Source organism: Lytechinus variegatus, chromosome 7, assembly GCF_018143015.1.
Source record: "Lytechinus variegatus isolate NC3 chromosome 7, Lvar_3.0, whole genome shotgun sequence".
In the NCBI taxonomy this organism is placed as follows: domain Eukaryota; kingdom Metazoa; phylum Echinodermata; class Echinoidea; order Temnopleuroida; family Toxopneustidae; genus Lytechinus; species Lytechinus variegatus.
The window spans coordinates 33,054,590-33,109,314 of NC_054746.1; the positions used below are offsets into that span (position 1 = coordinate 33,054,590).

The following is a 54,725-nucleotide window of genomic DNA, read 5'->3' on the forward strand; positions in this document are numbered from 1 at the left end:
AGAAAGCACTTGTCGGACAGTTTATCCGACAATTTATATTTCAAACGAGAGTTACCATAGTAACAATGCCGCTCGGCCAATCAAAACCAAGGAAAGTTGTCAGATCTGACAATAATTATTATTTGTTCGTCATGTTCGTCATGATCAGTCACCTTTGTCTATTAACCCTATAAGGACTGGGCTATTTGAGTTGTATTAGTTCCCTTCTAATCTCGGCGGCCGTTTAACGTCGAAATTTGGCATGGACATTCTTTACCCCATAAACTACAAGGCATTATAAACAAAATTTCGGAAATTATTTTTCTTGTTATAAAATGAAATATGCCAATTAGTGAAAAACACTATTTGCATAATTATACAACACCCAATTTCACTTCAAATTTTCATCCCCCCGATGTCATTTTTGCAATCTTATTTAAAGGTTTCCACAAAGAAAATTGCAGAAGCCAATTTTTTCTTTGTTTTCAGAATTTCTTATTCATTTCTTTGTTTTAATTAAGCAGACCAACTTACATGTAGAATGAAAAATTTATGAATTTCTTCTCCCATATTGACTTTGTATTCGAAGTATAATGAGCCATTTTCGGCACTAAATTGTCTCATCAAAAGTCACGTGGCGTCATGTCACTATACCCGTACCGGACCCGTACATCACAAATTTGCTCTCAAAAGTTGCGCGACTGAGACTTTATAGAAAAAGTCATGAAAGTTTTGGATACCTAAATTTTGCGGCTCTACCACCTGACGACATACGAGATCACCTGACTTAGGAATTGATCACATGACGTGACTATTAAAATAAAATTCGCTCGAGATCGGGATGAAGTTGTTTTGCTGTATCTGCGTTGCATTTATTTTACAATCCATCAAATCATGCCATGGAATAGATTGTGAAGGCTTGCCCATACCTAAGTCCTACGTTGTATATGCCCTAAAAAATGGTGATGAAATCAACATCGACGGGAGACTCGATGACAATGCGTGGAAAGAAGTGACACGATCTGATCCATTCATTGGTAAGAGACGCGACCGGCCGGTACGGCAGCGGGGGCAGCCGACGGTTTATGGTAATTCACGTACCGTCTGCCCCGCTTCTTGCCCGATGTCATGTTATGATGAGAGAACAAGGCTCCATTTAATGTCATGTAGCTAGTACTCTGTATGCAGGTGAACTCAATTAAGCCTACCATTTAATTTTCTTTCTGAACAAGCATTTACCTTCTACTACGGTATATCAATTTTAAAATTTATGACTTCCCCAAAATTAAAACTATGAGAACATGAGAAACATGACAGATATATTGATAAAATGATACTGGTTACAGTATGCATGGTATGTCCGAAACTAAAGGCTTCTGTCAAAGTGGCCTCTAGCCGCGAGACCAAGTGATATTTCTAAAGTCAAGTGTGTTTTTATTATCTCATGTCAAGTTAACTTTAACAAATAAATCAGTTGGAATTGCTTAAATGAAAAAAATGTCTTTACATGTAGCCAACAAGAGCAAGATACGTGCCATTATGTCATTGCAGTGGAGAACTTTGACCTGATACTTTTTCAACTAGACCATGATTATGTTGAATAAACCCACAGATCCTCAAATCACCAAGAATCCTAGGCCTAGCTCAGATTAATAGTTGAAAAAAATATAGATCAGAGTGGAGGTATAGAATTTCCATAGAGCCAATCTAAAACCATTTGAACACTTGAATCCGCTTTTAATTGCTCCTGTTTGGTGGTATAAGCCTTAAATTAAGGCACCCTATTGAAGCTCTGCGCTGCATTGTAATGGCAAGGGTTCAAATCATGCTCTTGGTGACTGATATTTATAATATCTTCAGTTGAAATTGATGATAAAAATTGACAATAATTAGCATAAATTAGACCAGACAATGTGTGAATGTGAAAGTGATTTTCAACAATAAAAACAGCAAAGTTGACTTTCACTTGGTCTGGCAGATCTAATGGCAGGTATGCGTTATAATGAAATTGGTCTAAGCCACAAAATATTAATGGCAGAATTAAGGTTCTAAAGGCTAAATGTAGTTCTTGTCGATTTGATGGTTACTTGTTTTCCTTTTTTTGCTATAGAGGTCTATATCTCAGAGCTACATGAGGTACCCAGACCTTTAACATGGTATTTGAAATTTTTTTGTGTGGCAAATTTTGGCAAATGCTGTTCTAAAAAAATCATATATTTATTATTCATGTTGTAGGATTGTAATGATTTAACTTTGAATTTTGATCTTTTCTTTTAATCAACCACTTTTAAACATTGGATGTACTTGTAGGGTGGGTGCTGTCTGTTAGATATATCTAGCTTAGTGTAATCATCAATGTTTTACCTATATTTCGTCAGCTGAAAAGCTTATAATATAATGATTAGCAGCTAACTAAATGCATATATATGAAGACAAACATGCATCCAGTCCTGTCTCACCAAATTAATTCAAAATTAACAAACTATATAACCCCATTATTTTCTCTCATTACATTTGAATTTAATTATCATTGTTTTGCTTGATTAATGTTTATCTTTTATGGGATCATCCTTTTATGAATAATATTTTTTTAGGAATTGCCAGAGGGGGGGGGGGGTTAATGAATCAATAGTTTTGAATACTTAAAAAAATCAAATGTTTTTTTTTCTCTGAATTGATACAGACATCCAAGGTGAAAAATTTCCAAAGCCTAGATTTGACACTTGGGTAAAGATGAGATGGGACTACAAGTTCCTTTATATTGGAGCATATTTACAAGAGACAGATGTATTTGCTAACCAAACAAAGCATGACTCTGTTGGTAAGTTCTGATTTTCATTGACCCATGGCATATCATGAATTTTTGCAGGCTTCTATTTCTGTATGAAGCTAAATTGTTACAAAGTCTAAACATAAAAAGACGAAGAATTGTCTTCTTCATGTGAGATTACAAAGCTTTTATCTTTTAGTATATTGCATAGTGATTTTAATTAACATCTTGGTTCGAGTCTGAGAGATTTAATTGTTTGAACTGTTTTCTAATCGTATGCTGAGAATAACATGATTTGAACCAGTTGCATTAATTTGAAAAAAATGTAAGGCACCTTTACAAAGTCTGAAATTTTAATTGTAGAAAAATACTGTCTGGCTTAGTACAAGACATTAGTATTTATCAATATATCATTATCAAGCAGTGTTATAAAACTAAGCATAATTCTTATTAGGCCTATATCTTTCTCATGATTTATTTTCTATTTGTATAATTTTGCTTATTTATTTTGCAGTGTTTAAAGACAATGATTTTGAGGTAAGCACTTCCAATTTACTACAATGGCACATTCTTGTGGAATATGCCAACAAAATAAAAGTAGCAATTATTAGGAGTGAAGACTTTCCACCTATACTGTGTCCCCAAAACATTTACAAAATTTTTTTTTTACATGACAATAAATTATCTTGAATCTTGTATCATAAAAGTAATGAAGAAATGAATACTTAAACATTCAATAGTGTTCTTAAATGTAAGAACTCATGGAGTAAGATAAACCTTTATGAATTCTCCTTTGGAACAACATATCCATTAAAAAGCGCTTTGTATAATTACCGGGGTATAAATATATCATTCCCACCCTCATTGGATTTTGACTTGTCTGTATACAGTTTGTGCACAATCTCCATTCCCTGTGGAATATTTCAGCTGAGAACTGTCTTGATATTTTGATTTTTTTAAATTTTCATCTATACAGGTATTTACTGATCCAGATGGCAGTACGCACTGGTAAGAATTTTAATCAAACAAGAAATCCAAGTCAACCTATATATAAAGTTGATTTGAATTAACATAGTTAAACTAAAGACGCATTATCAATGAGAATAATCACAATTGGATGTAAGGTGAAGCTTTAATAATGTGTTTCATTTTCTGTAATAGTGAGACACACAACATTGCCTGTGCATAATATGAATGGGTAGATGATCTTCATGAATTTCAAATGTTTCAATCTGAATTCATCTGATAATGAAGAATTTCTCCTTTCTATTGCAGAGTGTTGAAATAACAATGAATGTTCATCTACCAAAATATCTTTACATTCATATACAAAAACTGAATAGGATGCTGATACTCCCCTTATGATCCTGCCTGTTCTTTCATATAAACTTATTTTGTGAAGCTTTGATATACATTTTGTTTTTCTTAGAATGAGGGCACTGCCTTGTTAACTTTATATTAAGATAATCATGTATTTACAGCAGTCATAGTTATATATTCAACTGATTTTGGTTATAATATTTTAACTGTTGCAGGTATAAGGAATTTGAAATCAATGCTATAAATACCACATGGGATCTCATCTTGAATAAAGTAAGTTGGTATGAGATTTCTTTATTTTTTATTTCATGGTATTTCATATCTTTCAATGAAATGGACATACATGATAAGTATTGGTGTTCTATATGATATATCTTGTATAGGTGTGCTTGTTTAATATTTTATTAATTCATTATCTTTAATGATTTCATTTATTCCTATTAATAGCCAAATATTGAGACCCTCTCTATTACCTTAATTGTTATTTTCCCCTCTTTCTCTAATTCTTTAATTTTTGCCTCTTTTCTTTCCTCCTTATTTTAATTCTTTGCATTTATTTTCATTTCCTTTCATTTCCTTTTACATATTATTGTTTTTCTTTTTTTTCTTCTTTTTTTTCCTTCCTGTCTTTCTTTCTTTTGTTCACTTTTTCTACCATACCAGCCCTACCTCAATGGTGGTTTTGCAAACAGTAGCTTTGAGATGAGTGGGCTTCAAAGTGCCATCTTTGTTAATGGACCAATAAATGATCCTTTACATGAAGGTAATATATTTTAATCTCCTCTAATGTCCACCAGTTGAATTTTCTTTTGAATGTATTCCCCATAGAAACATGAAGTTCTACCCCTGACCTTTTACCTAACATCCATGTATGCCTTGTTTTGAGGTATTATGTAAATGTTTTCTTTACGATAAATTGATTTAAGTTCAAGGAATGAGTACTTATTTAATTTTTTTCATGTGGCAAATCAAATTAAAGTGTCTTTCATTCATATTAAAGTGATATTTTAATTACATTCTTTCCAGGGTTGATTTGAAAAAAAAATATGAATAGTAAAATTTCACTTAACCGTGCATTTCAACATGTATCTTGATACCATTGCAGTATCATATGAAGTGATGTGTACGTGGACTATAACACTTTACTCACAACTATTTCATGTCTCATGTAGTCTTTTCATCTGACTGACTGAGTAAAATTTGTGATTAAAATCCCTGAGAAGATGCTAATAAATTGCTCCCTAGGGTATAATGCATTGATTGCTTTTATAGTCAGAACAGGATTATAGGATGCCCACTGCATGTTCATCAATACAATATTTCTAAACTTATTCTTAATCTTAACCATTTGTTAAGCCCCCCCAAAAAAAAAAAAAAACCAGATAACAATGATAATCTGCTACATAAAAGCTGTCCCGAGTTAGTTACCTGTAGGACTACATATATATTTCATATTTCCTGCCAACTGTGGAATATTTTTGTGTTTTTGGAAAGATAAGTACTGGACTGTGGAATTAGCACTGCCCCTACACAGTCTTGTAACCAATGACAGTGAAGCGAAAGCTCCCCCAAAGCATGGAGATCAATGGAGAATCAATTTTAGCAGGTAATGTATTAAGCTGTTTCAATTATCATTGTTCATTTTGGGGGTTTAAATACAGAATTATAAGAAATTTTATATTAATCATTAATGATTTTTTTGTAATTTCAGAAATCATAAGCTTCAATGAAGTTAGATCAAAGAATATATAAATACATATATCTTTCCTTTAACACAAAACTTAGCAGTCAATCCTACAGTTGGTTAATCCAAATGATTACACATGAATGAGTCATAAAAATCATCGTTACAGTCAGTGATAAAGCTTGGTCTTAGTAGACTTTGGTTAGAGCTTGAAAAATCATTTAAAGTTGGATGGACAGATTGAGAGATGAAAAAAGAATGCCTGGATATGTGAATGATTTATAGAATAATAAGTATATAAGAAGTTTATAAGTATATTAAATATAAAATACTTAAAGGTCAAACTACTGATAATAACAACATAATTTATCTTACTCTCAAGTCTACTTTCAGAATTGGGGCCCATTACATTTTCACTTACACTAAAGTAGATATTAATAAGGACTTCTTTAACATACATTCTTCTAAATGATTAGTGTTTTTTAATATTAAATATAGCCTACTCGATTTCCCAATGAAGAACACTGAAAATCCATTGATATCTTATCTGTATAAAAATTTAATTGATCTCGCTTTTTTTACTTCACAGAGTGGAATGGCATGTCAAAAATGTTGATGGACACTATGAAAAGGTAAATGAACTCACCTGTATAGACTTATGAATAATTCAATATTTGATTGTCCTACATATCATAAGCATTTCTTTTCTGCATTTGTTACAATGAATCTCAGCATTGATTTAGCCATCTATCCTCGGATGCAAATACTTGGGGAGGAGGATTTCATCATGGAGCCTTTTTTTTTTTTAACTAGAAGTCACGAACCTATACTATTTTTCATTAAAAAATGGGATAGAAGAGAGCAATGTAAAAAAAGTTCACTTCATATTGGTCACAAAATGAAAAAGTTTGAAAAGTCTCAATTTACTTTCTGTGGTGATAACAAAAGGCACGTTTGGAAGTACATTTTGAACACAAAATTTTATATTTTCTCCATCTCGAAAGATAGTGCTTGTCTTCTTGTGAACTCACGTTATGTCAAGTACATTATCCCATAGTATATATTCTCTAAGGAGATAAGATGCACCTTGAGAGATAGTTTTGTGCGCAAAACATTCTACCAAACCTGTCATTATTATTATTGTTTGTTTGGTGTCACCTGTGCCTGGGAGGCGAAAAGCAAACTGAATCACTATGACCCACAGGTCTCTCCCGATGTCAATGATTGGGGAGTGGACCACAACACCGGAGTTCCCCCTCATCTTATGTGAAAAGTGCAGTGTGTTCTTAAAGGACAAGTCCACCCCAACAAAAACTTGATTTGAATAAAAAGAGAAAAATTCAACAAGCATAACATTGAAAATTTCATCAAAATCGGATGTAAAATAAGAAAGTTATGACATTTCAAAGTTTCGCTTCATCTCACAAAAACAGTTATATGAACGAGCCAGCTACATCCAAATGAGAGAGTCGATGATGTCATTCACTCACTATTTCTTTTGTTTTTTATTGTTTGAAATATGAAATATTTTGATTTTCTCGTCATTGTCATGTGAAATGAAGTTTCATTCCTTCCTGAACACGTGGAATTCCATTATCTTAACATTTTGTGCTTCAGGCAAGGAGGTCCTAATCGTCAAATTCGTAAAAACTGAAATATTGTATAATTCAAACAATAAAAAACAAAAGAAATACTGAGTGAGTGACATCATCAACTCTCTCATTTGGATGTAACTGGCTTGTTCATATAACTATTTTGTTAAAAATAAGCGAAACTTTGAAATGTCATAACTTTCTTATTTTACATCCGATTTTGATGAAATCTTCAGCATTGTGCTTGTCTCATTTTTCTCTATTGATTCAAATCAACATTTTTCTGAGGTGGACTTGACCTTTAACCTGCAAAGGCGATGACTCTCTTCTACACGGGACCTCCATTTAACGTCGTGTCTTTGTGGTTGGCTATAGTGAAATATACAGGATTAGGGTACTTGTATATTGATAATTAAAATGATAATGTGGACATGTATCAAACTTTGGATGATTGATCCTATCATCAGGTACCTGGGCTTCCAGAAGACAACTGGGTATGGTCTTCCCAGGACGCCATCAACATGCACCTTCCTGAAAGGTAGAAAATAATTTGTTTACACTTCAAGATATTTATCAATGATGCCATTGAAAAATGATTAAAACCATGAAAACTATGTAGAATGGCACATTCACAGAAATATGCTTTCTTTTGTCTGAAGATAAGTAGATAAAGCCTGAAAAGTGTAGTAAGCTGAATTATGTTATAGTAAGTTAGTGTGGATTTGGGTTGAGGGGCTTTTTTTTATTGTCTGTCAAAATATAGAAAAAAAATCTGATAAAGGTCTTTAAGACATAAGTGTTTTGTAAGAACTGCTTTAGAGGGCTAGGATGATAGCACTTTATAATGAAGGGAGATGCATGAGAATGAGATGAGCCTAGAATCGTTGTTTTAATATAAGATTAATAAAATTTAAGGATTGTCATTGTTCCAAGTAACCTTTGTGTAGTAATAAATTTATCAGAACACAAGATTGTTTTATAAAAGAAATTCCATAACTTTCTACCATTAGCCTGTCTCTGTACATAATGCGTGAACTTTTTCTTTTTCAAGAATCTCCATTTGGTTTATAATTTTTTTTCCTCCCCAATTGTTTTATTGCTTTAGATGGGGGTTCATTCAATTCAGTAGTGATGCAGTCAACCAAACTAAATTTGTGAGAGATCCTCGCTGGCCTATCTACACCAGTCTAATAGCAGTTTACAATGCTGAAAAGGTAATGATGATGGAGATTTAAATGGGTGTGATGATGATGACAGAGGCAGCAGTAGTGATGAAGATGATAGTATAATGTGATAGTGAATTATTGTAATGATAATGATGTCAATTATTATAAGTTATAAAAAATAATCAAAATTATCGTATCTCATTTTTATTCTCATCCTCTAATCATAATCAAATATGATTATGATGCTAATGATAAGGCTAATCATGACGATATTAAAAGCAACACTATCAAACAATGATGATACAAATGATTTATGGTAGCGAGACTAAAGAATTATGATAAATCTTTCGTAAAAATATCATATTTTATCCCTGAATATAGGGGAAGGCGGGGTAAGTTGTGACAGTTTTTGCTTTTTGCATGTTAGAATTGATATGATTAATAATCTTGTCGAAATAAGTACCTTGCTTTGAAATTTCATTCTTCTGAAATATTTTCCACCTATATATAAATTTCTACCCCAACACTGAAAGTCATCGTGACCTTTGAAAAAACCGATGTCAAATGGCTCAACTTGCCCCATATATGGGGTAAGTTTGAGCCACCTTCTGGGGTAAGTTGAGCCACAAAAACTATGTACAAAATGTATGGGGGAGAACCAGCATGTCAATTTTTTGTTTTAAGTCTTTTCACTTGCTAATTCTCTATAAATACTAACATCCTGTAAAAGGAAAAGAGCAGTCATGTAAATTTGCTCCTTTCAGCCTGCATTTCAATCGATTTTTATGGTTTGTTTGTTTTTTAAGATACATTACCATAGGAATTACCATGGCTCAACTTGCCCCATGCTGTTTGGCTCAACTTACCCCAGTCCGAACTTAGTGCGATAATTTTTTATCCACACATTTATTAAGCATCCATCATATAAAAGACTATGACAAGAATGAAGATCCATACCTGGACTAATAATGTTGTTATCATGTCTTTATTATATTTAAAGACGTGTGTGTTTATAAAGCACTTATATATTTTACACTCTTTTTTACTTTTTTGGCTGAAATTCACATTTTCCCCTCTAAAAAAACTACTTTTTGTTTCAAAGTTGGAAACAATGTGGTGGGGTTAGTGGTTATGCTATGGGTCATCAATACATGACACCACCACAATGTCTGACTCATTCATTATTGGCCTGGGGCTGGTGGCTCAACTTGCCCCTATGCTCAACTTACCCCGCCTTCCCCTACTTAGAACAATCTACCATCTATTTGCCTCCATCAGGAGTTCTTCTCCATCCATGGTTACTTCACAGAGGACATCAATCAACTAGAAATACCGGACTACATCAGGAATGGGACATGTGCTCAGCCTCCTAACATCACTGTTATACAGAGTTATAAATTCACTGCTACAGTCCAGCCATTGACCAAAAGTCTGAAAACAGGACATATACGGGACGACCGCCTCATATGGTTCACACCATGAGTCCCTTTGTTACACACAAATACCACTTTTAGTTTATTTTTTTAAGAAGACTTAGTGAGCAATGAATTTTGAGAAAAATTCTTCAAAAATCAATGTGAATTGTACACAGCAATCACAAAAATGTTTTCATATTGTTCAAATAAGCTTTTCATAACATCTTAAAGTGTTGACTAAGTTTTTGAACATTCTGAAATCAATTTGTGTTAGCTGGGATACCATATAATCATATTGAAGAAGAAGAAAGTTTGATAAAAATCCATCAACTAATGTATGACAGAGTTTTACAGAGCAAATGGATGTTAGAAATTTGTTAATCTTGTGATGCCACTTGCGAGCAACTGCCCCATTTGTCATGTGATATATGATTTCAGTGGTTCATGATGACAAAAATTATGTCTTGTGTTTTTTAATAATGCATATTGTATGTTTGTATAATTTTTTTTAAAAATGGCATTTTACTGAAATTATATCACATGACAGATGGGGGAGCTGCTGGCATGCAATGCCACAAAAAAAATTATAAATGAAATCAACCTTGTTGAGAGAAAGAGCTCTTTTCTGTGACAGGTATCACAAAATATGGTGATTGTCAGGAATCGTACACCATATAAATCAAAAATATCTAAGAAATATGCACCTGATGTTACTAGTATAGTAAAAAGTCATGAAGACTCGGTGGAAAAAAATTGTTTCAAAATATCTCATTGAGGGTAGCTGAATCTTCAGGGTTCACAGGGTTAAGATAAATTGTTAGTATACTGTTCATCTCTAAACATCAGCCCCCAAAGAGGTTTTTTTTTTTCTTGCCATAGCATTGAATACAAGAAACATTTGTGGTAAATTTGCATGTCAAGAGAAAGTGACAAATAAATAATTTTGAATAATTGTTATGTGCTGTACACATGTTTGTTCATCACAAATATGTTCCCATGGAAACATTGTTAGGGTACTACTGATGATACTGATGATTTCTGTAGATCATGGGTTAGCCTATAATATAGGTGGAGGCTGCAGATTTTGTCTTTGCTGTTACGAGTCCGATGCTGTTACTAAAAACGTCAGTAATAATCTGATGTGGCTTCAAAGTAGCCACTGCCTACACACTCCTGTCTCATGTTAGTTCTTGTTGTTTATCGACAAGAATTTGCCTTTTTTTTTGGTTACAAAAACTTGCCACCAGATAATTGTCAATAAAATACAAAAAGAACTAACACGAGACTGCTGTGCATTCTCTGCCAAGATTATAGGCTAGTTATGGGCTAATGAAAGCTGCTCAATTATGAAATTATTCACAACTCATGTTTCCTTGTTTCAACAATGGAATTATTTAACAAAAATTAATTAAGTCTTGCTCATCATACCATATTTTATTTCTTTAATACTTTTTAATATGAAAATTTAGTATCATTCTGACACATTCCTGCCTTTTCCTGAAAATCAATCTAGATTAAGTATGCCTTTTTGGAAATTACTTCATTGATGACTGAATTATTATTATTGCTTTGCAAATATATGTTAATTGATGAAGAAGATTTGTATACTTTGATATTGTCATGTGATGAATGAAACAAAAAAGGAATCATTACCTTCATGTAAGAAATTTGATATCAAGATTTTTAAAGTAAATAAAGGGTTTTTATAGAAACTTCTTTCTCAAGAAATTTTGAAATATTTGATTCCTTTAAATCGCATAACTTGGGATAAGAAAAAATGTTATTAAACTTATTGCAAATTCAGCAAATGACAAAAATTATTTATTCTGAAAAATTACTTCTACTTCGGTTTATCATTTAATATATTTGATTTCTGCTTTAATAGGCAGAGTTATTGCACTTTTAGTCTGATAAAATCTTTGGCTGAGTGACGTAAGTACAACTTGGAATGTGATGATTCTATTTATGTGGATTCGTGTCTTTATCATCAAGTTATTTGAAAATTTTTATTATCTTCAGTCGAGACTAATTTTTCTTAATGTTACAATTTTTTCTACCTTAAACATGTACATATAAAAAAGGCACATCAAAATGTCTTCCAATAGTGCAAACTATTATGTGTATTTAATCATGAAATATGCAAGAGGACTGAAAATATACCTGTTTTGAGAATCAATTTTATATATCCCACAGTTTCTGTTCTGAGATAAATGTACCGAGTTTAATTAACCAGGTAAATCTAGCTAGGATGAATATATATGGACCACATATATATGTTCCACTTTTCACAGGGCACAGATACTAATCTCTATCTCCCTATTTTGTATTTGATGGTCCAAAGGATATGAACATGATAAAGTCTGCCACCATACAAACATGCATGTATCATATGTAATCACATGTTTATCATTGTCATTAAAACCATCAACACCATTATTCATTTTCATCAACATCACCATCACCATTATCACCAACATCATCATGACAATCATCATAATCACAACCATTGTCATCACCCCCAACTTTCATCATAATCTTAAAAATCACCCAATTTTTAGCATATCAGATTTTCCATTCTTCTTACTTTTTTCATCATATGACTAGAAAAAAAAAACAACAACCAGAAGTATGTCTGTACAATACCTATTTAATAGTTTATCTAAATCTTGGAATTAATGCTAATACATCACATTGATACAAGAATTACATTGGACAATCAAAATCACAATAAGTATTTCTTAACATTACAATTTTAGGCAGAACAGGTGATTAATCTAGTTTATTTTCCAAATAATTTAGTCATTTTCAAAGCGAACTGGATTACATGAAACAAAATCAGGAATGATGAAATTGCTATAAATAAAAAGAGAAAAGAACACAACATGGATGCAAAGACATATCTACCAATATCAACAACATTCACCATCAAAGAACGCTTCTTGTGAAATATGTCATTATCAATTAATCAGTTAATGGAGCTTCACACATTAACAACTAATTGGTTTATTAAGCTTCCATGATGGTCTGATAATTCAATACAAGTTTACCTTACATTAGTGGAAAAACATCTCAAACAAAGCTAAAAATAACATAATTCCAGATAGTGACCTTGATGCTTTTAATAGAGATAGGAGAAATAATTATGGAGGGAATAGCCTATCAAGGTACAATCTCAATTATGCATTATGACTCGCATCCATATTTCAAAAACGTTCTGCTTCTTGTACTATCTTATACATAATACTTTATCAAAAACATTTGTCTGTTAGATGATATAAAAAATGAATGCAGTTTCAGTAAACATAATATTGTCAGAGTTGTAACAAGTCACAGTCAAAATGCCTTGCATCACTCGAGTTCCTGTACAAGGTTCAATGGACCTCAACATTGATTGTGACTCGAGTTGTCATTGTGACATCAATCTGATGCTTGACACATGACAACATTTCTAATAATTTATGAAATACACATATAAATATATATTTTAACATCTTAAAATGTATCCAATTCACAGGAATCTAGATTATCACATGTATGTTGAATATCATCAAATCGTCATGGCAATGACGAAATACTTTATTCCTGTTCTTTTGAAATGCAATAACTGCTTTGTTCTCTCTCTCTCCCTTCCTCCATCTCTCTTAATACAACAAAGAAGCAACACTACTGCCAGTCATTGACCTTTGTCCTCGTCAGTACACAACTTTTTTAATTGTTACTGATCATCAAAAGCAGGATGATTTCTCATCCTATTAAATTCAGAGAGCTAAAGAAGGCACACATGTTCAAATTGATATTGGCTCTGCTTATAATGAAATTATCATATGACTATCTGTGATGATTTTCACATCTGGGGATATCATGTGGGTAGCATTGGCAGTCATGTTGAAGTTAGAGACAACAAAAATAGCAGGGAAATTGATTATCTTTATTGTTTCTGGAGATGCAAGGATATTACTAGGGGAATCTAATAATAACAAAAGCGTAGAAATTGAATAGTCAACAGAAAATTAAAGAGATACAAATAAAGTAAGAAAGAAGGAAAGGTGAAAGAGAAAAATATTGAGTGTTGGGAAAAGAGAGAGAAAATAGGGTGGGTGGGTAGTTAGATAAGAGGAGGAGTGAGATGGAACATGGGTAAGAGAATTCTTGTCCTATTTTCCTTATATTCAATGAATTAAAATTGAAAAATGAATGAAGGTATATAGACAAGACAGACTTGTGATTCATTGACCACAAAATTAGAAAATAATCTTAAACTTTAATATCTTAAACTTTAATAACTTTGATAATTATTCTCTGCTTGTGCGTCATATTCACTCAAGAATAGAAATAAAGACAGTACATGCAAAAACTTCACCTGAGCTGCAAAATAATAGCTCAATACTAGCAATATGATATATACATAGTTATAAATCTCTTTGACATTGGGTTATACACAAGTCATAGTACACTGAATTTACGGCATTGGGCAAGCCAATAGACCCCCATTAATGCAATACTTTGGGAAAATTCAAGCAAAAACATCTCTTAATAGGCAAGACATTTTTTTGCTTTCAGAATAAGGGTAACTGCCGATTATCTATAAGCTGTAAAGCCATGAATGCTTCCAGAGGAAAGATATCAACACCAATTAGATCATCTCACAGATTCCAGTCCATTGGAGAATATGGCAATCTACCTCTGTTATTGTACAACTAAATTCAAGGGAGAATCAAACTCAAAGTATTTTGTTTAAACAAAAGAAGAAATTTAGAGGATGGGGCAATACAAAAATTCTCCTGATGAAAAATAGGAAACATGTGGTGAATTATTGAAAATGCAATGAATTGAATAGAAATTGACAAAGTTGACCAAGTCTGTGAGATATGATTTCATTTTCTTGTTAAAAAAAAAATGTTTTTTTTAAAGCAATTGCTCAAATTTCAATTCCTTTCATTCATGGGGCATATATGATGGGGGAGTAAACTAATGGGAAATTAAAAATTTCTAGAATTTTTTTTCCTGTATTACTAGAGGCAAATGGAGGATAAGCTTGAATGTACATCACAACTTTCCTATTTGCTTGACTGATCAATTAAAAATCACAACTTTCCTAACATTGAACCAAAGTTTGTGAATGTTTCACTCCCCTCTCTCGGCCATTTCCTTCACCTTGGTCTTTCCCTTCCATTCCAAACATACAACTGAAAATGCAACTCTATGGGATTTATGTGTATATTAAAGGTGTCAATCAGCAACTTTGCCAATATTGACTTTTATGGTTGCTTTTAAGTGTCAAGTAACAGCTTTCATGGGGAGTTTGATATCATTATTACAGGTGATATCGTTATTACCGTTGTTGTCAATCATCCAAGAAGGAATCCAGTTCATAACCATTAGATATTATATGATAGCTAAAGATATTCTTATCCTTTATTTTTATCACGATTGCAATTAAATACTGCTGCTCTGACGGTGCTCAAACATGGAAAGGAATGCCTGTAATTCTTTCAAAGGGACAGCAGCAATAGATGAGCCAACAAGAATGAAGCTGTATTACAGCTATTTTACTGCTTTTTAGTCTGGTGTCAGCAAGTATAATCCACCTAATGAAATCTCAAGACAGATCGATCTTAAATTCATAATACACTCATATGCTCAGCCAATATCAGCTACATCTGATCACACACAACTACACCCATATTCAATCATCGGAGAGATCTAAGCATCATTACACTGAAACAGCAAATGAGAAATGAACTGAACTTGACAATCGAGAAGCGGTTGACAGGACTAATCCCATTCAAAATATAAGCCGAGAGAAAATTAGGACACAAAGCTATGAGGATATGACTAAGATACGATATACTCTGGTGGCAAATATGGATAGAGTGATTGCAAGGTTTAAGACGTGGTTGATACAGCAAGTTTCTTGAGATGATCCATGAAGACCTGTAAACTGACATCATCAGTAAGCACTGGAGCACTTCCATCCTGAAAAAAAAATGATAAAAAGAAAAGTGATCAGAAAATGGGTCACTAGGAATATTAATTGCTGATCACATTCTTCTTTTTAATCAACTTTAAATGTAGCCCTCATGTCACAGGGAGGATATCCCACTAGATATGGTATTACATGTATGTCGGTCATGTGTATTACTCTCCTGAAAATAGGGATGTAGCGGTTCTGACTCTCATCTTGTAATCAGAAAGTTACGCTTTTAAATCCCACCAAGGCACTAGCATCCTTTAGGAAAGAGTCAATGCACACTTGTTCACGCTCCACCCATGTGTTAAATGGGTACCTGGTAGGATGTGAAGATGTTGTTGATAAGCAATTACAGCATTGTGACTGCTAACTATTTTGGAATACTCCCCAGAAGGTAGAGATTGTGTTTACCCAGTACGCAGGTAAGCCAAATCCAATGACCAGGGTAATACTATTTTTGTAATTTAGAGACACTGTTCTGCTGTGATCAGCGCTATATAAAAGTGACAATAATATTATCATTACTCAAGACGGTGTATATATATTACCTGTCCCCATCCATATGAGTTATGTGACTGTGAGGGGTTGACTTTGCTGAGAAGGAATCGAGCCTGAAAAAACAATGTAGAGAATAACATAAATTAATGGGAGGCATTCACACCTAATTAACCTTCTCATATTGATCATCGGGTTTTTAAAAAAACTAAATTTGGCTCAAGAATAGTTAAAGGAACTTAATTCCACAATTCTTTAGTAGATTTAGAGTTAATGCTTCCACTGAAATTTACTGTTCAAGATAACCTTCCTGCTATTAATGGCTATTAAGTACAATTCTTATTCTAGGTTACTAATAACTTATTGTTGCCAATCTGATCCTTTTATACAAATTTATAATTTATATGTATATCTACATGTATATTAAAACTATACATGAAGTTTCCGTACCAGGACAGAGAATTTTAATATATATTTTTTTTAATCATTAAAAAAAAACTTTTCACCACTTTCATAGAACTTTATAAAATCAAAATCAAAATTCTGATACATAACTTTTACCAGAAATTTCAGCAATACAAAAAATACACTGTTTTGGGTGATTCATAGAGAAATAACATGAAAATATTAATTTTTTGAACCTTCAATAAGTTACCAAAATTTTACTCCAGCATCAATATCTCTCGAGGACATATTGGTTAAGGTTAGGATACAGAGTTTTTGGTTTAGAATATTACTGCTTGTGTTGGGTTTAGGGAAAGGATTCATGTTCAAATAACTTTTATACAAGAACAAATGTCGGTGGAGAACATTGTTGTGGTATCGTTACATAATATAGCCTCAATGTACCTGACTCTTGCCCTCTTCGCATATGATGTAACGTGGCATGGGGAAGCGATTCTGAAGGATTTCTTGGGCATCATCCTGTGGTGCTTGTAGGAGATGCCTAAAGTTCTCATGTCCTTCCTGTTCATGGTATCCCTGCTTGTACCAGGAGGCTATTGTCTGTATGAATCATTAGAAATAAAAATATTAAAACCATTCAAAAACTTTTACATGTATAGCTTTTATCACTCATATAAGAGAGTCTGTGTGCTTTTAATGAATTTGAATGATATGTATAATGATCCAAAAAGAATATTCTCTAAAAGCGATAAGAAAAACAAAAAATCTGGAGAGAACTTGTGATCATAAGAGTGTTTAATAATAATCTACAGAATAATCTTTGAAATGAATAATATGCAATGAATGAAAAATGTTGAACAATATCTTCTTTTTTTTCCCTGTATATTGTGGAATACGTTCATATTACCAACTGAAAATTTAATGGGAGAAATAAAGAGGGATAACGAAAGTGAGAGGGTAAGAAAGGAATACGACTATATGCAGTGTGATAAGGGAAGAAAAGGAATAACAAATACAATTAATTATTGTTGGAAAACTTTTTGCCCTGAATTTCATAAAGGCATACAGTGGCAGAGCCAGGATTTATTGATAAGGAGGCAAGATGACGTGAAGTGATGGGTTTTTTCTATTTTCAAATTTAATCTCAATTCAGTTACATTTAATGGTGTTAAATACATGAACAAGACTTCTCTTTTGATGTTTTTTCACTTTATTGCACCATTCTTTTGGAGTTTCTTTTATCTCTTTATTTTTTCCCCAACTGTTTGAATATCACAGAGGGTCATCCCTGTAGCTAAGCCCCTCCATGTCTATACATACACATGAAAACACTTCATATGTGAAGTACTATTGACCAGTGACAGGATTGGTCATGAATGTGCATACCTTGCCATGGTAGATGAGAAGCTGGAAGAAGGTATCCATGAGAAGGATGCGATCCGGTAGAATACTGCTGCTATCCAGGAGGACAGGCTGTAGAAGACAAAGAGAGGGAGAGAGAGGGAAAAGGGTAAAGGGGAGAGAAAGGGAGGGATGCAAGAAGGGATGGAGAAAAGAGAGAGTGCAAAAAGAATTCTGTCATCATCAGAGTTTACAGAAGTCTACCTTTAAAGAACATGATAATAAAGATATTTAAACTTTAAGTATACATTGACATTTTATCGATACAAATTAATACAGAAATACCCGTGTCTCCATCTACAGAAGCAAAACAAAAAACAAAAAACAGCAACATGATATTTGGGGGGCATGTTATATATAGAACATGTTCATCAATGAGAAAGAACCAATTACCAAGGAGAAATAAATCATGGTTTATATACACAGGTGATTTATTACTATTCTACTTTGGGACCATCTGTCTAACAAGCCTGTATTATATAATTCCCTAGAAAAGTTTACATACAAAATATATGCGAAGACAGACTATTAAAGATATAAATTTCAGTTGTGAATAACGATTTCAAAATGAGTTCGTACAGAATCCAATGAAATGACCAACAAAGTGTCTGTTTGTATAAATAAGAAAATATGTGCCAAAGGATTCTGGAAGAAATTGTGTAATTGCTGAGAAATTAGCAAATAAGCACAGGATTCGGGTCAAGCGTCAGGCCGACGTTCAAAGTAATAATAATACACTGTCCCACGTGCGCTTATCTTTATTGGTGATCTTCAGTGTGAACATTTTTCAGCGTAGATTTCAAGATTTCACAAAATTCAATTTTACTACCAGATCTAGATCCTTGATGATATATTGACAATTAAGCTTGGTTTCAAACACTTTCTCGTGAAATCAGTGTTTACTGCAACTACCTTCATTTATCTTTAAACTCTACAAATACTTTCCCATTTTTATAATCTACATGTACATTAAAAGTCAGTATCTCTCAGTTTTCAATATTTTCATTCAGAATGGTAAACAGACCGGAGCTTTAAAAACAACCCTTGTATCTATATCTGTGACACACGTTCTCCACATTACAATTATTACACCACTGACCAACACTTGAGATTTTGCCATTTCTAAGCAATCCAGGAATTTCAGTGAAAGTTGAAGCATATAGCAAAATGGAGCACCTAAGTGCAAATACATGTATTTGCACTTCATCCACCAAACAAACTAATCTGAGTCTCCAAATATTATATATATTGTGATTACTTCACAACTCAAGCAGTGTTTGCAGATGATTTTATTGCTAGGCATCATGAACAGAACTACCATAATCATAGTCTACGTCACTATTTTAAAGAATTAATAATAATCATATGCATGGCAATAGTTCATGTTTGAACAGGTCTTAAATGCTCAAGGACAATGCCAAATTAGAGAGCTCCTACAGGGTATATCAATAGATAAAGAAAGTATTATCCTCTAAACAACTAAATTTGTTATTTTTTTAGACAGACGTACAAGGTGTATCAAGATATCAAGTTCCTCTTCCTCTTCTAACTGGTGAGACTATGTAAATGGTAGAGAGACTGTACAAGATGCATTAAAAGCAAAAAGTTGTGTACCTCTGTACCATTTATACTATACAAGCCTCTGACAGACTGTACACGGTATGTCAAGAAATGAGAAAAACATTTGCTTTTGAAATATTCAAACTATATGGCCTTCATTATGTAGTCGAGTTTAACCTCAACCATGGTCTGATGCTGTGCTGAAATTATATGAAGCTGAAAATGTCAAAGTTTTATTTACATTGCATATTTCTTATGTTCACACTGTTATTCCCTAATTCGTTAATGATGGAGACACCTACATCATTTATCATTCCTAGACAGTCAAGAATGCTTTAAGAGTCAAATGAGCTGATTAAACCCTTATTGAACCTTTACTGTTAGGGATTGATGTCACAATTGGCTATCTACAATTAAATCAAAACTTTAAACCAGAGTTTAAAATTTATCCTGACTTCAGAATATGGGCCTATGAATAGTAAACATAAAGTACATGGTACATCAAGAATTGAAGAGATGATTTACCTCTGTCCCATTGAAACTATAAGAGTAGAGGATAGGCTGTATCATAACAAGACTCTGTGTCAGGTCTTCCCTTAGTAGCATGTGACGGTAGAAGGAGGTCTCATCTGGACTGTTGTTGAAGACCTGGAGGAACTGGGATCTCCGTAGATGGAACATGAACTGTTGAGAAAACAGATTATTAGATGGATACCACCAAGTATGTGATTCATCATTCTTAAAAATCATTCTCTTTTTCTTTACAATTGATTTCCTGACCTTCGTTTTTTTTTTCGGGGGGGGGAGAGCTCTCAAAGATAATTTTCAAGTGAAAGCATGTTTAGTGTTTAATAACTAGTCAACCCCAGCAAACATGAATGTGATAGAAGCAAATATTATACAGACATTGTGACAAGTGTCAAGTGTGCTAAACCTTAAAAGCAAAACTAGCAGAAACTGATAATTTACTGTATATAATGTTGTATTTAAGGACTATGAAATTGTACTGTGTGTTAATGACCAGCCTTCTGTTACAAATATCATTTACAAATGTATTTACTGTACTTTTGGTCATAGGACTTCATATTTCAATTTTTATTCTAATATCTGGGAAATCTACCAGGTACAGTAATATCTTATTCAAATCCAAGTCGTGTCTCGAAAAGTGAGGCAAAAAATGTCAAGAAGTACTAAAACAATATTCATCAACCCCTTTTTACAAAATCCATGAATGGCCAAGACTAATTGTACAAAGAAAATAAATTATTCGTTTTTTTACAATAATTCTATTTCATAATATAATTAATTCCTTTCAATGTTTCCATACAGTAATGATGACTGTTATGTTATAATAACAATAACCTTTCTCCCAAAAGTTATATGCGGGACCATATACAGGTTTCTATTTTTTTCAGCCAGTTTGAATGAAAGATTTGGAACAAATTTTTTCAGCCAGGTTGAATAAAAGATTGGAGCAAATTAATTTCATAACACCATAACACCATAACACTGAACAATACAGCCTTGGGTCTTTTTGTTGCCAGAAAATTGAGATGTCATTAAACTGTCTGAGTACATCACAAACAGTAGCCTTCAATTAGCCAGGTATATTTTCATTAACCAAACAATCCACAAAGAATGATCATTCAACTTCAAACAGTACATGTAATCAGCTTTTCACAGTACTTAATGTAACAAATAACACAAATGACATGAATGATGCAACCTTGTAATTAGAGAACAGTGATTTCAATGTGTTAACTAGACCCTTTACATGAAGACATACCAACAAATTTTGCAACTGATTGTAATGTTTTGTACATGGTATACAATAGACTACCAATTACAATTGATTATATCTTTCATTCTAGAGGGCCCTAGTCCTTAAACAATCACTTTTGTTTTATTTTCATTTGAAATAATGTAGTGATCATCTTTTCCCGGGGGGGGGGGGGGTGATACCATTGAAAGGAAAAACAATTTTGAATGGAAATATGAATTTGATCCCCCCCAAAAAAAAATAAATAAACAAATAAATAAATAAATGTAATAATTTCTTTTAAAGCAAATAATTATTTTCACATTCCTTGAACTCTCTTTCTTTCTCTTTAATCCATTCTCTACAGACAACCAGGTTTTACAGCAGAAAATTGACCACTTTGTACTTTCAAAATATGTAACCAGCCATCCCAAAACCAACAAGTTGCCAGGGAAGGTTCTCTGTAAAAAGCCAAAATAGCATGTCGGTCTCCAAAAAGCAAAAATAGAAAATAAGCTCATCTCAAAGAACAAGTCTTCTTTATACTGTAAACATATGGCATTGTAAAGTTGAATAAAAGAAAAGATACATAATTTTCAGTTCTACTGAGATTTTACATTGAGCACATCTCATGCTTGGGTGAATCCTGAACTATTAACCTTATTTTCTCCTTATTTTTTGAAGTTCTCACTGAATTTCCTCTGCATTCCAGCCAGTAATAGTGAGGGCTACTGTTGATTAATTTCAACAAGTTATAAATTGTTCGAAAGCTTAGGATATGCTTTTTCAAATCCAATACGAATCTCAAATTTTATTTTTGGGCGATTTATTGTTGGTTTTGGGGTGCCTGGTCAAAGGTTTAGTACAACTATGTCTGACTGACCTGCGGGTAGAGCGAGAACTCTTGTGACAAGCGAAAGGACTCAGAATTATCCTTATGGTACTCCCCAAACTTCTGGCAGAGTCTTATGAGCATGCGGTCCAGCCAGCGCAGAACATCTCCCCCTTCCTCATTGATGGCCCTATGGACAGCCAGTCTAGCCATTAAAACAGCTGCAGCCTCCTGGTCAAAGCCTGCTGCTATATGATTAAGCTGCGTTGCAGCATCAGCCCAACTAAGGTACAAGAAAAGGTAAAAACATACATCACTCTATCTCTAAGCCTAAAGCCTATGAACAAAGACCTTATTATTTTTTAAGACTGAAATGTTTAAATGTGTATCCTGTTTTGAGTAATAAAATTACTTGATAGGAGTGTTCAAATTATAGAAAAATTAAATACATATTTATTATCATAATGAAATTTGCTATGCGTTTTTCAAACAAGTGCTTATCAAAGTGTATTTAGCACAGCTAATCAAATTTGAAAATAAGAAATAATCATTCCCTGTCAGAGATATGAATGCAGATGGAGAGACAATTAATGTATTGTACAGTTGTATAGTAGAAATGCAATGACTAATGTGAAAAATAACCAAATGGCCAAAGCATTGCTAACATCATTAAAGATTTCCAGTAAAATGTTTACTATGAAACACAAAGATTGTTGACAGCAATAGCTCAAATATGCACTTTCTTAGAAAAATAAATCTTTGTTTCCTTCAATATCCTTATATTCCACACTTAACAATGACTGATACTATTTACACAACTCTTCAAATCTTGCTACATGGAACCATATTCAATGTGTTATACTTTCAGTTGCAGTGAAATGTATATTGAAGAGTTATCGATCATTCTAGGATAAACTACTCCATTTATCATGCATTATTAGATTGCATTCCTTGACCAAAGATATTTGACGCTGCTGTCAGATAATCTTACCCACATTTACTAAAGTTTCTACAAAATACATTTTGCGGAAAAAGGTATTCATAGGGTGAGCATGAGTGAAAAAAAATGAGTGCCTCTTCCCCCCCCCCAAAAAAAAATGAGGATATATATATATAGATAGATATACCCAAAAGGTTTACAGCAATAAACAAACAAGAGCACTAGCCTTATAATATAATTCAATATGACAGCAGTGCTGACTTTGATAATGAGAATAATTAATAAAAAAAAAACACCTTTCATAGGATGTCAAAAACACGGTTCACTGACTGTAAATGACATTTGACCTTGATCATGTGACCCAAGTCTTGTGCGAGGCAATCTGTGATACTTGATTACCCTTTATGTCTACATTTCATGAACTAAATCCATAAACTTTCAAAGTTGTGATGGCAATTTATCAAATACCCCAACATGGCCAAAGTTCATTGACCTTAGATGACCTTTGACCTGTCATGTGATCTAAAACTCAAGCAAGATGTTCGCTGATACCTGATTACTCTTAGGTCCAAGTTTCATGAACTAGATCCATAAATTTTTAAAGTTATGATGGAAATTCAACAAATACCCTAATCTAGCAACAACAAAAAATCATTGACCTTGAAAAACAAGTGGAATGCCTCCGGCAGTCTCGCCTGCATTTCGCAATTCGATATAGCAGCAGTGCCGACTTTAAAAACAGCTATAGAATAATTATACACAAAAGAAAACTCTCAGATGATAATTAAATACTATGTCCAATGACCCAACATGACCTTGACCATGTAATCATGTGACCTATTAAAGGTCAAGTCCACCTCAGAAAAATTTGGATTTGAATCAATAGAGAAAAATCAGACAAGCATAATGCTGTAAATTTCATCAAAATCGGATGTAAAATGAGAAAGTTATGACATTTCAAAGTTTCGCTTATTATTTTACAAAATAGTTGTATGAACGAGCCAGTTACATCCAAGTGAGAGAGTCGATGATGTCACTCACTCACTTTTCTTTTGTTTTTTGTTTGAATTATACAATATTTAAATTTTTACGAATTTGACGACTAGGACCTCCTTCCCTGAAGCACAAAATGTTAAAATAATGGAACTCCACGTGTTCAGGGAGGAATGAAACTTCATTTCATATGGCAATGACGAGAAAGTAAAAATATTTCATATAATGAAATACAAAAGAAATAGTGAGTGAGTGATGTCATCAGTTCCTCATTTGCATACCGACCGAGATGTGCATATAACTGTTTTGTGAAATGAAGCGTAATTTTAAAATGCCATTACTTTCTTATTTCACATCCGATTTTGATGAAATTTTCAGTGTTAGACTTGTTTAATTTTTTTTCTTTTTATTCAAATCAAGTTTTTTTGGGGGAGGACTTGTCCTTTAAAGACATGTGCAAAACATACTTGATTACCCTTATGTCTATGTTTCATGAACTACATGTGTAGAATATTCAGGGATACATAGTTACTCTTATGTAAAAGTATCATGAACTAGATCCATAAACTTTTAAAGTTATGACAATTCCACAAATACTCCCAACGTTATCAAAGTTTGTTAACCCTAAATGACCTTTGACCTTAATCGTGTGACCCGAAACTTGCACAGGATGTTGAGGGATACTTAATTAATCTCATGTCTAATTTTCATAAACTAGATCCATAAAGTTTTAGAGTTATGACAATTCCACAAATACCCCAAATGGTCAAAGTTCGTTGACCCTAAGTGACCTTTGACCTTGGTCTTGTGACCTGAAACTCTAGCAAGATGTTAAGTAAATACACTATCACCCTTATGTCTACGTTTCATGAACTAGGTCCATATACTTTCCAAGTTATGACAACATTCAAAAATTTAACCTTGGTTAAGATTTCAATATTGATTCTCCCAACATGGTCAAAGTTCATTGACCACAAGTGACCTTTGACCTTGATCATGTGACCTGAAACTCAGGCAGGATGGTCAGTAGTACTTGATTAAACTTATGTCCAAGTTTCATGAACTAGGTCCATATCCTTTCAAAGTTCTGATGACATTTCAAAAACTTAACCTTGGTTAAGATTTCAATATTGATTCTCCCAACATGGTCAAAGTTCGTTGACCACAAGTGACCTTTGACCTTGATCATGTGACCTGAAACTCAGGCAGGATGGTCAGTAATACTTGATTAAACTTATGTATGTCCAAGTTTCATGAACTAGATCCATATCCTTTCAAAGTTCTGATGACATTTCAAAAACTTAACCTTGGTTAAGATTTCAATGTTGATGACACTGTCGCCGTCGGAAAAGCGGTGCCTGTAGTAGCAGGCGAGACAAAAATTTAGATGGACCTACTGAACAGTTTGTGACAACATTGGCACCATAACTATTTGTAATTATAGTAGATTACATTCTAAGATATTCACTAGATTCTGTATGGACAAAGGGAATGGACATCAAACCTATGTCGAGAAGTAGCCACCAACGCAAATATTTGACTGATTTAAATTATGCTGATGATATAGCATTGACTACTGCTCAATTGGAGGATGCACAAGAACTGTTTCTTGCAAAAGAGGATGCATCTGCCACGTTTGGCCTCTACTTGAATTCCCAAAAGACTGAGTACATGACATTTAATGAAGCTCATGATCATGCATCAATACTGACAAGGGAAGGGGCCAAGCTCAAAGAAGTTGATGATTTTAAGTATTTAGGTTCATACATATGCGACTCAAGAAAAGACTTTCTTTTTAGGAAAGCTCTTGCATGGAATGCAAGTAATAGGCTGCATTTGATTTGGGAATAAAATATTTCTCTGTTAACAAAACGCTCCCTGTTTAGGGCATGTGTAGAAAGTGTCATTTTGTATCGTTCAAAAACATACACAATCAAGAAGTCATTAAAAGACTAGATGGCACATATGCTTGCCTTTTAATGTGGGTACAAAATAAAGTTGGAGAAGATCACAAACAAAATAACAAATTTATGGAGATCTTCTACCATTATCCGCCACAGTAATAAAACGTAGTATATTTGCTGAAAGTTATTCCTGATGTACTTTTGTTGCGCCTCCCTCATAAAACGAGAGTACAGAGACCTTTAAATTTTGTTGATTACGTATGTCGGGATACATATAAATCGCTACATGATTTACCAACTCATATGTCAGATCACGAAGCCTGGCATACCATTGTTGATCTCAGATGCGTCTGATTTGTAGTGTAGTGACCTTGGTCATGAGACCTAAGACCCATGCAGGATGTTCAGTAATACTTGATTACTCTGATGTCCAAGTTTCATGAACTAGATCCATAAACATTCAAAGTTATGATGGCAATCAACAATACCCCCAATACGGCCAAAGTTCATTACACCCAAATTACATTTGACCTTGGTCATCTGACCTGAAACTCAAGCAGAATATTCAAGAATACTTAATTACTGTTATATCTTCATAAACTAGGTCTATATACTTTTAAGTTATGATGACATTTCAAAACTTAACTTTAGGTTTAGATTTCAATATTGACTATGTTGCCGCTGTAGGAAAAGCTGTGCCTATAGTCTCGCTCTGCTATGCAGGATAGACAATTAAACTAACTTTTAAAGCATTGAAAAAAGTGCTATAATAGCTTTAATCCCATAAAGATAACTTTTCTTATTCTGCTGTAAAATATTTGCATGTCCACTTACTTCCTGGCTAAGGTGGTAACTCTGACACGCTTCTGGCCACTAGAATGCTGATATTGAGTAACAAACTGGATACACCCTTTTCCTCCTTGTGGTATTGGGGCATTGTGCTATAAAGAAAAAAAATCATAATTTAGTGACTATCAATCTTTCAATCAAGCATTCACTCAAATACTGTTTTCATTCACCAACTATTCATCCATATATTCTGTGATTCATCTGTCCATTCATATACTTATCTATTAATTCATTCATTCAGTCAGTCATTATTTTACTGTTTATGAAAATATTACTTGTTTATTAATAAATTCATTAATTTTTTTCAATGATTCCCATATTCATTTTTTACTTATTAAATAAATCATCTACATTCATCTCATCTTTCTTTTATCTGTGACTGTATTCAAGTATTGTTGTGTGTATTCACACAAATTAGTCTTTGAAAATAAAACTACTTTACAAGAACAGAATGTGGAACAAGTATCTAGCTAAGATATCTGGTATATTCATTTATCTCCTGAAAGAGTTCTTGTCTGGGAACAAAAAGATGCCAAACAGACCTCACGACAATGATCATCTTAAAAAATAAGCTATTTTGCAGCTTCTATCTCCTATGAAACAAATTGTCAACAAACCATGTAATGAACCTGGTAGATTTAGTCTTTTACTTGTGAACATTGATATTCATAGATCGATGAAATAGCAATGACTAATTGATACGTTGAAGTTTGCCCCCCCCCCCATCCCTGCTATGCCACTTGGTATGTACCAGTAAGGATTTAATGTTGATTCTTCACATTAGTGTGAATCTTTTATGGTTCTTGTATGTTTATCTTGCATACAGCATCACGCATGAAAATACCTTTCTATGTTACACTGATTCTTGCTAACTGAAGATGTTTATTGAAAAGATACAAATTCAATTATAAATTCATACGATATACAGTATGTACATTGGACCTAGGCAGCTCTCAGCAATGTTTTCAGCGCCATGGTAGCAGTGAATCATGGTGCGCTGACATTCAATTATCAAATTAATTTCTAAACCTGATTATATCAATTAAAAAATACAAAACCACTTAGTGTGATTATCCGAGACTGACACATATAGCCTATATTTGAATCAATATACGACATAGACATTAGACAATCCTGAAGAGAAAAGACAGAGACTGCAAAAGAGGCAAAAAGAGAAAGAGTACAATTAATTCAAATAAATTGCATAAAGACATATGATAAAAGAATAAATTGTTTGGGAATGAAGCAATAGAATAAAGACAGATGAATTTTCCATGAAATTTCAATTTTCTGTCTTACCTAAAATCACAAAGAAACTAGCAGAAAATAGGCTACTTCTGATTTTCTTATACTCTACCAGTCTCTCTTCATCAAACAAAGATCTTTTAATGTTTCCCCTTTCTTCCAATAATTATTCTTGTGATCTACTACCAAAATATAAGTTCCCTTTTTCAAGAGCAATTTTCTCTATGCAACTCTTTTTGTTGGTTGAAAAGTGTAATAATACCCAGCCATACCGCAAGTCAAAAACAGTCGTTTCAAATTTTTTTTGTACCAGCTACATATAGGTTGCTTCACTTGCTTGAATAAAAATGAATAAAACAGCCATTTTTGACTCGCTTTACAGCCACCATGATGTGACTGAGGTATAGATGTCCAAGTGTAATACATCAAAGGGAAAGGATGTGGCTTAGACTTATTATTAACACTGTTAGTTTAATTGTCATTACCTCCAATTATAACAGATAAGATCAAATTCAATTGTTCTAAATAATTATGTTACGACTGATATAATCAGAAATACAAGGAACAAACTAACTTTTTAACCCTTACAATGTAACGTGCCATGAACACATATCTGTGCATCCACTGGAGTGCCACAAACACATTTTCGTGCAACGGTCATACAGCAATTGTTATGCCTATTGCATTTTGAGGAGTGCATTGCATGCATGACTGATTCCATTGTTCAGTTCAGCTTACAGTCAAGAGGTTTAACACTATGCTCTCAGGAATGATTCCCTTTTTTATAGGTAAAACAATTATATATAGACTGTTTGAAAAAATATGGCATTCGCTGATTACAGTGAATGGCACAATAAGAGTTAAGATCTTAAATTAGGACAAAAATAGAATGGATGATGGGATGAGGCGTTTGGATAGTAGAATGAAAGCAAAAGTGGTTTCCAGTACACCATGTGTAATGTCCTGGAAAAGGACTAAGAGAAAGTGGATAGAGATAGAAGTGAAATTGAGATGCAAGAAAGTGGAGATTAGAAAATAGAATTGGCATCTCATGTCTGAAGTAATTTCATTGCAGTCTCCATGATGGGAATTCTCCTGTCTCTATAATGAATCTATATCACTTCTCATTATCTCATCAAATGCCACTTGGAGAATTAACTTCGGATGATAGCTCATTTCTCTTCATGCATAATTTACATTCAAATTATCAGATACTATAAGGTTATATCATTATGATCAAACTCAAACCATCCACATATTGGACCAAAAGAATTGGTTCTCAGATGCATTAAAATTCAAAAGCAGGTTTTATAATATAAGGTTTTGTCAGTTGATCTGTAGTATAGTGTTAAAACAAATAATTTTTTCAATTGCACTATTATGACCTCAAATGATGAGTATTTGATATGATTTCCGAGAAAGAAGAATCAGATATCACATGAAAGGAAACATATGATGCCTGTTTCATAGTTTTTGTTCATTACCTATTTAGTGTTTTAGTGATGGATCAAAAGCGTGTCTCTCGGTATGCAGCCTTAGTCTGTGCATACATGTACATGTACAAGACTGTATTGGACAAATTACCGAAACCTGACGAATATCCCCTAGGCTACTGAATCAAACTTGCTGTTCAATATCGTAACGTATTAAACAGTCAAATCCCCGAAAATACAACACTCACAATAAGTAATAATCAATACAATCATTGTAACATACGGTGTAGAGATACATGATATCACAAAGAGCTTCATGTGAGTGGCACTTCTATGATCAAACTGATCTTATGACACAACTGATTGTGACAAGCGACACAATCCCTTTTTTTTGGGGGGGGTATATATATATTGGATAACTTTATTTAATGGAATACCAAAAATATTCCATTCTTTATGATCAACATTGCACTCAACTCCAATTTAAGCAATACTGGCCCTCACTCTTGAAATAGTTCTGGAATCACATTCTGATCCATCCAATATGATATATTGTAACTCTGCCATCAATGACAATGAACATAACCTTCAACAGTGAGTTGAAAAATAACTATCTTCTTCAAGGAAGTGATTTTTAAAGTTGCAATTCTGCTTGGAAATAATTTCCAAAGTATTATCCCCCCTTCTTAGACAAAAAAAATATAAAATCTGTGACAGTAATTTCATCTCCCAGGGGAAATATTCTACTAATGGACATTGCTTTTCTTTTTGGAAAGACTCAGGATTCATCCTACGCTGGTGTCCATTCTGTTTCTCATTTTTCATGGGCCCATTGTCATGAAAGTTTTATTTTCATTTTTGAACAATCCAATGGGTAAAGTGAGTCATCCTGAACTTTATGAACTCAATTATTCCCTGCAGTCTATGGTCCACTCAAACTCCTCATGTTTCTTCATTATTCAGTTTTGATCATATTGGAAATTGATTTAAAGACCAATGTAAATGAAGTACAACTTCAAGTCGATAGTAACGATGCACAGAAGCACACCATAAACACATTTTAACCCACTTTGCAGAACTCTGTGGCCAAATAGAAGTCATCTATGATCTATTGTTATTTTGTACAGTGATGACAGGCATACCTGATCAGCACTGTTGCAAAACTTTCAACGAAATTACGAAAAAGATTCCTGAAAATTTGTAAATATTTTTTGAGTAAACAACTTCTGATCAGAATTCAAAGGATTAGATTTAAGGTGTGCAGAAAGTGTTTCAATATTTTGAGACTTGGAATATTTCATGAATTTTATTTAATGCCGACAATTTTGACTAACAATTCACTCTGGACCACTCAGATGCAAGGATTTCAGTAGCTTGTAACAGCTGTCAAAGGAACATCACTGACAAAAAGCTTTAAAATATGCTCCCTGATTTACAAAATAATGTTTTATGAATGCAACTGATATAGAGGGTTCAAAATTATTCTTTGAAGCTTGGCAGTCTGTTTATAACAGAAATTTAAATGAATATGCAACTGCACAGAAGAGGATTTACAGTTCACCAATAGGTTAAGACTGACAAGGATTGTTGGACTTAAGAGTTGCAATGGGGAGACAAAAATACAGTAGAGGACATTGAGAGGTAATACAGCCACTGAGAACAGGAGAGAAGACGGAGGGAAAATAAAAATTGAGAAATGAGTGAGTGCAGAAGTTCCGGTCAGTTGACTGTCCTTCATAATGATGGGTCATCTTGATATATTCGCATACATAATTGTAATTATTGGCTATTCACTATGTGTATCAAATGACACTTTAATTAGTACTGGGGTGATCCCCAACCTTTATGCATTTCCTTGAAGGGTGCAGGTCATGTTAAAAGCTTTAACCCATTGAAGACTGAGCCCACATACATGCAGGCAAGTGTCTATGGAAAATGTGTTATAGCAGAACCATTCAGTTTCCAACGGCTTAAGCCTTGTTCATTCTGTCCAGACATGGGACACACAGCCTGGCCAATTATGTACCATGTGAATCAACTCTCTCTTTATACTATAGTGAATCATTTCTGCTCAATCTTGTGACATCACAATACCATGCAATGCAATGATCGTTAATTCATTTTGTTTTAATTCATCAATATCATTCTTTATTTTATTTTAACATGAATGAACGTGAACAAATCTTAAAATCTTTATATTTTCAAAGACTTTGTTAACAGATATAGTGGCATAAAGTTCTGTTATGACAATTTTTCTATCCAATGCTCATCGGTCAATCAAAAATCTCTTGGATATTACCATTGGAGTTAACATTATAGTACTTATAATAATTGTGATATCTTATTGAGCGCACATACCGTTCAGACACGCTTATGGCGCTAGCCCAGCAATAGTTCCTTTGGATATAAAGACATCAAAAAATCTAAACAAATAAAAAGAGATCTTAACAACTACAACTGAGTACATAATTTTAAAAAGAACAGTTTTGCATCACCCACCAGAATACCTAGCTAGATCCTGGTGGGAGCTGGTGCCCTCCTAACTTATATGCAACATTGCCCATTATTATGTCTTCACATCTACTACAGATCAAATGCTGCCAGGACAACCTATGAATAGAAATGAAATCAAAATCTATCAGGACAACCTATAAAAAGAAATAAAATCATCAGAATCTACCGGGAAAATCTATGAAAAAAAATGAAATTGAAACCTACCAGGACAACCTATAAAAAGAAAAGGAATCAAAATCTGCTAGGACACCCTATAAAATGAAATAAAATCTAAATCTATCAGGACAACCTATGAAAAGAAATGAAAATGAAATCATCAGGACAACCTATAAAAAGAAATGGAATTGAAATCTACCAGGACAACCTATGAAAAGAAATGGAATTGAAATCTACCAGGACAACCTATGAAAAGAAATGAAATCAAAATCTACCAGGACACCCTATAAAAAGAAATAAAATCGAAATCTATCAGGACAACCTATGAAAAGAAATGAAAATTAAATTATCAGGACAACCTATAAAAAGAAATGGAATTGAAATCTACCAGGACAACCTATGAAAAGAAATGGAATTGAAATTTCCCAGGACAACCTATGAAAAGAAAAGGAATCAAAATCTGCTAAGACAACCTAAAGAAAGAAATGGAATTGAAATCTACCAAGACAACCTATGAAAAGAAATGAAATCAAAATCTACCAGGACACCCTATAAAAAGAAATAAAATCGAAATCTATCAGGACAACCTATGAAAAGAAATGAAAATGAAATTATCAGGACAACCTATAAAAAGAAATGGAATTGAAATCTACCAGGACAACCTATGAAAAGAAATGGAATTGAAATCTACCAGGACAACCTATGAAAAGAAATGAAATCAAAAGCTCAGAGCCTACAATCAGACATGAAACCCAAAACTGCTCAGACAATCTATGAATAAAAATGAAAATATTAACAGCAGCCAGCACAGCCTACCCCCCCCCCCAAATGAAAAAAAAATATGAACTAGATTGCAAACCTGTAGAGAAAGCATTAGTGAGAAATTCAGAGGGCTGGGGAGGGGGGAATTACTACACAGGACAACATTACTTAAGATTTCTTCAGTGTAATGAATATCATAAAATGAGCATATCAATTATGCAAATATTCTCGTCAAAATATTATTTCGAAACTGAAACGTTCAATTATATGAATTAAATTGGGTTTTTTCTTACAATGATTACATGTATTTCTTTCATTGATAGATATTTGACAGATACCAGTGAATAAGGTTTTTTTTTTAGACATTGGGGTAAGACACATATTTTATGATTTTCAAGCATAAAGTGTTTCATGCTGTAATTTTGTATTTTATCTGAAGATGAATAAAAACTTGACAATCAATATTAATCATATTCACCAAAACTAAGACATGCTTTAAAGTGTTGAAGGTTTTTGAGAAATTCTTTTTCACAGAGTGTGAACAAATTTCTCAGCTCTTAAAATAATCAAATAGAAGATCACTATTAAAGACAAAGTGTATGTATGTATGAGTGTGGCATGATTCTGGTACAAAATGGTTGAGATGTGAGTAAAATGTCTTTTTCGAAGCAAAATAATAATACATTGTACCACCTGGTAATCTTCAGTATCATTGGATTTCAGAAATTCAGTTTAGATTTCATTAAGCTAGAATTTTGTTAATGTACTAGATCTAGATCTCTGACGATTTTAAAACTTCTCATTGTTTGCTGCAACTAAAACAAATTCAAAAATCATATGCAGAGAAAATAACAGTATCATCATTATCCCTGGAATATACTGTAGGCCGTTTATCAATATCTCATTTTATTCATTGATCCATTCACTCATTTCATTTTTATAGAAGATTGCCATTCATTATTAAAAACTGCTCTTCCAAAGGCACCTGTACCCCATGGCAAGAAAGAGCAAATGAGCAAATAAATCACACACTTCCTGAATACAACACCTGATGCCTAATTCAAAATCTTAGAGTAATAATATTTCTCTAAAAAGACACAGCACAACAGTCAGCAGAAAGTGCTATCATTCTATTTGAACAAAATAATGAGGGCAATGGCATCGGATATCCCTAATATGTGTACAACATTTACCATTTGAAGGAATTATTCCTAATCAGTTTTCCATGGTTTCTTTATTGACATGCATGTACTTCTTTATTTCTTCTGGTTTTTGTTTTATAGTGGGGAGATGCCCATCACCATAAAATTTGTTTTGCACACTGCACTAAAAATAGTACCCATGCATGTAAGCATGAGCGTGTGTTTGCATGCGTTCCTGTATATGTGATGGGGAGAAGATACACAATTCATCCCCAGTCAGTCTCTGTCCAGCTCCACGGATGCAGGTACCCCATTCCCATTTTAGTACATGTACTCCCTGGGATCTTTCTCAGACTTGTTCCTCCTTATTTATCTAAAGTGTTGCTTCTTCTTGACTGCACTTCACAAAGGAAGGGATACTCAACTATACAGGCAAGTACTTACATTGAATTTATGCTTGTATCTTCCTTTTCATACTTCAGTGAGTACTAAAAGTCAACAATTAAAGTGGTCATGGAGTGACCATGTATCAAAAATGTTAGACAAGTTTTACTGGTGTATAATCAATTTTTAATATAAATGCAAAGAATCAATTTAATATTTCATAAATGTCGCAAATCCTCACTAATATTTAGTGTTCATATCACAATTCAGTTTTCAGAATGTGACCAATAACTTTTATGTATGTGTATTGTTTTTATCTTACCTAAAAATACATCATTTACATTACCAAAAAAATTGACTAAAAAAAAATAAAAAAAATACAGGTCCATGGAACAGAAGGAGTGCATCATCAAGTCTAGAATAAAGGGGCCTGTTACACAAATAAATTTAATCAATTCGTCAGCGTTCATCCAAACCATCGTATCAGTCAATTTTTGTTACAAAAAATGATTTTCAGATTTTTGCAGATATTGAAAGTAAAAATCCTATTCTATACATCCTTAAATTTCTGGCAGGAATTTATTTTAGGGCCTTTTCACACATGAATCTTGAATCATCATTGTAATGATGACTGCAATTCATCTTTAGAATAATCTGACCTTTCACACGCTTACTCGAAAACTGTGACTTGAATTCGAATTCCTGAGCGAAGGAGGTATGTGTCCTTGGTGACATGTCAATCAAAGCACTGCATCGCAAATACTAACTACGGTGAGTGCATGACAATTGTATTATCTACGGAAGTACTTGAAAGGTCTCATAAGCTCCGCCCCCAAAGAGGTCAAGCCTTTCACACGCAAAATTTGTACTGTAACTTCAGTGAAACTTAACTGGAATTCACCTCCGGAAGAGAATTTTAATTCATGATTGTGATTAGCTATCGTGATTCTAATCATGTCCAAGTTTGGTTTCACACATGCTAAATATTTGTCATTAGCCTTATTTTTCACTGGAATTTTCATTCAAATTCATATTTTTTCAACATGTGAAAGGACAGCCAGTTTCTGAAATATGTGGGGATCACGGTGATTCTATACAAATTGTTTATAAAACGTGCAAATCCCATTGAAAATTTGTACTGTAACAGGGAAAACATAAACAGCTTATAAACTAAAGATTAAGTTAAAGTTTGAATTAATATGGTACTTCAGTTTCTGAATGTTTGTACATTACAACATGTCACTACAATGATCAGACGATGTAGGGTATAATACTCACTGGTTATCATTGGTATTTTAATCACAAATTTAAATCACATATCATATAAACCCTTTATGAAATGCCATTATCTATTATATGAACAGTGCAACTCAGTGCAAATGAGTAGAGGGGGCAGAACAAAGACTATAATTTTACCCTACAATATTTGAAATTGTGTGAAGACTTCAACTGCTTTAACCAAAAATTATGCTTGCTTAAAATGTATGAGATAGACATCAATCACATCATAGGCCCGTATTCTGAAGTCAGGTTTAACTTAGACCATGGTCTAACTCCCTGCTAAAATTATGGGAAGCCAAAAGTGTCAAATTTTTTATTAAGTTGTATGTTTCCTATGTTTAATGTGCTCTTTCCTGATTCATCGATGGTGAAGACAATCACCTATTTGTACTTCCTAGACAATTATGAATGATTTGAGAGCCAAACGAGCTGAAATGTGATATCTCTACCGTTAGTGATTTACGTAAGTGGCTATCCATACTTAAACCACAACTTTAAACCTGAGTTTAAGTTAAACCAGACTTCAGAATACGGCCATAGTATTTAAGATTAAAAGAACACCTCTGTGGTATTTGTCTGTTATTCATTCCCACATTTGCATTTATACTATTCAGAGTATCCCTCTTATTTTGTGATCAGTATATTATGTAATGTAAATAAAGTCAGATTTTATTTTTTTTTAAAGAAAAGTAGCTCAGTACAAAGCTTATAGCAATGTTCATCAAGGGTATTCAGAGACAGAATATTGTCAGGAAAAACTACAAATGATTTGTTCTGTAACATTCTTCTTAGCACTTTAATCAGATCTCTTTTCGATTTGGGTTGGTGTTGTATACGGCTGTATGAATAACTGTATTTCCATGTATTCCTTTTATTTTAGATTATTGAACTATTTTTAGGAAAACACTTATATGAAGGAAAACCTTCCCTGAATGAAATAAAGTCACATCAAGGAAATGATCACTGCATCAGGTTTGTTATAAGTAGGGAGAAAGATAGTGCTACCATCGGACAATAGCCATCTAAACCAATTTGAAAATCGCTGTTTGATGTGCCATCAAACTCCATTTACATGATGTAAATCTCTGAACATAAAATGTAGTTAAATAACAGAATTGAAGTCATTGCCATGCTTAAGCTTCTTAACCAATCAAGTTTTGGAAGCAAAGAAAAGATACAGAGAGTAGGGAACCATGGGAATAGCAACAAAAAAGTGTTCAGAGAGAGGAGAGAGTAAGGATGAAAGAGATGTATAGGCCAATTTATACAGTTGAATGTGAGAAGGGTTTCACAAAAGATGAGAGATGGAGTGGAAAACATGACAGAGAGGGGAAAGAAAGTGAAAGAGGCCAGGAAGAGAAAGAGAGGGGCAGAGAAGGGGGTGAAAGATGAAGAGAAAAGAGAGATAGAGTGTGGGATGAAAAAGGAAAGGCATTTTGATTTTCTAAAGAATTCTTTTCAACACCTTGAGAGACTTCCCCTAGAGTCAATAAAAACAAATTCTCAGTGCAGTGAAAAGCTTTTAACAGAGGGTAATTTGGTGGGAACAACATTAGACAAAAAAATGAAGTTGAATGAAATGAAATATTTATGTAACCAGCAAAATGTTGAAAATGAAATGCTCTAATAATTTTACAAACAGATAATTGGTTCATTTTCTGGGGGAACAAAGCTTTTGACCTGGCAAAACCTATGGTGAATGCATTACCTATGCATGCTGTTGTGAGGAGCAGTTTAACTGTACCAAAGCTTAGACGTGTGAACAAATTGCAGCAGTAGGTTTGGGGTGGCCAAAGTTTTGAGCTACATGGGGAAAGAAGGTATAAGTGCTAATAAAAAAAGTAGACTGAAATACGGGAGTCACAAGTAGAATACCAGATAATCTTATTCAAAAATTCAAGGCAGACTATTTGACAACTTACTATCACATTAGCATTCATGTTACTAATAAAAAGTGGCATTATTTTATAAGTTAATACTTTGTGGTCTGAAATACAAATTCCGATATATTACAGGAACTTTACTGTCAGGAAGGTGTGGATGCACCTTAAATGTGATCTTAACTCTGAAAATAGAGATCTATCTATATTTGGTGTAACATGTGGTTACAATAACCATCTTATACACCAAAGTGTGATTCATTCATCACTCACTCATCTTGGAGTGGACACACTGCTCCATTAATGGGTATTTTGCCAAGAAAATCCTCTTTCTAATTCCATAATACACAGATTTTAAACACTATATAGGATCAGTCCAATAAAATTGAGTTACCACATAGATAAGATACAGAAAGAGCATAAAGTGATGAGGAATGTTTGAAGTACAGCACACCATCCATCAATGTGGTAGGAAGTACACAAAAATAGCATCATGGCGAAGAAACTAAACGAACAAACTGGAAGTGTAAAATCACAGCTCTAGAGGGATTTCTGGGATTTTCTGTTGAGACAACCCTTCGCAACTTGGAGACACCCATCTCTGCAGATCTCACACCTTAAAAGCGCGGAATTCAACAGGGACATTGTACTGAGACCTAAAAAGCAAATGGTTCTCCAGTTCAATACTCTCAAACCAACACTTACATTATTAAGAAATACTTTTTTGAAATTGTTTTCATAGTGTGCATTTTCTCGCTTTTATCACATTCAGATCAGATCTTCTGACAATGTCAACAATTAAATATACCTGTGATATTCAAATATTACATATCATTGTTCATTCACCTCTTTTAAAATGAAAGTAGGACTATGATTTCAATGGTATTTTCACTCTAAATGCTTAAGAAATGTTCAAGGATCAGAATCGTCATCAACTCTTTAACTTTACTCTCTATGTTGCTTCTCTTTCTCTCTCTCCTCATGATTTTTTAATAACAAACTCTCTGTCGATGAGACCTAACACCATGATATATGTCTCTTCCCGTCTGTTGAAAAGACACTGCTGTATATGTAGGCTTCCAGGGACAGCATATAAAATGAAATCACACTGATTTGAGGAGAGAAGAAATGCAATACCGTCCCAGGAAACAAGAGTATTCAAATTGATGATGATTTATGTGTGATTCCTGCACCTGAGACTGATATGGGATAGTAAATGTGGGGGAAGCTGGAATAAGTGAGCCATTGAATTTGAAGCCTTACATGTATAAGGAAGAATCAATGAATGATTTTATCCACAACAACAATGGAGAGAGCTCCTCAATGATGGATTTAGAAATTATCAGACACCGCTTAAATCATAATCTAATTCCACAAAATAATAACTTCCTATTCCCACAATCAAGGTTACTATCAATTTCGGGCTTAGACAGTAATGCTTGTTGATGTAACAAAAGTCAAAGTGTATCCAAGCTCTGCAGAGGTCCATGATAATTCCCTAGAATCTACAATTTTAAGCATTTTCATTGCAATTGTTGTTTGACTTTAATCATCAAACCTCTTAATTATTGATTAATATTGATAAAATCAATTGAGAGTTGTCTAAAAGCTTGATTTACAACTGCACCTAATTATTAATTATATTATAATTACTTGAGATTTGTACTGAAAAATAGTTTAATTTACAACTGCACCTAAAACAGGTAAGATGTTTAAATGGGCATTATGATATCCATTTCTATAAACAAAGAACTTTAATGCAGACAAATATTTAATCAGTCATCCCAAAAGAAAGTTCATGAACTCCATACTACATATACTAGTGTAACGACTAATAGTAGCTACAGTATAACTGGCATAAAACTGTTTCAAAGTTAGTTTTAGTCGTAACAAAACAATCACTTTGTTTCAGTAGATAAAAACTACTATCCCATATTTGTGTATTGAAATAACTGAACAGATAAACTGAATGAACTTAAGTCTATATCATAGATCAACTATGAAGTGTATCACCTTCACATAAAATATATGGTTTAATGAGTTCAACAGACATGGGGGTACTTTAATATCAACCACATACACACCATAAAGTTATACAATTATTAGTAAAGGTGAATCTAACCTTCAATGGACTGTCAACTTCCATAAATTATAACTATGAAATTAAGTCTTCTACTGTTATTTGCAAATTGTAAACCATTTCTAATAGAGGGTCTATGATAATGCAAGTATGCACCTTTACCTCGAAACCAATGCCAGATCCAAATTTCATGAGAATTGCTTGAAAATTGATGAAGTAGTTCAAATCGCAAGATTTTTACCCAATTTTCACAATATAATATGTCTTTACCATGGCAACATGATTTCTGACACAGGTTATAAGTCTTGCACATCTTTACCTCAAGTCCAATGTGTGTGCCAAATTTCAGGAGTTGGTTAAGAACTGAGGAAGTGGTTTGATGCACAAGATTTGCAATGTACTGCCCGACTGACCTTGTTCCTTCATGTAATACCCCCTTTTTAACTTTGTTTGGCAGGGTATAATAAAAAGGGAAGTTGTTGCTTGTGAGAGTGTGCATGGAGCAGACCTCCCGTCAAAATTTTGTAATTTTAGGTATTGAAAATTCATGTTTAATACATTTTCGAATGTTTTGAAGTTAGATTATACATCCTCTGCCTCATTCACAAGATTAAGAAAAAAATAATGCCTTAATATAAAAGAATTTCACTGTCTGCCTCGTTCCTATTATTTTTGGTAAGAGTTTAAAGGATGAATTTTTTTAGTACAATCATCATGACTTAATTGGAGAAAAATCCCATTTGTCATCATTATCGCATCAGGAAGTCCATCATAAGCTTAAACTATGGTCTGTCTGTCACATAATTAAAAAAACATGCTATTCTCTTCTCTAGACCTTAAATGCTCATGGATTCATGAAAGACAATTCAGAGAATTGCATTAGCCCTTCTCCCAGAGACCAATGAAAAAATGTTACCCTAATTAATTATACTTGTGTTGTCTGTCACTTTGTCATTTTGGATGCAATATTATTTTCCCTATATTTCATTCCAATATCATTTTAAATTGCTAAGATCCCCCTTACCTATATATGTAGCAAATTCACCCTCCCTCCCTCCACTTTTTTCTTTTGCATTTATTCAATCGAAAAAGAAGGATCTGGTGTAAACTTTCAAAAGGTTTTTGTGGAAAATTGCAAGAAATCCATATTTGGCATTTCAGAAATTCCCCTCTGCCACATCCCCCCGCCCCCTTACATGATTCTTTGGTAATGGTATGCAAGCTTACCTCTGCCCTCTTTAACTCTTTACTGTTCCCTCAATGTAACTTAATACATGACCTAAACTATTACACATTAATGTTCCTAATAAACACTTTTGTACAATTCAATTCATCAATCATAATTCCTCTTTGTAACATTACAAAGAAGAATTACGATTGATGAATTGAAGAGCTAACCAATGGTGTAGTGTTTATGTAGCAGCCACACTTACTATTATCAATGATGGTATCAAAGTGACAACAAAGTAATTGCCATTATCATTCTGTCATAATTCAATAAGTGAGCAAAGTGATAGTGCAGGAGTGCAAGTTTTCATCAATGCTGATTCTTTGTACTTAAAGATATGCCACAGCACTGATGACGAACAAGTAACGATATCAAAGCAGACCCAGAAACTGAGAGTGGATGCAATGCTTTTATCACAAACAGGAAAGATGACAATATCATAACATCACAGAATCACGATAGAGATCTCGGTCCATTGAAGCGATTTTAATGACTGTGGTTATGCAAAGCTATGATACGAACACACCTATTGCAGGATTTGGATTGTGGCTATTCACAATCACAACCCAAAAACTTTGCATGTGCACGACCACATTTTTAACTAAACATACAATAAAAAAGAGGCAATCTTATTATTGAACTCCATGATTTTATGGTGAACATGGACCCTTGAGTTTCACTTTCTCTCTTGAAAACCCCATCCTCCTACACCCTATAACCACTCACTTTCATGACCTACATCTGTCATCCCCTTCCCCCCTCTCCATCACAAAAATATCTACTACCCTCCTCCAACTTCTATCCAACCATCTCTCCAATCTTATCTGTCATCCTTAAAATACAAGCAGAGTTTGACTGCCCGCCCCTTCATGAGTCAAATCTGCACTGTATGATGTTGCCTACCTTTGATCATGTTGGAAAGTAGTCGGCCCATTGCTTTGATCCCCATCTAAAGATGACTTCAAATTCAAACAATAATTTTTCACCCTTTACTTGCAATTTGCAAAGTTGTTTGTGGTTTTGTTCAAGCAAAGTACTTTGTTGTTCTTTAAATCAATGTCCAATATAAACATATAATGAAATGCTGAAAAGAATGCAATTTGGAACATAAAAGGAAGGATGGTCCCTGATAATTGTCTGAACACAACAAAAATCTTAATAATGATCCTATGTCATCATAGTGGCCTGTTCAGGCATTCCAAGTTAGCCGAATAAACTTCCTGGGTCAAAATGTGAAGTACATGGAACAACGTGGCAGATCTTGAAATGAGATTCAAATTTTCATTAAAAAAGTCACCTAAACTCTGCCGCAGAAATATATCAATATGTTTTTATTTTGATATGCAATTCATACTGATAATCTTAAGTGCTTGAAAACATTATGAAATATAATTGGCCAATGACATTAAGGCTTTTGATGGCTACTTAATCCTAAATGAAATTATTCTTATACATTGCATTAGATCAGAGATGATGATCTATGAACTATAGCTTAATATGCCATTATAGATAAAAATGATTTATAGTTCTAACAAATGTAAGACTTCAAATAAAGAATAAGATTTACAATTTACAATATAGGCTAACATCATAAATAGTGAAGCCAGAATGAATTGAATGGATAATAAAGATATACATTCATAAAATTATTGAGTTCTTGCTTCACAATAGCTAAAGTTAAATAAATTTTACACAGTGCTAGAAAATAATTCATGTCAATTTTATCCATTTGATCTTTACAATATTCAGAGGTTCAACAGTAAATTTATTGACATTAATCTTTGGAGTAGAAACTAAGTAATATCTGTACTCCTCATGATATTTTCACATCAGAAATTACCTATTCATATGATTCGATAGACTGCAAGACTCATTCATGCAAATAAAATCGTCTAATCAGTTATCACTCAAACTTTATCCATTCGTGACTCCAACAATATATTTGTGTACATGTAGATACATATGGGGTCAAGCTCTATGCACTGTCCACTTTTAGGTTCACAAACTCCTTTTCTTTAACAGATAAAGTAGGCAAGGCACCCCAATATTATTCACTTGTGAAAATGAGTAATTAATGATAATCTATGAACGACAAAGATACATTTCCACTGATATTGGAGAAGTAAATAAGTAAAAAAAAAAAGACGACAACTAATAATGGAGCAGCATTACTTCAAATGAATGGAAGGATATAAATAAGACCATCATCTTTCAAGTGTGCTTGCCAAAGAGAAGTAGAAGAAAAGACCAGCTCAAAACACAAAACTGCTGCTATCTCTTCTTTGAAAATCAATTTGAAATATCTAAATGTCAATATCTCTTTATCGATTGTAAAATGATATGTGTACTGAAGTAAGTCAGTATCGACTAAAATACAAAGAAAATGTGTTGTTATTGTAATCTGACCTTCTTGGTCTGTAACTGGCCAAATCCTTGATTAAAATGCTATGCATACCAGCAAAGCATCATAAAAAGGCAATAGCTTTCTCAGTATACTACACTCATTGGTGTAATTTTCTTGGGGATTGAAAGTAGATGCTCAAAGACCACGCTAACTATCCCTGAAATCTACACCTTTGGCCCATAAAAAACAAATTGCAATTTGGGTCTAAATAAGTGACACAGATCACTTTGACGCGGGGAGTGACTTTAATTTTGAGGAAATATTGCTGTACCTCAAGACACATTTATCATTTTCTCCTAGATATTGGTTTCATCTTAAAGACATAAATTGTTCTCGCTCTGGTTAAATGAGAGAGAAAGTCTTTTGGTGTTGATACAAAGGCTACTGCTAACTTGAATTATTTGTATTGATCTTTATGAAAGTCTAAAGAAACAGTTTGAATTCCAGACTTATAGAAAGTAATATCGCCTGATTCCAGACTACACTGATGAATCAATTAATTTATCTATCTATAATCTATCTATAAAACACCAATTCAAAGGAAGTGGCTCATTTTTCATGGCATCAATTTCCTATCAATATATGTCCACTCTGCTCCTATACTACCATAGATATAGGAAGTCTTTATTTCCATTCTCTTCTTCATTTACCTCCAAATGGTCTCTCTGTTTGCAGACTCAGAACCTCTACGCCATGATTCTTCCATAATATATCCCTTCCATCAAGATGAGATCATTTTACACAAATCTTCGGTGGAAATAAGATAACCATGTAGAACTCAACCAACAGATCCAGACAAAAAAGTCTATTCTAGTGCTAAATCTACACCCAGTGGTGTTATGTATCATTAAACAAACCCACGTTCAGTGTAAAAAAAATATGGAAGGCAGCATGAATCCTGCTCTCAACACTGACACCAAACTTGAATAAGAAGATGAGTATGCTCAATTGCACCACCCTCTTCCAAGCAAAAGTAATCTCCAACTTTCCTTTTCTGCTACTGAAAGATCATGTCAGCTTTTATTTTGCTTTCATTAGCAAGGATTGTTTCTCACTAGTCTAGCTCCTAGGATGAAAGTCTTGGTTTATCAATGTACAATGTACATCATGAACCCACAGAAAGTTGGGGCATTAATGAACATTGAGAATGTTAAATTCATAGAAGCCTTTAAGGATATTTTATAACATATTTTGTACAAGTGTTGCCAGATGAATTCAAAAGGTGCTGAAATTATTCTGTATCGCTGAATGATAACAATGGAGCAATCTAAACTTCAATCAATTTAATAGCAATGATGATATAAGTATAGTAGGAATTGTATGAAATAATCATGATTTTGATAAAAAATGTTTGAAAGAAGCTTGAATGTTCATAATACCTCAGTCCCATTTCCCCTACGGTGGCCATAAGGAGAGTCGAAAACAGCCGTTTTTAACATTTTTTTTAACAGCTACATATAGGTGGTTTGAATTAAAATGAATAAAACAGCTGTTTTTGGCTCGCCGTATGGCCACCGCAGGGGAAATGTGAATGAAGTGTGTATATAAAGTGGTTGGAATATTGTACACAAAGGAGTTTATGTAATAGCATTACCATGAAGTTAATCAGTTTTGTTGATATCTTTTACCACTCAACAAAAAACGATTAAAGTGAAATTACCAAAAAGGATTGTTAAAGGTAGTGATCATGTGTGACATAATGCACAGTATAATATTTTACCATCCATAATCATGTTTTATTGTTTTTCAAGCGCTTGTGGCAAATCCAGGGATAGAAAGGGCGGTTTCACTTAAAACCTAAACCTCATGGCGGTATTAATTATGAGGTGCTGCTATTCCCGGAAGAACAGTGCATTCCAACTGCACCTCCCTAAAGCAAGAAGTACATTGGGGACATGTACAAACATTATCGTGCAAGACCTACTTTCCACTGGGGCAAATTGCATGACCCATTTGTTCTGTGGGAGGGAAGGGAGGGAGTGAGAGTTGAAAGAAGAATTTTACTTGGTTGGTTGTCCACCGCAATGAGATGATAAGAGAACGCAATCATTGCCAGGGGTGATGAAGGATCAATTTATTCCTCTCAATGTATGACATTACACATGTAATGCAAGAATCTAATTCCTACCCTGGGAGGTCTTGGCATGAAAATGAAATATTTCATCACTAAAAATGTTGATTGAGAATGAAATATTCATCACCGTTAGTGTTGATACTCGGAAAATATGGTTAAGCCTTGGGCCCCTGATAGTATAGGGTTAACTACATGTATAGCATTATCTGTGCAGTTTTTTACTACAAAACACAATGAAATGGTCAGCTCACTATTATGAATCTAGGTGTACATGTATATGAAACATATGGTTAGTTTAAACATTAAGATAGCTGATTAAAAAAAAAAGTTCACAATCACAAAGTATTCCTCCTAAATTTTGACATTTTGAAAATTTAATTGAAATCCAAAAGCCAATCAGTGCTCTACATGTACATGTATCTGTAAAAAGCATACCACCCCCCTAATCTAAACAAAATTTTATTATTTCCTTTGGAAAGAGAAGAGTACATCTAATGTAGATATGAAGATACTGTATGTAAATAATCTGAAATACCAAGACAAACTTTGTGTGTATTGTGAAGTAATATGTCATGAAGCTTTTGATGAGAAGAGAAATAGGTAGCACATCTGAGGAGCATTTCATCAACACATTTGGTTGACAAGTCAGATCAGGGGCCCGTTGCAGAAAGAGTTGCGTTTTAAACGCAAGCAAAAAAAAACAATCACAAGTCACAATTGCACGCTATTGATTGATTGAAAATCAAGTTGCGCATGATTTTTAGATTTGCGATTGATTGCAACTCTTTCTGCAACAGGCCCCTGACATATTTCCTTTGATTTTGATTGGCTAGGAGACACTGTTCCTATTGTAACTGTCAGATAAAACATGACTTGTAGGATAAGATGTCCGATAAGTCCAGTCATGAAACGCTCCCTTGAATGACATTTACAAATCACATAATTCAATCGACAATATTTGAAAGACAAAGACGGGTTACTGATCATCACTGGTTAATGATACTGATATTAATACATGTCACAAAAAAATCATTAACGAAATACATGTAGGCTTCACGGCCATACACTTTACCATTAAAATTGCCACACTATTTGAAATTGATTGACTATGCATCAAATATCACTCTTTAAAATCCCACCTCATTTTGACACCAAAATAAGTTGGTGGGGCCTCACTCAAGAGTCATATAGAGAAAAAAACTGACCAAGAATACGATCAGATGTGACTATTTCCAGATCAAACCTCACCCTTTCTGTCTCTCATCTGACCTTATTACAGGGGTCCATTTCATTAAGTGTTACAATTGCTTTAACTTTGCCATTATGGCAACTACCATGGTAACCTTGATTATGATTGGCTGCTGAGCCCTGTTGCCATGGTAGTTGCCATAACAGCAAAGTTACAAGAGTTGTAAGTCCTTATGGAATGGGCCCCAGCCCCCAGGTCAGTTTTACCAAAGAGAGTGGCCCAAAACAGAATGACTTCTGGACTTATCTAACCCAGTATCACAATGTGAACACCATACTCAAATAATTCAAAAGAAGCTGCAACACAATACATGTAAGTAAGCTTAATGTTGAGCCTGAATATCAGCCCTGCTGAATATGAATCTATGATGGACTCTAAATGGAAGCCATAGACAGTATTCAAGCTTTAAAGTATATGTACAGAAATGTACACAAAACAAGAAATTATTGACAGATGAATTAACCCTATCAAGAATTATGATAATAAAAGCAGGATTAAAATGACAATTTCATGAAGAACCATTGAATTAAAAACGTACACTTCAGTCAGTCAAATGAAACTTATTAAAGGCATAGTCCGACAGTCATTCCGCTGATTAGTCATACATGTAGTGTCTGTATACAACAAAAAGTGATTGGTAGTGAATGCATATATACACTTTCATAGAGAGCTTAAGAAGTGCTTTTGAAAAGGAAAAGTGCAATTTGCTATGCAGATGTATCAAAATGTATGTACATACAAATGATGTATGCCGATGAGATCTATCTGTATTCAGTATTGAACTCCAAAAGGTCAAATCAGTCACAGCTTTTAGGGATTTTGAGCAAGTTTACGCCTTATGTTTGGAACAAAGATGTGTAGATCGTATGATTTCTACTAAAGGGATATTCCAGGCTGAGAATAATATGATTTAAACAGATAAAAAAATCAAACAAAACACTGAAAATTTGATTAAAATCGGACTAGGAATAACAAAGTTATGGCATTTAAAAGATTTGCATTATTCCGGTGAAACCGTCCTAGGCATGTCTTCATGAATATTAAATGAGCAACTTGATGATGTCATATCCCCACTTGTTCTTTTGTATATTATACAAAATAAGGTTTATACAATTTTTTTTTCTTCCAAGAACTGAAAAAATTGGATTGGCAACTTATTTAGTGCATTAGATATTCATTGCTGCAACTTATTTCATTACAAAAAGTAGACACATTATTCACATATAAAAAAATGTAACAATTATGATATCATAAGAAAAAGGAAAGTGGAGATGTGACATCATCAGCCCACCTAATGCATATTCATGATGATGTGCATATTTTCGCAAATTATAGCTAAACTTTAAAATTCAATTGCTTTGTTTTTTTTGTTATTCGATTTTGATGAAATTTTCAGCACTTTGCTCTGTAAATTTTATTCTGTTTATTTATATACATATGGATATTTTCAGACCAGAGCATCCCTTTAATAACAGTAGTGTAGCAACACAAAGTACTGTTGCTGATTTTAGTTTGTAATGAGATTATATATTCTAACATTGTGGTTTCAATTACAAGCCCATGCCTATACATGCAGATAATACACTGTACCAGCAATCCAGCATCTTGTATCAACTTTGTATGTGAATATAACAGTTAAGACATTGCATTATGAGCCATTTAAAAATTAGGGGGGAAATAAAGTCGATTTACCATCAAATAGCTTATTTATCCAACGGTGGACGACTTCAGAAAATGCTTCCAAGACCAAACCTGAAAGTCAATAATACATGTAGGTACAAACTGAAGCTAGGAATCCAGAATGGCACTTAGTTTAACCTTCAGATCAGAGTATCGGCTTTATAAAGATAAGCAAAGTCTGTTGTTTTTCCCATTCACTCATCAAATTTGAAGTGATTGCTCTGAGACAGATCGTACATCAGATTCTATATCTTCTGTTGTATTAAACATAACATGGTTTGAAGATCTATGATACGATCTATGTTTTCCTACACTGAAAGAGGTAAAGGTAAAGAGAGCGAGATGGATAGAATCCAGGTAAAGAAAACAATATCCAATTCCAAGGGGATAATATCCAACATGAAGGTCATATTGGTATGGACACTGGAAATAGATCCTTATCGTTAATAAACATCGTCTATCTTTAGTCTACTTACACTTCCATTTTATTCTTAAAAATAATAACATCCAACAATCCTCTGGATTTATAATGACCCGAAGCCTAGTAGGATAAACAATGAAACGAAATCAGTATATTGCACCTGTGAACATATTTTTAGCCCCATCAAATGCATGTATTTCCTCTAGTACATTTTGAGACTGCTCTAGGGCATTCATCCAAAAGTAAAAATTTTGATGATACATGTACATGTAAATATGAATGTGACTGAATTAAGGAGGAATTAACAATATGGAGGTAACTTTGGGACTACCCGACACATGCAGGGGAGGCATGTCATACCTGACATCAAAACACATGTTTCATGGCTCAAACAAGAGCCAATAGTGTAATAATAACCACCCCAACCCAAGGCACAACAGACACAGTCAAGTCAACACTTCTTGTGTAAATGCTCCAGTAATTGCCAATTAAATCTCTGAAATATCTTTGCCATATCTCCTTCTCCCCAAAGTGCATTGCTGGGAGAGAGAGAGATAGATGTGTCTTTAAAAGTTAGAGGACCCATCTGTTTTTTTTTTTTTTCACCTCTAGAAAGATATAAACCCTCTTCTCTCCAGTCATCATTGATCACAAATTAGATAGAAGGGAAAATCATAACCGCATGAAATAAGTTAGAACAGGGATGGTAATGCTAAATAAAAACTATGATGGGGACGTCCAAATGTTACTCTCATGAGGTTTTTATTTTCAATGATAGGAATAACAAGCAGGGCCCTAGAAAACAAAATCTTAGCGATTGATTGTGGGGGTTCAATTTTACGACTGATCATGCACAATAATCAATGACATCAATCATAGAGTTTAGCCTCACATAATCATGAGGTTCAATGTTACAGACCCCAGATGTTCTTGATAAACAACCTGAACTAAAAATAGATGTTTCCATATCTACTCTAGATAGCAATAGCAATGCAATGTCTTTCTCAGGTTTGCAATGCTGCACTGCATACTTATACAGTCAAAGCTTTCTTTTCCTTGAGGAAATAAGACATTTACCATAGATTTTAATGGGAACTACAACATATTACCAAGGTTGATAAAAGCATTTCAATTCGTATCATACCTTGAGAAAGGGTCACAATTGACACTACAATCTATCCCATTGGTGTGATTATAGCACAACACAACCGATTTAAGAATACCGTCTGGCATTGTTCTTAAAACTTGTTGACTGAGTGATATTAATAAGTGATTTGAGTATACTTGCTTCCTCTTTCCCTTGTCTGTAAACACTGACAATTAAGGTTTTCAATCTACCTGTGCCCGCACATTTTGAATCTTTTACAGGCATTTGTATCATGATGCGACTATTGTGGACAGTAAGCCTAATGAACAAATATTTACAAAAAAGAAAAAAGTAGGTGTTAGGGTTAGGATTAACCTTAATCCCTCACCCCCCCCCAAAAAAAAAATAAATAAATAAAAAAATAAATAAAAAACAAAGCCTTTTCTATCAAGATTTTCATTGTATATTGTAACAAATTTCTTTCTGGGGGGGGGGGGGCTTTCATCTTAATACTATTACTTAGGAAAAGATTTTTAGATGTTTTAGAAAGAGTATTTTAGAATTTTCTAAAATAAAATCTCTTCCCCTGGTGCATCATTATTCAGTGAAGAATAATTGGATATCTAGCCAAATTTATACAGATAAATAAAAGGCAACTGGGGCTTTTCGAATTGTTCTAATACACAGATTTATTTATGTTATTTTCAATTCATGCTTGTGTTTACAAAATTCGAGGGAAAGAACAATATATGAAGATGCAATTCCGACAAATTCTTTAAAAACAACTCATTTTATAACACACCAAACCCCCCTCCCCTTCAAAAAAAAATCAAACTAAACTAAACTTTACTTGGAAAGAGACTTTTCCATTCTTTGTTATTGATACACATGAAAATCCATTTCAAAATGTAGCTGGCAAGATGTTCAAATTTAATCAATTCCCTGGACATAGGCCTAAATCAAATTCACAAGCAACATTTCAAAAAGTTACTTGCTTTCACAATCCTCTGAGGAATTGGCCTAAATTCAGACACAGAAACATCTTTCACTGTCTGGCAAGCAACATAATTCCACTACATACAAAGAAAATCAAATAAGAGATGAATATTCCTCTGATGTAAAAGCTGGAATATTTGAGTCAATAGATATCCTATTTCTAATTCCCCCAAAAAACAATGTTTCCATGAGAACTCGGGCATTTTAGCATTCGATGGAGGGTCTATCATCATATGCTGAGAGCAATTACTTTAAAAATAGAATTCATTTTTTATCTGATTATTTTTTCTGAAAAAATATTGCTTTTATAGCAGAATGACACACAACAGCTGTGCACCTCAGTGAAATTTAGGACTCCTTTCTTAAAAAACAAAACTTAAGGGTTTTTTTAATTTAACTTTCCATTTTTTAAAACTTAGTGATCATCCTCAGCATCTACATGTAAATTGGTGATGGGGAATTGATAGGTGGATAAACAGATCCAAATACATGTATGCATTAAGAGTCTAATTACCATTATTCATGTACATGTACAAGCTGGTTGATCTTTAAGGAGTACTTTTCTATGGCCAATGGCCAAATTGCCAAACTCCGGATAAGAAAAGAGGGATTTTATGGGTAGCCAGTCAGTGATTAAATAGATCGCTTCAACATGTCATTAGTTGCCTGGGTGCACCACCTTGTGAGAGGCATAAGGCTGTTACCATTATGTTGGGGCATATGAGTTACTCCTTTCTGACTCTCATACCTAATGAATATCATCAAAGGAAAATTTGCTATGTCATGGTGGACAAGGTTTCGGATGGTTCATATTTTAAAGAAAAAATACCAACAGAAGCTTGAGGGAAATAACACACATGCTTCTTATTACCTGTATCGATTACAATGATCACCTCCTTCAAAATGAATGCATATGAATAATCATTCATAATTTCTCAGCGGTTACAAGTTTACTTAATAAACAAATCATGTCTACAGAACATATGTTAATTACCACTTTATTGTTTGTTCTGATGAGATAGACTTTTTTCTCCCTTTCATTTCAAGACTGAAAGGTTTATTGTAACTAAAAAAAAATATTTGCTTGACATATGCATTATACAGTATAGGGATGACATAAAATTGACAAATTAGCAACTCTTGAAGGGCAAGGATTACTTAATGGCATTCCACATCCTATCTGAAAGTACATATAAAATCAAGACTTCCAAGATGCCTTTCAGCCATTAAGGATGTTATTCTACCCATTAGGGAATTTTGTTTCCCCCCTCCCTACTCATTAGAAGTTTTTCCCCCATCCATTTAGTATTTAGTAATAAGGACATGTCGTTATACAAAGCTGAGCTTGTAGATCTACCCAAGCCGTGATGAGTGACTTCATAATATGACAGGTTTGGCTTTGTGAGTCGTATTATTTGGTACATCAGCTGCTCCATACTCCAATGAATGTCTTCCTACCGCCCTGGGAATCAATACCGAGGCGCTAAGCATCAATTTGACCTTCTAATTTTACTATGAGACTGGGCTGATCTATAATTGTCTACAGTAATTATACTTTTGAGGCAAATTGGCAAAAATCAATTACACTTGTGACACCTCATGAGTGCACAGAGATCTACAACGATTTTCTCCAGTTTGCATTTTTCCGAGCACTGAAGTGGAAGGTGCGAGCTTTCCGCATGCTTGTTGCAGACCTGTTCAAATTCATTATTACACAATGCCTTTGTAATATTGTCGAAAGTCAAATACAATTCACAAGCTCAAAGCTGAAAAGCCTGAAAATCGATTTATAGAATGAAAACAGAATGCCTCTCAGTTTAGTGTTCCAAGCAGCTTTTTTTCCTCTTTCCTTCTGAATGACATCCTGAATTCTTAAAATGTGAGGGTTCTGTGCAGGAAAAAAAAAATATATATATATGGGGGACCGGGGCGATTAAGCCCAAATATGCTCAAACAGCCCTAGAAACTCAAAAAAAGAGGAGCCCTTGAAACTCCCCATTTTGTTGCAATGTCAAATCTTATCGAATTTTGCAGAATCAGGTAGTAAGTTGTGAAAAGTACCAAAAAAAAATTAAATATCAAATTTTTGCCTGGTTCTGTGCAATAGCTTTGCTATCTTGCAATTAATCTAGGACAATTCCATAAAATGATCAACCTTTTGAACATCCAACCCCTATTTTCTCGAATCTTACTTCACTTCATAAACTGACAAAGTCATGGTCAATTAGAGAACATTACAGACTGTCGAAAAAACAAAAAGTGAGAGACAAAAAATTTCATGAAGGTCCCATCCATATACAGGGGGTCAGATGTACAGGGTTTTTATGGAATTGCCCTCTATCTAAACCATGAACATCATAAATGTTCAATTCATGAGACACAAAGCAAAATGAGTGTTGTTAATTTGTTTGTTTTCCTTCTTATCATTTTAAAGTGTCTATTCAAAATAAAAATAAAATATCTGTAAAACACACTAATAAATATCATTCTAACAATATTTGGTCAGCGTAACCAATATACAAAATAGTGTAAGGTTTAAAATACATCTAGTATAATGATGTACATGTAAAGGCTTGGGTTGTGTTTCACATGTTAATTATGAATAAAATATTGACATGATGATGCTCCTGCAGATCAGAGGCACAAGGAAAAGACTTGTATTGGCTGCTATGTGTACTGCATACCTTTATCCCATGTAATCTATAATTTTCAAAACTTCACTGACATAAGGTGAGAGGATGGGGTTGCAAGGAATGTATCTCCTTAGAGGGGTATCTGCAAGTATTTCACCCTCTGTTCTTGCCCCTAAATGAATTTTCCTTCATTAAATAAATTATCCATGAAATAGCAGTTGGCAAGGTGCCCCAGGGTTTCTTGAGTGACTGTATGTGATACAAGACTCAAAAAGATCTATTACCTTTAAATCATTTTTAAGTGTAATTCAGAAGAATTCAAGAATTGTAATATTGGTTTGAAGGTGATGGTTAAGAGTCTAATGGTACATGTACATTGTAGGCACACTCATAAAAAATGATTTTTTTAAAAACACATTTTGAGAGATAAATCAACTAAACTTGATAAAAATTTCCATTTAAACAATAAAAAAAAGGGATTTTGGGAAGGGAAATAAGGATGAGGAAAGTTAATGACCTCTTACTTTAAATGGTGACGATAGTGATGAGAGCAAAAAATAGAAATATATACAATACTACAAACTACCGACATTTATAAAAAAGAGAATTTGTTTTTTTTTTCGAATCTGAAAATGATTATGTATCGTCTAAAAATGGTCAATATTTGTTCACACTGAAAAAAATCAAGTTTTTCAAAGCTTTTGAAAAAAAATCTTGAAGAAACAAAAAGAGATAAAATGTGTATATGAATAATTGATTGATTATTCAGGGAGAAGACTAATTCCCTCATATTTTTTAAGACAAAGCAAAACTAATGCATATGTTTTGTACATTAAACTTTTCCAGGTTTATTGTGGACATTAATTGATTTATAATGTTGATGCAGAAAAGGTCTAGATTGAGATGAGGCAAACAAAGGGAAATACTGAAAACAACATGACAGAAAAGTGTGAATCTGCTGGCATGGTTTATAATCTCATATAGAGAAAGATTATCAGACTCTTGGAATATTTGCAAGAAAACTGATCAATTATTCAAAGT

The 54,725-nt window shown here is 33.6% G+C and overlaps 2 protein-coding genes across 2 annotated transcripts; one reads left to right on the top strand and one right to left on the bottom strand.

Moving 5' to 3' along the window:
- Positions 1 to 766: 766 nt before the first annotated feature.
- LOC121419056 lies at positions 767 to 15,032 on the top strand. Its single transcript, XM_041613347.1, has 11 exons — positions 767 to 1,016; positions 2,663 to 2,800; positions 3,264 to 3,286; positions 3,726 to 3,757; positions 4,285 to 4,342; positions 4,733 to 4,832; positions 5,564 to 5,675; positions 6,343 to 6,385; positions 7,813 to 7,883; positions 8,451 to 8,559; positions 9,790 to 15,032. The coding sequence occupies exons 1-11, from the start codon at positions 821 to 823 to the stop codon at positions 9,991 to 9,993; spliced, it is 1,086 nt and encodes a 361-aa protein (XP_041469281.1). The 5' UTR covers positions 767 to 820; the 3' UTR covers positions 9,994 to 15,032.
- Positions 12,558 to 37,892, bottom strand: LOC121418108 (protein transport protein Sec23A-like). The gene is made up of 8 exons (XM_041611811.1): positions 37,875 to 37,892; positions 27,021 to 27,127; positions 22,401 to 22,632; positions 20,284 to 20,442; positions 18,184 to 18,270; positions 17,242 to 17,397; positions 16,446 to 16,508; positions 12,558 to 15,902 (listed from the first exon to the last, which is right to left on the bottom strand). Exons 1-8 carry the CDS (start codon positions 37,890 to 37,892, stop codon positions 15,813 to 15,815), a joined length of 912 nt encoding a protein of 303 aa, XP_041467745.1. The 3' UTR covers positions 12,558 to 15,812.
- Between the last annotated feature and the right edge of the window lie 16,833 nt (positions 37,893 to 54,725).

What these genes read in the sequence shown, in the direction of transcription:
- LOC121419056 (XM_041613347.1), top strand. Translation starts at nt 821, where the DNA reads ATGAAGTTGTTTTGCTGTATCTGCGTTGCATTTATTTTACAATCCATC. An exon ending in TTGATGGACACTATGAAAAG is followed by an intron (nt 6,386 to 7,812) that starts GTAAATGAACTC and finishes TCCTATCATCAG; the next exon opens with GTACCTGGGCTTCCAGAAGA. An exon ending in AACATGCACCTTCCTGAAAG is followed by an intron (nt 7,884 to 8,450) that starts GTAGAAAATAAT and finishes TTATTGCTTTAG; the next exon opens with ATGGGGGTTCATTCAATTCA.
- LOC121418108 (XM_041611811.1), bottom strand. An exon ending in GCGAAGAGGGCAAGAGTCAG is followed by an intron (nt 16,509 to 17,241) that starts GTACATTGAGGC and finishes TTGTTTTTTCAG; the next exon opens with GCTCGATTCCTTCTCAGCAA. An exon ending in ACTCATATGGATGGGGACAG is followed by an intron (nt 15,903 to 16,445) that starts GTAATATATATA and finishes TTTTTTTTTCAG; the next exon opens with GATGGAAGTGCTCCAGTGCT.